General features: G+C 40.6%; 1 protein-coding gene across 2 annotated transcripts; it reads right to left on the minus strand.

The window, feature by feature from the left end:
* Positions 1-8,581: 8,581 nt before the first annotated feature.
* On the minus strand, positions 8,582-35,214 carry VAT1 (vesicle amine transport 1). 2 transcript variants are annotated; one of them, XR_005553938.1, is made up of 7 exons: positions 33,813-35,213; positions 21,089-21,296; positions 18,155-18,325; positions 16,645-16,734; positions 15,669-15,910; positions 14,764-15,004; positions 8,582-12,948 (listed from the first exon to the last, which is right to left on the minus strand). XR_005553938.1 is itself a non-coding variant. In XM_039321258.1 (7 exons), the coding sequence occupies exons 1-6, from the start codon at positions 34,257-34,259 to the stop codon at positions 14,900-14,902; spliced, it is 1,263 nt and encodes a 420-aa protein (XP_039177192.1). In that variant the 5' UTR covers positions 34,260-35,214; the 3' UTR covers positions 8,582-12,948; positions 14,867-14,899. The 2 variants fall into 2 exon arrangements, 1 of the variants encoding a protein (XP_039177192.1); XM_039321258.1 differs by having other exon boundaries at positions 14,867-15,004; positions 33,813-35,214.
* Between the last annotated feature and the right edge of the window lie 31,406 nt (positions 35,215-66,620).

Consider the following 66,620-nt stretch of genomic DNA (forward strand, 5'->3'; position numbering starts at 1 on the left):
GGCGAACCTTTTAGAGACCAAGTGCCCAAACTGCAACCCAAAACCTACTTATGTATCATTGGGTGCCGGGTGGGTGTGGCTCATTGGGTGGGTGTGGCCTATTGGGGTGGGCATGGCATCGATGATAACGGCAGACTGGGTGGGACTAAAAAGTTTAATCAATCAATTCCAACTTTGTGAGATCTTTTTTTTCCCATGAGAAGTTGAGATTGATTGATTGATTGAACCTTTTTTTTTTTTTTTTTTGCACACAGCATCAGAGGCCTAAAGTGGAAAGGTTTTATAAAAGCCAGCTGAAGGCCTAGGACTGGGGCGACAGTGTGCGCGCCCACAGAGAGGGCTCTGCGTGCCACCTGTGGCATGCGTGCCATCGGTCCGCCACCATGGGTTAGGGCTTTCTGTTGACTCCTCTTGAACCCTGTTTTTTTCCCTTATTCAATAGCTCAGTAAGCATTGAAACTCAAAGAACTTGTCAGTCAGTGAGAAAATCTATTTTTGGGGAGGTAACAGCACATCCAACTGAATTGAACTTCACTGAGGTTAAAAGCCTAGGAGATGTCTGTATCCTGAATTGTGATGGGGAGCTGAAATCTTTAAACTCTAAATTATGAACCATCCAATTTTTTTTATTGAGTTAATACTGAATTAATTTTTAGGAATTTCTGAAATGTGTTCTGCCTGTTAGGATCAGCTGTGGAATTGTAAGCAACTATAGCCACCAAGTGGCAACAAAACTTCACTTCAAAAGGATACTATCTTAATTATTGGAGCTATAGTCCTAGGGCAGGGTAGGCAACCGTGGCTCTTTTATGACTCTTTTATGAGCCAAGCTGGCTCAGGAATTCTGGGAGTTGAAGTCCACGAGTCATAAAAGAGCCAAGGTTGCTTACCCCTGTCCTAGGGGTATATCTAAGCATATCAGAGGTCATTTCCAAAACTACTGAGCAGCAACTGGATCTGCACATCTGGAAAAGATAGGCAGAAATTATTCTAAGGCAGAAGATACAGTATTTTAAGAAACAAAAATACTTCAGTAGCTCTGAAAAATATTGTATATTTGTATATCCTCCAAGCTGAAGGAACTTAATCTTATCCTGAAGATTCTGCATCCAATTTAATGGACAAACTGCTGAAAAGTAGTGGAAATGCATTCTGAACATGAGCTATGTATTCTATGCTAGAAATTTATATTATATGATTCTATTGTTCCCATAATACCTGCCTTGTAGACTATGGAGACAAAATCACTTAATCAGCTTCCTTGGTTGAAGATGAACTTCAGTCTCCCTGGTCCCAATCCAGCACCATATCCACTACAGTATATTGGCTTGTCAAGAAACTAGGGATTTTGCAGGTTAGTGAATGTATCAAAATTTCAAAGACAAGATCTTTGTGTTCTGGTATATTCCCTGTAGTACTGATGCATAAAGAAGGTGCACTCTCTTTATGTGAAAGGGGAGGAATTTTTCTTGGACACAATTTCCAGGATCACAGGCTGATGTGGTTTTGTTATTACCTGTTATAGTTCTTTGCAACTTTTCCGGGAAATACTACTTGACATTAAAGCCCTTCCAGCTATCTGTCTAGAACAGCTTGCAATAATCAAGCATCCCTTACATCAGGGCTTTTCAACCTTTTCACCCATTCTACCACTTTTAGGATATGGCAACATCCAAGTACCACCAGTCACCTAGCAAGGTGTCAAAAAAAAAAAAAAAGGAAAAAAGTGATAAAGTACAGGTAGTCCTCGACTTACAACAGTTCGCTTAGTGACTGTTCGAAGTTACAATGACACTGAAAAAGAGCCTGGTGGCGCTCTTTCTCCTGTCTGAGATTTCCATTGTTGTGAGCATTTCTGTTGAGGATTGGCAGAGGGGGTGTGTTTGGTTTTTATTCCCCCCATTTGCTGGGTGGTTGCAGCAGGTTTTGGTCACTTCACATGACCCTGGGACACTGTGACCGTCATAAATATGAATCAGTTGCCAAGCATCTGAATGTAAATCACAAGACCCTGGAAATACTGCAACATTCCAGCTGATCGGCATTTCTTCTGGGCTCAGCAGAAGCGCCAGGATCAGTGCTGCTTTCCAGCTGATTGGTGCTTCTTCGGGGCTCAGCAGAAGCACCAGGATCAGCCCCGAGCTATAGCTGGATCCTGGCACTGATCCTGGCGCTTCCACTTAGCCCTGACAGCCCTGAAGAAGCGCCGATCAGCTGGAAAGCGGCACCGATCCTGGTGTTTCCATTGAGTCCTGACAGCCCTGAAACTCCAGCCATCTCTTGCTCAGGCTTGCTGCCACGGGTTCAGCTCATTCTCCTCCCCCACTACCATTTTTCTAGGATGGCTGCGTATCACCTGCCAGGTGCCAATGTACCACAGGTGGTTCACTGGTTGAAAAGCCCTGCCTTACATAGAATCTTAAATGGGAAGCTTAGCTTGATAGCTTCATAGCAACTTCTCAGATTTGTCTCTATCTTGGCAAATGTAAATAAATCTAATTCCCCTAATCTAATTCACCTTTCAAGTGCAATCCATATTTGCCTCTGTTCAGATCCTTACAATTGTTAGTTGTACATAGTAGTTGGCTTACTTGTTATACAGATACCTGTTACAAGTTAAACTTTGAATTAGAAAAGCAGGTCGTACTAGGTTTTGATTGTGCAATAAGACTCAGCAGACTTTCAGGTATCTGCACAGGAGGCTTAGCAAGGATGGGGCCTGTTGAAGGATGAGCTTGCAGATCTGGAGCAGTCAGCACCTGTCACAGAACCACAATAGTACAGTAGGCTGAGTTTGCTGTCTCAAAGATTGGACAGGAAGGATCCTCACCCTTTGCATACTGTACATAGAAAGACCAAGTGAGTGGAACAGATGTTAAATTAGGTTGCTTGAAAGAAAAAAGTATGACTCAGGTAAAAATGCATGCTTGGGTCAGGACTCTTTAAAAAAGGATCAAACTTCTCTTAATGAACATCTTTCAAACTTTGGATCTACAGTAACTTTCTGAAATTGCTGGCTGACCTCTGGACCAGTACAAGATTCCGCTCAGCTCTGATTCCTTGATCTTGAGTTTGTCTGCATGGAACTTGAGTTTCTGAAATACATTGTTCCTGGGCTCTCACATTCCTGCACTGACTGAGATTTACAGTCACTATAAATACCTTTATCTAAGTTTGAACTTTTGCATTTGTAATTGCATAGGAAACTGAAGTGAAAGTAAAAGCAATTATGTCCAGAATCATCATCAGTTAGCCAAGATGACATCAAAATGAGAAATATGAATTATGATGTATTGATGTGACCTCCCTTTTATATTTGCATTATAATGTTGCATACAGATCTATAAAGAGTGGCCTTTGCATTGTGATATGATGGTGTACATTTCTCCACATGAACGCTCTTGGATAGAGATGTTCAGGGGCAGTGAGAAAGCTTATCTCTTTATATACTAGTATGCTATATTGCAACCTCATAACATAGCTACAAGAGAGCAAACTTTTGTTATATCATGAGTATATAATCAATACTCATGATATAATCATTAGTATTGTGTAGTGGGTTTTGAAGGCAATAACCAGACTGGCATTATGCAAAAGTGTTTATTCAACCAAGAACAGAACTGTCAAACACTGGCAACATGCCTGCTATTTATACATTTCACCTCTAGGGCATCAACCAATCATAACGCTAGCATGCTCCCACTCAAACTTGAATCTTTTGACATTTCCCTCCAAAACTGTTGGAGGTACCCTAGCTTTACAGCACCATAATATCGCTATTAATACATAACAATTAGGATTAGCAATGAATATTTATGGCTAGTTATGATGGCTAGAGGATGATGATGATGTAACATTAAGTTGGTGCTGAGACTTATATTTCTTCAGGATGGCCTATCTTCAAGTTGGTCCTTCAGATTTTCCTATGGTGCACCCATCACTGCTATATTTAAGGCCTTCTATCTACTGATCATCCTCTTCTTCTCTTTTTTTTTTTTTCACTTCTTTCTCCCAGCATCATAGATTTTGTCAGAAAGCTAGGTCTTCACATCATCTCCCTCTGTGAGGGAGATGGGCAGTTTCTAATTTTAATAAATAAATAAATAATATTCCAAAGTATGACCATTTGAGCTGATAACGTGTACCTAGTGAATATTTTGATTTGGTCTATGATGCTTTTATTTTCTTGCTCTCTTTGGTATTCCCATAAGTCTTTAAAAGTGTAAATACACTTTCTATTCTGCTCTTTCAAAGTCTGATTTTTTACTTCCATGAAGTTACCAAGTCTGAATCAAAATAGAGCTAAAAGGAACATTCGAGGTCAAGGAGACCCTATACTATTTCAGACAAGGGACTGAAATGAAGCACCCACAACTTCTGACAGCAAACTATTTCAGTGTTAATTGCCCTCACTGTTAGGAAGTTTCTCCTTAATTTCAGGTTGCTTCTCTCCTTAATAGTTTCCATCCATTGTTTCTTATTCTGCCCTCTGGTGCTTTGGAAAATAAGTTGTCCCCCTCATCTTTGTGGCAACCTCTCAAATACTGGAATACTGCTGTCATGTCCCCTTAGTCCTTCTTTTCTCTAGACTAGCCACACCGAAATCCTGCAACCATTCTTTATGTTTTTGTCTCCTGGCATTTAATTCTCTTAAATGATCTTCTTTCCACTTTTTCCAAAGTCTCAGCATCTTTTTTGTAATATGGTGACCAAAACTGGATGCAGTATTCCAGGTGTGGCCTTACTAAGACTTTATAAAGTGGTACTAATACTCTTACCTTTGGTTTTTGCTGCCTGGGAATGGGATAACTGATTGCAGCCAGGTGGGCTTTACTATGTGGGTCGGCCATCTGAGTGCCGCAAGGTGGGCATGGGTGGGTGGGCGTGGCCAGATTGCCGCGAAAGATTAAATGCAGCTGTCTCAGTGCAGATGACTCAGGGCAGCTGACTGGGGTGATTGGGTGGGTGTGGCCAAGTGGACACAACCATGTGAATGTGGCTAGGTGGGGGGTACCAGGTGGGTGTGGCCAGATGGGTGCAGAACAAGTCGCCCTGGGCAGCTGCACATGGAGCCAACTCGGCACCCATTGGAACAAAAATCACCCAGAGATGTGCTGGCAAACAGGAAACAAGGAAGTGGCAAAGGGTGGATTCCCCTACTCCATTTGGAGAAACACTTCTTTTCCTTCTTTTCATTGGACTAGCCATACCCAATTCCTGCAACAGTTCATCATATGTGTTAAGACCCCAGGCCCCTAATAATCTTTTCTGCTCTTCTCTGCACTGTTTCCAAAATCTAAATATCTTTTTTATAATGTGATGGCCAAAACTGGATGCAGTATTCCAGAGGTGGTCTTACTAACACTTTGTAAAGCAGTATTAGTACTTCAGCTGATCTTGTTCCTCCGTTAATGCATCATAGGGTTGCATTGGCTTTTCTGACTGCTGCTGCACAGTGCTGGCTCATATTTAAATGATTGTCTACTAGGGCTGTAAGATCTCTCTCACAGTTACTGGTATTGAGCCAGATTTCACCTAATCTGTACCTGTACTTTTTGTTTTTATTTCCTAAGTGTAAGACTTTACTTTTCTCTACATTGAATTTCATTTTGTTAGATAGAGCCCAGTGTTCAAGTCTGTCAAGATCCAGATGATCTTGAGCCTATCATCTGGGGTGTTGGCTACTGCTGTCAATTTAGTGTTGTCTGCAGATTTGATGACTTCCCCTTCTATTCCCTCATCTAAATCATTTATGAAGATATTGAAGAGTACTGGGCCTAAACAGAACATTGGGGTACCCCGTTGTTTACTTACTTCCATGTGGATGTAGTTCCATTAAGGACTACACGTTGAGTATGGTTTGTCAGCCAATTACAAATCCATCTGGTGGTTGTGGTCTACCTCGTCAAATGCTTTACTGAAATCCAAGTATACTTATGTCCATTGCATTTTGTTGATCCACTAATTTTATATTTTAAAATAAATATTTTATGCAGAAAGAGATAGCAGAAATTATTAGAATCCTATCTGCCAGCCATCAGTAGATTCTGGAAAGATAAAAAATGTTGGGTGTTTAATCCAAAGAAGGACAAAATATTTCACAGTGGCATTAATTTTCACACATTGATTTGAAAGAAACTTTCATATTTGCCCATAGCCAAATATGCATACACCTCAGTTCTGTGAAAATGCGGGGGGGGGGAACCACCAAAAGGATTGTGTTAGAATTAAGCTGTCACTGAGGATAAAAATTTCTAGCTTTTGTGGACTTTATGTTATAGTATCCTTGATCTTGAATTTGTTCCAAGAATTCTTTGTTATTGAATAGAAATAATGAAATGCATTGAGTAAAAATGATAAATATATATTGTTTTTTAGACTTAAACTGGGGAAACTGGTTCTTCAGTTGATGAACCAGCTCTCACCAGTGGCTTGCCAAAATGTGATAGGACACTAGGAGTTATAATTTGCAATATTTGAGATAGGTAAAATATGCTGGAATCTTATAAGAAGACAATGAATAGAATTTTAAGAGTCACTAGCCATGCACCTGATTTATATAATGCAAGGGGTCTAAAAACGTGGGACTGCCCATGTGTGAAAGGTTTAAAAAAAATTTAATTTACAGTACATAAATTTAATAGGCACATCTTGTTCTACTAGTGTATTTTAGATTTCAGCAATCTGAAATTTTCCAGATGTAATTATTTCTACTTCCATAATTTCACTGTATCTGGAGACAATGATTTTTTTTATTACTCACATAAAATAGAGGGAGGATAGATATTTAATACAGTACTCCTTACACAAAAACAACATTTTTATAGCAAGTAGTCCTTTATTTTATGTAAAGAATCAAGTCAGATATTACTTCTCATTTCTTCAGTTTCTAAAAATGCTTCATGGTTATCTGTTCCTCATTTTCAACTCCATGTTCTTATCCAGAAACAAGTGCAAAGTTGCACCATTGTTATCGGTTGATACAAATTTTCTTGACCTTTAACCTTGTATTGATATCCAGCAAGACTTTGATATAACACTGAGCATTACTTGGCCAACTAATAAAGTTGCATCAGGATAAAGTAGTCATCAACCCCACCTTTTGTTTTACAGAAATGGTTTTGGCAACTAAAATTATAACTCATCCAATATTGACTTTTTCCTTAAACTTATCTATCTATACAAGCCTTAATTTTAACTTAATTAGTGGTATCTACCAACGGGGACAGGATTTTCAATTTCCCAGCTTTCAGGGCTATATTTCTCTCTGTTAGGTCTAGTATTTGCCCTGCTTTTTACTATCTTAATAGCATCTACAGGTACTTACTTGCATGCCTGCCTTTTAAAATATATCTCTCTCGGCAAATAATCTATATATATCAGAAAGTAGTTTTTCAGACAAAAGTATTTTTGACTTGACTGCTGTTCCAGAGAAATACTGTAGCCAAGTAATATAGACATCACGGGTTCAAAAGAATCACATGAGAGGATTGTAACATGTGGTTAAAGTTGCCTCGCTAGCATCTTGCAGTGTTTTAGTTATTTGGATCATTACATTCCTCATAATATTTGTCAAAGTCTAAGGGAGTTTCCTTTTTTTCTTCAATTAAAATGTACTTCTACAATTGCCTTTGGATATTGTGCTGAAAATTGTAGATATAAGCAATTGTGCAAAAGGGGGAAAAGTTGCTTTTCTTGTAAATGAAAATATCATGCCCCAATGCAGATATTACTTTGAAAGTACAAGTAGATACAGGAAACGTTTGTGCATCTCATCTGGTATCATGCCTTAAATCACATTGTGATATTGGATGCAGCTGATGCAAGCAGAATCATTTTATAGTTTGAGACACTGACACTCCCAGAAGCGAAGAAAGAAGAAACACAAGTACTCTTCATTTCTCTCTCCAGTTATCCTTGCTAGTAACTCTGAATTTCCAGCATTGCAAACAAATAAGTTTCTGCTTCCGTGTAAAACTTGCCATTTTATTCAGAACCTTTCCCACTTTCTGCAGGTTTTGAGTAACAAATCTTGCAGAGATTTTATTTTAATATGACCTTAACTTCCTATTGCAACATGGTTTAAAACTTAGAAAGTTTCCAGGTTGGATTGTGATCTGTTCAGAATGCAAAGGCAAATAAGTTATGTCCTTTTCTCCTCCAAACAGTAACTGTATTTTTTTTAACCTTTTCAGGAAGTAGTTATGAGAACCAAATCACACAAAGTCAGGTGCAGGAAATTTGTAGCCACTCAGATGTTGCTAAGCTACAATATCTAGCAGCTACCAACCACATGATCACTAGGGTAGAATTTAGAAGCCAGGTTTCTCAGTTTCCTATAGACCTTTCTTCACATATAGTTGTTCTTATATAGCACTTGTCATTTTAATTTCCCTTTTGTTTCAGCTAGAGTATTAGACAGGTTTAAACTATTCCAGACAGTTATATTAATTTCCTTCTTCCTCCTAGGTCTGTGAGATGCTCTCAAAAAACCTCAGTAATGAAATTACTCTCCTATGTGCTGGGAAAGTTACACACACAAACTATGAAAGAATAGAAAGATGAGAATCACAGGACAATCTTTTTCATTTTTGTTATGCTTTTAATGAGACACCCAATAAACACATAAGGCATATGGTAACAGTAGGCAGATTAACAATTTCATGTCTGAATCTGTAAACAGCATTGGCACATTTGCTTTGTTGATACACACATACACGCAGGCACACAAGCAGGCACAAGCAGAAGAGGACTTCTTTTCAAATACCATAAAGACTTGAAAAAGCATCTTGAACCATAAAGACACACAAGCTGTTTGTGGACCACCCAAAGCAGAGGAGGTGGGCAGGTGCTGTCACCAGGTAATAGGGGACTATGCAGCCTGCCCTCACTGCCAGCAGCCTTTCTTCATCAGTAACTCCTTAGCTTGGGGGAAATCTACTGTATTTGGCAACAGTGGTGATTCCACAGCTGGCTCTGCAGGGCCAGGATATCCATTGCTTGTCATTCAAGCCTACATCATACTAAAACAATCATGCAAGTAAAAACACCCCTGCTTTGACAAAGGGAGAGCTTCTCCTGCCTTTGAAAGACCCACAATTACCTTGACTTTAGCTTTCATTACTAATATCTCTCCCAGTGGTGATTAAATACTCTTTTGGGGATTTTTTTTTTAGAATAGAATAAAACTGGAAGGGACCTTAGAGGTCTTCTAGTCCAGCCCCCTGCTCAAGCAGGAGAACCTATACCATCTCAGACAGGTGAACCAAGCCTAACAAAATGCCAAATGCCACTTTAAAAACAAAAGGAAAAGCTAATTGATGATAATGAAGAGAAAATATTTTAAATGTTTTTATATCAGAGACTTAACTAAAAAAAAGTGAAACAAATCTTAAAGAATTTGTTTACCTCTGAACTGAGAATTCTGAAATGTTTAAATCTGAGGGACAGTTGAACTCAGTCATCCTGATAATCAAAGACAATACAAAAGGAGTGTAAAGCTTGTTGTTTTACATTCTGGGGTATTTTATCTCTCTATGACCCAAAGCTGACTTTCTTGGTTTCTCAGATGAGAAGTGAAACATTTTTAAAAAAAAAAACCCCAGCAACAACAAGAAAGTCCAGTTGTCTTTTGGGTAAAAAAGCACCTTTGGGACAACCATAGCCTGGACGACTGAGAATCTCCACAGACATCTCTGAGTGACTTTCCCACCAACATCACATACTATGCTATCTATAATTGAGAACATTTACAAAAATTAGAGAGAGATTTCATTCATTCTAGAAGTATTTTTATATCTCTCTAAAGACAGCTGTGATGTTAACTTTGGCACATTGCAAATCATTTCCCTGAGGGAGCTTTGCCTTTGCCTCTTTCACTTCTTTATTTGAGGAGATCCCTAAATAAGGTGGGCTGGTATGAACTGCCAGATCAAGTTGTGGGAGCTGTTGTGTAAGAGGGCTGCTGTTAGTTCATGCCACTGAGGACCACTTCAGCCCTAGGAAACAGGCTTTTCAAAATATGCTCTTTGGGCCTTCAATAATATTCAGGCTACATGTTGCTCATTGAGCAGGAAATATGGCACTTTTTCAATTAAACTGCTCTATCGGCCATACACATGGCAATCTAGGCAGCATCATTTTGGAGTTTTATCTACCAGCTATCTTGAATTCTGCAAGAACACTATCAAGAAAGGCTTCTTGTGATAAATGTTGTCGTTGTATTCTGTTTTATGGACAATTCAAGAAAATCCCCTCATCTCACCCCCACACATTTTTAACTCTGAGGGTAAGCACATTGTTTTAACTAGTTAAGACAAGTGATTTTAATTTTAAAGTGGGGAGAGGAGATTAAAAGGCTTTATTATTACAAATGGCCCATAAAACCATAGTCTGAAATACATACATGCATGCACACACACATACACGCAATCAAGCAAAATAAAAAAGATGATAAAAAGTTCAAGATTACAATATTAATCAGCAAGGCAACAAACAGTATAGTTATAGTGCTTTAAAATTTGATGTTTTCTGTATAAAAGAACTACAGCTGAGTAGTAGTAAGACACAACCACTTTAGCATAAAGATAAAGATCTTTTCTGTTCAGGAAGAACATTTAAAAACTGTCAGATTCCAGCATGAGAGAGCAAGGCTGCAGGAAGGGAACAGGATATCACTTGCTGCTGCTTCGGGTTAAAAAAGTTTTTCCTTTGTGGTGCCTTTGGAAATACATGGAAAGCTATATTTGGCCTATTTCTTCCCAAAGGCACTGGAGCACACTACAGGAAAGAGTTAGTTTTGTTTCAACCAATGGAAAGTTCCACAAATTATACTATTAACAGAATTCAGGTTCTCCATATTTATCATGTGACAGGGGTTCATTAAGCCATACGTCTACTCAATTTAAAAATAGTTTCCAGCCATTAAGGTTCAGAAATAGTGGTCAGGAGATTTAAACCATACTTTCATAGTATTATGCAAAAATTATCTGATGGCTCTCATAAGGAAGGTTGAACGTATCTAGGAGAATTCATTGTATCCGTTAATAGCATCAAAATGTATGCATTTCTGTAATAACACATCCTATTATGCAGGTGTCCTCATTGATTAAGGAACAAAAGCCATCCGTACATTTCACACCATTTCCTTGGGATGGGGCATTCCTTTTTAACAAGTCAACATTGGCAAATTCTTGAATTAGACCTTACTCACTGTTTGGAACAAGGCACAATAAATTGGGAATAACCATGCAGCATATAAGTTCCTTTAAAGGCAAAGCTATTCGTTACAATTTTACAATGATGAGGTTAGAAATGTTTTGGAATGCGATCCCAAATAAGGCACCAGGCAGCAGCAAAGAAGGAAGGAATGGGGGAAAAAAAACATCTAAACCCATGAAGTTTTACAATAGATTCTCTCCCCATCCCACCCTTTCCCCCCATTATTTTGTAAGAGCTTGGGAGACCACAGCTGATCATGTCTTTTTTTTCTCTGTTGTGTTTAAAATAACAAAATTTGGAACTCATTTTCTCTTTCGATCATACAAAATTTGGAACTCATTTTCTCTTTTGATCATACAAAATTTGGAACTCATTTTCTCTTTTGATCATACAATTGGGATCTGTAAACTCCTACTGATCTATAATCTTAAGACCAGAAGCTAAAATATTGGACCTTGGTAGGTCCTGGGAAATGGTTAAAAATATCAAAAGGTATATGGTTGTGTATAAAATAAGTGGCAGAAGAAATGCCACATCAGATAATCAGAGCTACAGCCTCATGCTCTAGATTAGTCTCCAATATCTATTGAGTCACCTGCACATCAGATCAGATTTTGCATTTTCTCCTCCCAATGCCCTTCAGATTTGGAACCTGGATATTCTCTCTACTGGAAATGCTGAAAGTTGAAGTTCAATATCTCTGAAGGGCTTCAAACTGGAAAAGTTGCATTTGACTTAAATGAGTGGCTGGCTGACTAACCAGCTGTCCTTCTGTAAGGTATGAAGTTCTAGGAATTTGCCTCACACTATATTAAACTATTAAAAAAACATTGAAAGTTTTTGGGCCAACATTCTTCCCCACTCTCCTAACTTTATCTAGCATGGTTTGGATTTGGAATTACCTGCACAAAAATCATATGCTCTAGCACTGAGCATCGTTTCCTTGAAACAACCAACTATTTGGTTCTTCCCAATTCTAGGGTCCCATGAATTAATTGGTATCCTGTACTATATTATCTTTCATAGTAAGAACATGGCAAATTAAATAATGTTTTAAAATGCTTGGTAGCCTTTGTTTGAGCCTCTAGAAATGATGTACTCATCAATCTCAAAACATTTATACAAAATAATAAAAGGAATGATCCACAGTAAGAAAAATCACTTCCAGAACTTCCGTCTTTTGCTTAGAACCCTCCAGTGGATGTTTGGTATTCCAAGCCAGATTTTCTCCACAGTGACTATACAAGAAAAACAGCCAAGGTGTATTAAAATAGCCTTCTCAAGGTATATTAAAATAGCCTTCTTTACTGGAATATATTTTCTTATTGATTCCATAATAACAAGATGGCAACCCTTTCAGCAATTGGATGTTTGGGAAGGAAGAGAAAATATTTATATTACATTGAAGGTAAGATGTCCCATTTTATGCTTTTTTTTTAAAAAAAAAAATGAATCTCTGTCCCCTGTACCCCCAATTACGTATCAGGAATGAGATGCAGTACTAAAGATTGAAAAGCTGTAGCATTATGCAAGAATTGTGAAAATGTTCTAATCACAAAACAGACATGCTAAATAAACATAGTCCTGTAAGCTGAGGATCCCCCTAAATAATACGAGCAATCAAGGGCTGATGGGCCAAAAGGATGTCAAAGATGGTTTCCATTCTCACACACATATATTTGTCTCAATGAAATGGTCTCAACGTTTTCGTAGATGGCTTTCTGATGGCTGAAAGAAAAAGAATTACCAGAAAGAAAAATACTTAGCTGATACAATCTAGGCCAATAAAAGACATAACATTAGATTTAGGATTTTTCTGCCACACCTAACTGTAAGAATCAAAAGAAAAGGCTGAGGAAGCAATTTGGGACTCTTGCCTTTTCTTGGATATTTTGTTTACTGGAATATGAAGGATAACAGCCTCACCCAAAGTAGATTGGCAACATTCAGGGAAAGAGGAGGAACTTTAGAAATGGATAATTCAAAGTGCTGAGAAATACTCTGAGGATCAAATTCCTAAAATAGTAAAAATATTTACTGACACACATACACAAACATCCTCTGAAGATTCTCAAGGAAGAGCTTTCAGAAATAGTGGTTAATGAAATAGGATCTGACTTAATCTATTCAACAAAAAAAGTCTTCAGCAGAAATAGTTCACGGATACATTCTCAAAGTGACCAATTGATTTTTTTCATCTCAAGATAGAATCCTACAAATCCAAAAATCTGTTACTATTTCCTGCCCAATCTGTTTCTTGTACAGTATTGGTCCTATTGCCCTTCTTCTACAGCATTAAAATATTAAGAGAATATTTCATCTGCAGTGAGTCATAAGCCTGACCTAGGCTCATCTTTGATATAATTTGCAAATCACTGGCACAGATGCACATCTAGATATTTCTGATCTCAAAGTTAAATAACAATTGTAAGAGGGAATAATGTTACTAAAGTATTTCTCCTATGTTTGACTAAGAACATCTCTGTTGTTTTTATAGTTAAACCTTAGAACAGCCTCATATCAAGCCAAAAGCTGGAGAGAACAAACATGATATTACTATTTTGAGATTACAGACTACTCAGCTGTTTAGTACTATTAAATATATGTCTGTCTATATAACCCATTAATTGGAAACAGTATTTGTCTCCAAATGAAGCCATATTTGGAGTCTTCCAGCTTCCTTCACTGGCAATTCCTTGATTTCCCATACTTGCATTCTCCATATTAGATTTTGACCAAAAAAAATGATATACTAGCTTTGGCTACATAGAACAGAAGACTTTCATATTGTAAGAAGCAGTGGTAGCTTTCTTACACAAAGGTAAATGAATACCCCAGAGACAAAATTCCCTTCCTCACACCTCCCTCCAGCTGCAGGATATCTAGTGTGTTGTTTATTAAATGTGTCCTTCCAAAGTAGCAGATTCGAAGATTTGTTTCTATGGAAACCATCAATAGCTGTCAATAGCTACTAAAACAATGGGTGTTTTACACATTTTAAACTTACTAGTCATTAAGTATTCAGAGGTAAACTAACAATGACTAAGGAGAGAAGATGTCATAGAGACAAATAACATAGCTAGGAATTTTTGAACAGTGTGTGAATTTAAGATAAAGAAATCCGAGATATTGCCAATTGATATGTTTGTGTTGTATACTTTTCACTTCTTCAGATAATTCTCTATATGGTTCCTTTAAGAGCAAAATATCAAGATTGCAAAAGAAGTGCTGCATTTCTCTTTTAAACTAGACCAGGGGTAGGCAACCTTGGCTCTTTTATGACTTGTGGACTTCAACTCCCAGAATTCCTGAGCCAGCATGGCTGGCTCAGGAATTCTGGGAATTGAAGTCCACGAATCATAAAAAAAGCCAAGGTTGCCTGTCTGCCCCTGAACTAGACCAACTAATAATTTCATAGGAATGGGGCAATCTTTTAAGTTCCACTCTGTAAAGATTTTATGAAACCCAAAAGCTTGCCTCAACTCTAAATGTTCAACTAATCACAAGAAAAGACATTTTTTCTTCAGTCCTTATGTCACTTACTCCATTAACAGCATTGAGAGACCTGTCCATTCCTACTTCCCTCAAGGGTCAGATGTAGGGGGGGGGAGGGGAGGCAGTTAAAAAAAAAGTTCCCCAAATCAACCTGAGGTCGAACAGTTCACCCATGCCCCTTGCTTTAATTCTCTGTTTTCTTGTTTTCATCCTTCGGTGGAACTTCAGGAACCAAGACAACTTTCCCAACATTCTTCTTCTCTTGCATCTGCTTCATGGCATCAACTACCTGCATCAGAAGAAGGACCACACCACTTCATTCCTTGTGACCAAGAAGAATGCATCCAGGGATGTATGTCAGACTTTCCCAAATTAGCTATACTCATCATTCTCTAATTAATACATGCTCACTATTCACTAAAGTCACACATGATTTGGAGTTTGTTTTTAGTAGTATCTGCCTTGAAAGAGAAGCATGTACATGAGGGAGAGGGAGTGTTGGTCAAATGACTCAGCCACTTGCTTGCTTACTCACTTTTTAAAATACTTTCTGTCATCAGAAGGCCAAATGCAAAATCAGTCAAAGAAGGCTTTACACAAACTTCAACACAACTTTGGCTTCTATACATTCTTTACATGGTCTTTGCCCTTGAAAAGTCTGCCAGAATTTTTTTATGAACCTGCCTTCCCCCAAGCATTTAAAAGGCAAACCAAATGAATGTGATCTATATACTGGACATTCAAATGACACTATTTAAAGAGTATGGCAGATGGCCAGCAGGCATCTAACATTCTGAAATCATTCCTTAAAGGTTTTGGAAATAATTGCTGGGATTGAAGTCTGTAATGATGTCAGTTTTTTGGAGGGAAATAAATTAAGCTAAAGGCAGCAACTTTTTTATTATGGAACACAAGATATGAGAATAACTCATTGGGCAGCCAAGCATTCTTACCTGTTCAAAAGGCCAAACAGAATCCACCTTTGGTTTGATTTTGCCCTGATTGTAGAGAGCAATTAGCTTGGTCACCACAGCAGTTAAAAGCTCCATTTCCTCCTCAAGGTAGCCCAGGTGGTAGCCACAAACTGCTTTGTTGAGATGAAGCAGTTGCAAGGCATTGATGCTAAACTGATTCCACCAGGTCTTTGCCATAGCCATCAGGTTCTTCCTCTGTCCTGTTAGCAAGTTGGCTACACCTACAAAATTGAGAAATATCCTCAGTATAGTAACTTTGGCAACGATGTGTGGAAAATCAAGATGACTTTTTCTTTAAATGCAAAGTACTGCAGCATAGGAGCAGGCTACAATTCTCATTCCAAAAGTATATTCATGTATTAGGAATTTATGTTCCTTGTAATTTAATAAAGTATCTGCAAGAAGTTGAGGACATTGTAAGCTACACTAATATATGTCAGTCTAACTCAATCTACCCCTGCCCTTTATATAAGCAGAGGAAAGTCTATTTCTGTCTCAACAACAGAATAATAGCTTGCAAGGATGGGATTTTGGGAAAGATTTTCCTTTCCCAAAGCACACACAAACACACCCTTTTTTTAATGGTTAAGGAACCAGATTAGAAACTAGGGATTGTGAGTTCTACTCCCACTTTAGGCATGAAAGCCAGCAGGGTCTTTGGCTATTTGCTTTATCTCAGCCCAACTCGTCTCACAGGGTTGTTATTGTGGAGCAGATAGGAAGAGGAAGCTATGTTGGATATGTTCATCACCTTGAGTTATTTGTAAAGATAATAAAGACAGGATAAAAAGATATCTAAAAAGAACACATTTCACTAATCTTGACACTGCAAAGTGACCTCATTTAGGCACACTTATTCTCAGAGTCCAGATCTGATCTTTGGGATTTAGAAGATGTTGAGACTCAACTCCTGATGAATTCCAGCTTCCCTTTGATGGAATGCTTTCTGACTCACCATAACTGACCAGCTTGCCCATTGGTTTCAGGAGATGAAAGCCTTTTGTGGTATCTGAACCTCCTAAGGGGTCCAAAACAACATCTACACCTAAAAGTGAAAAGAGGAAAAAGAAAATAGAAATAGTTTAATGGGAAATTTCAACTGAAAGGAAACAAAATTCCCCGTGAGGCATTTTCAGTTTAAGCAAGTTTCAATAATTTTAATGTCAGTTACTTTTAATTTTACTATTAAGTTTTGGTAAAAAAAAAAAAGTTAAATAAATCAGCCTCCAATATAAACTAATAATTTATTCAGATCTATGATTTAATCAGCCATAAATATGTAAGCAGAACATCTATACCATTTTCTCACATTCTCTTTATTTTTACTATTATTTATTTATCTACCAATAAATCCAAGGGTGCTGCCTATGATTTCAATTTTCCTTTTTCCTTTCATTATAATAATATCAAGAAAAAAGGAAAATAATGCTGATACAAATGTTGATTTTAAAGAATATAGGAATTAGAGAGATAAAGGGAAAACTAATATAAGCATTAAAATATGGGTGGATAACTAAAACAATTTGAATAACTAATTCTTACGACTAATAACAGCAATGTAAGAAATTTGATATGCCATTTCTAGTTAAAACATGTCCCTATTGAAATGTAAAAATATGTAACGGGGAAAACAGAAATCATGACAGGAAAAAGAAAAGCTAAAAATATACATACAATAGAAAAATACTATAAGTAATGTGTAGGGCAGGCTACATATCAGACTGAAACATTAACTCTATAACCCAGATTTGTCACAACTCCATGTATAGAATTGTAATCCAAAAATTATTTCCAAATAAGACTGAATTGTACCTAAGATTAGATATGATTTTAGATATCAAAGCATATTCACACAGTTTAGTTAACCATTCTTACATAGAGGGAACAAATCTAGTAACATTTGGATCTTAAAGTTTGCTCCCAGTTTGATATATATTGATTAATCTGGATAAAGATATGGCCTGAGCAGATTTCAGAATGAATCCAGTAATCTTCATCCTTGAAAGACTGATTTTAGATTGATAGCTCTACAAAGCACCACCAAATCACGTTATTTATTTAAGCTGATTAAAAAAGTTACCCTGATTAAGCTGGGCTGCAGTTATAATGAAAGTTCATACCATAACATGGGCTGTCAACTTTGGAGACCAACATTTCTCAAAAAAAAGAGAGAGCCTCTTTTAAGAACCTGCAGTGACACATCAACCCTATCATCACTATCACCACCCTGATCATACTTTCTGTTTGACATTTTTCTGCACATTTTGGCTGATTTGTTTAACTTCAATTCATATGATTAGTCATGCTCTGCAAGTTAAAAATTAAAACTCTAAATAATAAATCATTCAAATTATGCCAGTTCATCAAGCACCTTCTTTTTAGCTCCCATAATACCAGAGTGTCCCAATGAAAGAAATTTCAGATGGTCTTGCTCCACCCCATCCCTTTCTTCAGCCTCTACTAACCTTTGGGAGAAATTTTCCGGACTTCAGCCACATAATCAGCTGCCCGGTAATCAATAGGGTGAGTCACCCCATTCTCTTTGAGGGCTTCATGCTTGGAGGAAGATGCTGTGCCAAAAATGGTGACATTTTCCACGGTTTTGCAGAGTTGGACTGCTGCAGTCCCCACACCACCTAGAGAAAGAGGGAAGTGGGTCAAGTGCGTAGTGAAAAAGGCCTGCAAGCCAAAAAATGCAACATTTTCCATTCATTAAAAAAGTCAACATGGATTATCCTCACTAAACTTACATGTTTCCATTCTAATGGAAATTAAATCAGTGGAAGATGTTCTCAATAGTACCATAAAATGGGCAAAGCATGAAGACAGTGTTAACACAAGGAAATGTATGTGGTGCTGTTTAATGGTCCTGACTATCTCCCCACTATAATCCCTGAGAGCTGGATAGATTGTGAGTGAACTTCATGGAATAAGGACAAACATCCAGCTGTTATTGGATCAACCCCATATCATTTCTGACATTTAGTCATACCATTGGTGTAGTCCAGCAACATCTGAGGTTCTTAATTTCTCTGTCCCTGCTTTATAAGCATTGTACTGTAATTCAGAGTTTGGGAGCAGAAAAAAAATGCATCACATTTTACATTCTTATACAACATATAGTGAACAGGGTAGCTGTATTTGTACATCAAAGTAAAGCAAGAAGAGGCAACTTTGGGGGCTGGTAACATGCCTGGAACTTTAAAGTGCCTGAGGCTATGTATGTATTATGTATCATAATACATAACGCTATTCTGTCCCATAAATATAAACACTGTGGCTGCTGTTTTTTTTTTGCAGCATATCAGATTCCCTTAAAAATAATAAAGGGATCTTTATTTTTTTTAAAATAGTCCCAATCAGGGGGTCTAGTATATAACAAGAGAAGGTACAAACAGATTATCTCTATGCCATGATTTGCTTAATTAACCCAATAGCCAAGTTTTCATAATAAGCTGAATTGTAAACTAACCACAATGGCTATGCACTAACCACAAACTATCCAACCATGTATTAGTTTTATGTCATGCAATATTATAATCCAATGATTGTGCCTTATGAATCTCCCCCCCATAACACTATGTAGAAACAGACCATTATGGTATGTTCAACAAGCCAAAATGAAAAGAAACTATATCTCAAAATGAGGTAGAATGTTTCTGTGTACAAAGGCCATGTGCCACATTGTTTGACAGGTTGAGTACACCTTACATGTAAGAATGATGCTAGGTGAACAGAATCCATGTTTCTGAAGTTTTTTTTAAACTATTAAATGCCCTTTGTAGGGTGGATATCAGTGTTTATACATGTTTCCATTTCAAAATGGGATGAAACTTTGCCATCAGTTTTTACCAATTATAATCACACATAGAAAATATTCAGGGGGAAATTGCTATGGGGATTCAAGATTGCCCATCCAACTTAACAGCATTACGAATCCAATTTATGGCTGGGGAAAAATAGTTTTCCAACCACATGAAATTTACGAATGGCTGACTACAGTGTATGTCGAGCACCCAAATTTTGATCACATGACCATGACAATACTGCGATAGTCATAAGTGCAAGAACTGATAGTATGTCACTTTTTTTCAATGCCATTATAACTTCAAACAGTCACTAAATGAATAGTTTTAAGTCAAGAACTATCTATGGATTATGTACAGCCTTGTTTTAAACCATGGTTAGTGAATAAATCATAAGTAGCTGGTTCACAGAGCACTCTAAGTCATAAACCATAATTTAAAAACTACAAAAACTGAATTCTCTTGAGTCAAAAAGAAAGTTATTTTTCAGTTTAGTAGTACAAATGCATAAATCCAACTTATATGAACTTATATCAGATGCTCTTCATAATGTAACCTATGTCAATGCTGTGACAATGGATGTCCACGCTTTGACAACTGAGATTCAGCAGCCATTTTATCTTTGATTTTAATGTGCCTTTTCTTTTCTTTTAGAGCTTAGATGTAGAAGGGGGGATGGGGTAAATACTTGAGGGTTTAGCTAGCCATAATAATGCAGAAGTGTGGGAACTCAAGAACATTGTCTGATAATTGGGGAATGTGATTTATGACAGCTTTTGTGGGGTGGGAATTGCAACATTACTTTGTATCTGAGGTGGAGGGAATCTCAGTCAAAATGCCGATACTTTGTTTCCTGAATAAAATGTTTTTTGAGAAAGAAACTCTTGCCTTGAAGTTCTTTTAATTGGTTTCATTTATCGGAACCATGACAACCTGTTTTACTTGTATCTATGATATGTTAGTAACTTTTAGCTAAAAATCTCTCAAGAGATTTTTTGCATCAAGAAGATGCACAAAAAAGTAAAATACTTGCAAATAAATGTCCCAACAGAATAATCAATTAACAATACCAGAGGTAAATACTGTCACCGTTTAAGCATTCTGAAAGGTCGGATATACTATTCCTTGACTTATAAGCATAATTGAGCTCAAAACTGATATCGCTAAGTGAGACAAATAAATTTCTTGTCACAATTGTTAAGTGAATCACTGCAGTTATTAAGTTAGTAACAGGATTGTTAAATGAATCTGTCTTTGACTTTGCTTGTCAGAAGATCACAAAAGATGATCACATGACCCCAGGACACTGCAACCATCATAAATTTGAGTCAGTTGCCAAGTGTTTGAATTTTGATCATGTGACCATGGAGATGCTGGACAGTCGTAAGTGTAAAAAATGGTCAGAAGTCACTTTTTTCAGTGACTATTGTAACTCCAAACCATTACTAAATAAACTGTTGTAATTCAAGGACTACCTATACATGTAATACATGAGTGTAAATACATTAGTATTGTAGAGCAGGAGAAGACTTCAAGATCCATGTTGGAAGTGACTTCAATACATTGCAAGAACAGAAGGACAGGTTTTGTTACCTGCTGCCATGTGGACAAGGACACTCTGGTCGGGGCGCAGATTGCCAAAGTCAAAGAGAACCATGTAGGCAGTGATGTAATTGACCAGAAAGGCAGCTGCTTCCTCAAAGCTCATTCCTTCTGGCATGAGAAAAGTCTGATTGGCTTGGACTGTCACAATTTCTTGCCAGAGACCTGACCGGGCCATCACCATTACCTTATCACCAACCTAGCAAAAACAAAAGAAAACAAAACAAAAAAGATAATTGTAAAAATTAAGACATCCAACACAAATTCAGGAGTATAAAAGGCTAAACTTGAAAACAGATCTCAAGCCACCCACTGCACATCTCTAGGCAATCTTTATAAATGCAAAGTTTGCCCCGTGTCTTTTACACTCTTACAATGAGATTTATCCATGAACACCAGGATGCCATCCCATTTATAAGTCAGCCCAAGAGTCTGTTTCAAGTTAGGCATACACTTATACATTAGAAAGCAAATTTTGAAACAATCCTTTGCTAAGTCTGCACTGTGTCAATATTGTTGTATATTAAGAAAAAACCTATAAGGCTCAGGTGAGTTAAATTTGATCTGAGGTTTCTCACTGGAATCTTTTTCAGAATGACTTTCATTCAAGAAATCCACCTTTTCTACTGAAAACTCCTTTGAAATTTGGTTGACTCAGGGAAAGGATTGTGTATTTCCTCAAGAGAGGCAACTGTCTGCTCTTGGATGTTGTGCTACCTAAAGAAGCATCATGAAATTAGCTGATCACTTTTCCATTAAAAGGTCCTGCTGTATTTTAAACTAGAACCATGTGATCAGCTAATAATATATATTTGAAAAGAAGCCTTAATATTTTGAGTAGATAGATCTAAAACAGTGTTTCTCAACATTGGATATGTATAAGTTAAAATATATTGATAAATGTCTTAACGGATTGAGTTATAACTAGCAATGTATTAATTTGAATGTGATATAATAACCAAGGGAAATAGAGAGGAAAATTTTGATGATGTAACCTGACATATGTATGAAAGAGCTTATTATTGGATTATGGATTACCCAATCACCATGTTGCTTCTGTAATACTTGGATTTTTGTAAAATTGGAAAATCAATAAAACTTGTTTAAAAAAAAACATTGGCAACTTAAAAGATATGTGGACAAAACTCCCAGAATTCCCTAGTTTAAAACCAATCAAGCATCTAGCATGAATACTAGCATGGATAAGTTCTTTGCTTCTTGCTCATGCTACATTACAGGGGCAGGGTGCAAGGGTTTCTGGAGGTGACCGTGCAAACAACACATCTTTCTGGCAGCATTTCCAGATTTCCGCTAGCTCGCCACGAAATTCTCCTGTTGAAAGAAAACACCACCATTTCCTGTGCAGAGAGGAAATCCTGTGTTTATTTGGCTCTGGTATCAGGAAAAAGAGTAAGACTGAAGCCCTGCATCCTTCACCTTCTGCATGAACTGCTGTCTTCAGTATACTCATAAATATTCTAGACTTGAGTTTAAGATCAAATATCAAATTTCACCCTTGACCAAATTACAGCTCCCTCCATTTCTCTCTAGATCAGTTTCTAGATTGTTGTAATTCAACTTCTGAAGAGCTGCATTTATAAACGAAAAATCTATGCTTCAGTCATATATTTCAGTTCGCCTCCATATAAATTAGAATTACAATTTCCAAAATTTCCAACTAATCAGTCATTACTCAGTTGTTTCCTTTTGGTTGATGGGGCACTTTTCTACAGCTCTTTATTGCTGAAGTATGCAGAACAATCCCAAGATTTCCTTTCCTGTGTTCATCTATTTCTTTTAAAACAGTTTTAAAAGAATTTCTGCATTCTTTTAATGAGAGTTCAAAACATTATTTACATGCTGTTTTCCCCCCAGTATGGAAAACGAAAATACAATACAACTTGTGAAAAGCATTTCCTACTACAGAAACATACCTAGTATTTCCTTTATTATCTCTAGTTCTAATGTAATTATTTAGAAAGCAGTATCTGAATTATTTCCTGTAAATACACTAGTAGACTTATGGCTTTTTTCTCTTAACAATTTGCTACTTGCCTTATAAACTTGTAAATCTATAAATTTTAAAGACTTGTGAGCCATAAAAGCAGATTCAAAAAATGGATTTAGTAAGTCTTGGAAAAATTTATGTCTTTTAAGTATTTTCAGATTTCCTAGATTTCTTTCAAAATATTTCCAACCTAACTTTAACATAATGAAACAATATCAATTTCTAGGACTGGTCTTGACAGCCAGATTTACATGAAAAGGAAGAATCAGTAGTTCTGGGAGAATATATTGCTGAAAGAATAAAATATCAAAATTCAGTGTCAAGGACTAATTGGGATAAGAGAGAAAAGGAAAATCAAGGGATGGGGAAGGAAACAAAGTGGCTGAAAATTTGAACAAGCTATTTCTATATTGCAGTGTTTTGTTGCAAGGCCTACTTGGATGTGATTAGTGACTGCAAGCACAAAGAAGACAATAAAACGTTCATCAAAATGAATCTGTCCATCCTTCTTCCTCTGCAGACCAGATTAAGACAATGCCCTATTCCCTTTAAAAAGTAAGGAGGCAGAAATAATTATTAAATGCCAGGGAGCTTTGTCTGAGATCTGCTGCCTGTTTTCCCAGCATGATGCCCATTTATTCTATTTAGCAAAAAATATTGTCTGTTGTAGAAATAAAGATTGTCAAGCTTATTAATATTCCAGGCAATTTGGCAAAGACTTTTCCTTCCTTCTGCAAGAATCCAAAATGCAACACATGTATTACAGCTGGATTGCATTCTAGTTATTATTGCATCTATCCAGATGAGGATTTCATTGTGCAATTGCCCTTGCCTCAGTCATGACATTTTATAGGTGGTTTAGACTCTAGATAACATGGCCTTGTGCTTGTCACTTTCTTACATGTGGCCATCATTTTTTCCACCTTTCTTCTAATTATAGAAGAATAATTTAGGATATCTAACATTGCCATGTAAAATTCATTTCAAGTAGCCAGACATTGATAATGCCAGGAGACCTTTATCTTAAAGCATTTTAGGATACATTCCTACAATATGCTAAGCCAGTTTACGGCTTGCCTTGTCATATCAGCTAAATCTGAAAGATAGTTGTTAAAACTGTAGAGCCTTCTGAAATCTTAATTTCTTTTAGCCATGATACAGCCTGTGTGTGACAGTTACTGCAATTAACCAATAATTATCTTTTTCCTGGCCTCTAGAAATAAAGGAGAAATAGTGGTAAACCATTCCCCAGTGCTTACTAATCTGGTTTCTTTCTCACAAAGAGCAGCTGAGGTTTGAGTGTTGTCCATTTGGAAAATAAGATGCCCATAAAAGAATTAGCCTAGTGTCTCCCATACGAATCAGATCAAGAACAAGTGTACTTTTATTCCATATAGAAAAGAAAAACTGAAAATAAGATCTGGCCAGCCACTGCAAGTGTCACTAGAAAGGGAGGATTTGCACATCATTGATGGCCATGTTTTGCTATAGGCCTTTGGGCTATCCAACCTGCCTGTAAATCTCAAGCTACAAAATAGCCAACTAACACAGGGATGTGCACAAATCCAATTGGTGCATTGTGAAAGTCCATAAAACTCAGCTAATTGGGAAAACATTGATTAACCATTGTTAGCATTAGCTTGTTCTGCATCTGCAGGCTGTGGCAAAGTCCATTGCTCACTGTCAACACTAAATGTAGTTTAGCATTTCTTTCCATACCTCATAACAGCAAATGTATCAATTTAATTCTCAAAAGACCTTGCTACACTCAAATAACAAAGATGCATTCAGGCTCCTATGTTACCTCTTTTCTAATCTCCTTTACCATCACAGCAAGTAGCAGATCGATGATCGAGGAATATCAGAAACAATTATTTCTGTGATATATTTATTACAGAATCTCAAATCAATTTCAGTGTTGTGTATTATCTAATTTTATTAAGGGAAAAATTATTTATACTAAACTCAAAAATACTGTGTATGGATTGGCTTACCATGTAAAAAAACGTTCTGTCTCTGCTCTATTGCAGTTCTCTATCATATTTTTAGATGGGTTCTTTTATACTCATTTTTTAAAAACTAAAATACAAGTTTAGTATTCATGCAATATTAGGAACAGATTATCTGGGATGTAGGCTAACAGAACAGAATTGTTATTCTGTTGAGAGGGACCTTCGAGATTTTGCAATCCAGCTGTGTGCTCAAGCAGGAAAACTTACCATTTCAGACAAATGGCTATCCAGCCTCTTTTTAAAAGCCACGAATGACAGAACACCCACAACATCTGAAGACAAGCCATTCCACTGGTTAATTGTTCTCACTGTTAGGAAATTTCTCCTTAGTTCTAGGCTGGAAGTCTCCTTGATTAGTTTCCATCCATTGGTGCTTTGAAAATAGGTTGATACTTGAATGGTAAAACTAGAGTTTTCTGTATTTCTTTGCTGCCACCTACCACTCATCTAGAGTTTTGTAGCCTCATCTAGAATTTTGCAGCTCTGCACTGAGGGCTTATTCTCACATTCTTTTAGTGCAGCATGAAGGTACACCACTAAACATTTTTTAAAAATATGTCTACATACCATTGCTTTTGTCTTGTCCCACTTCAACACAGGGATGGGCCTAAATTCATCTGCAGCTATTCTTGGCTTTGTATTTTCTTCTGACACAAGACTGACACAAGATAAATAATCCTTGACCACCAGACCATGTCATCACCACAGGATGCTGTGAACATGCCAAGGTTGTTTTTTCTTGCAGGTTAGTGATGCATCACAGCCAGTTGATTCCATCAATCATTTGTCCTTAACTTGTCCCGCATGAGAACCAGAAGATCTAGACTAGGGGATGGCATGTTAAGATGCAGTGGTATCTTATTGGCCACCCATCTTACCACTGTCTGTGATAAAATGGGCTGCCAATAAATTTAATAAATAATTAAACATGGCTGTGAGGAGTAGCCTTTACCCTTTTTATAAAAATAAACTCTGTTAAGAACTCAGTAAATTATAGTTACATTTGCTTTCAATATAACTGCCCACCTGGCAGTTTGAAAGCATGCAGATGGGACTTCCGGTGGATTTTGCGCGCGCGATGGCGGCTACTTTGTAGCCGTCTCTCCTGGGTAAGTGTAAGAACCGCTATGAACAGCAGACACCAGCTGTTCAGCGGTTCAAAATCCCCCTCCCGGGCAAGGGGGGGGGGTAGAGAGTGTCTGAATAGTGGTAGAGCCTCTTTTGCACCCCCCAAGTTTTTTTTGGGGGGGTGAAAGGAGTGCTCCCACGGAGTTCAGACTTGTCTCCGCTTCCCAGCTGTTTTTGTCCTCAGGGACAAAACGAGCCGTTGCAAACACCTCCGTGCTTAAAGAGAACTGGTGAGTTTTTTTTTATAAACGGACAGAGCTGAGTAGAGGATTTAGTTTTTGCTTTCTTTGATTTATTTGGATTTTAAGTTTTAAGACTTGCTTCTATTTTTATTCTCTCTTTTTATTTTTTTTTTCTTTGTTGAAAGGGAAAGTAAAATGGCGATCGGCAAATCTCTCGGTGTTTTTTTTTTTTTTGAAGTTAGAATGCTGACCGGCAGGCTTTTTGGTGTTTCTTTTTCTTTCCTTTCCCTTTCCCTTTTTATTTTCTTATGATTGGAATGGTTGTTTTTGGTATCTCTAAGTATTTTTTTTTTGGAACGGACTTTTTCTATTTAATTATTATTATTTTTTTTTTCTTCTCCCTTCTTTTTATTGTAATGACTCTTTTTTGAAGGACTTTTTTCTGTTTAATTTTTTGCAATTTTTAAGAAGGAGTAAAGCTTTTTTTAATTCTTTTTCTCTTCCTTTTTTTTTTCTTTTCCCTTTTTTCTTTTTATTATAATGACCTTCTTTGGAGGGAGTTATGATTTTTGAAGGAATTTTTATAATTTTTTAAGAAGGGCTAAAGGTTTTTCTTTAAGATGGCTCCAAAGCGTCCAGGGATTTCTACAGCTTCTAAATCAACAGTTTCACCCTCTTCTGGGGGTCAGCTAATAACTATGAAGGATTTGCAAAACATGATGGGAGATGTTATAATTCAAATTAGGGCAGAAATGAAAAAGATTTTAGAGGAAAATAATAAGATCTTGAGACAAGATTTTGTTTTGGCTTTAGAAGGAGTTGCTTCTGTTCTTGAAAAGGTGAACTCCCATGTGGAAGAGGTAGATGAAAAAGTGGACATAATGGAGGGGAAAATTGAAAGTATGGAAAAAGAAATGGAAAATGAGATTCTTATGCTTCAATATGGACAAATGGAATATGCCTTAAGAATCAGAGGCCTGGAAGAGTCTTTGCAAGAAGATTTGAAAGAAATGGTTGCAAAGGACTTTGCATTGATTTTGAATAAAGAAAAAGAGGGAATACTTAGTGAAATTGAAAAATTATTTAGGGTTAACTCTGTGGTGGCAGCACAGAAGAATCTGCCAAGAGATGTGGTAATTTACTTTGGTAAAAGATCCTTACGCAATCAAATTGTGCAAGCCTATTATAAGAAGAGATTTCAAATTGCTTCACAAGATGTCATAATTTTTAAGGAGATCCCATCTAAAATTTTAAGAAGAAGAAAGGAGTTTGCTTTTCTAGTAAATGAACTTAAAAAGAGAAAAATTCTATTCAGATGGGATATTCCGACTGGAATGGTGGTGAACTACCTGGGGACATGTCATAGACTTAATACTGTTTCTCAAGCAAAAGATTTTTATACTTCGGTCCTGGGGGTATGTGCATCGCCATCTATTAGGTCTCAACAAGTCCAGATTGAGGAGCAGAAGACAACTTGTGTAGCACATAACTCCAAAGAAAAGCAGCAACAGAAGAAGGTTAAGGAAGTTTCATATTCAGCGGTCTCTGAATCTCTGGGAGATGTTGGACCTACAAAGTCTTTGGAGCAATCTTCAAGGGTGGCTCTGGGAGAAGTTAGACCTACAAAGTCTTTGGAGCAATCTTCAAGGGTGGAATTGCTGCCTGAAATCGAAATTGGGAAATTTCAGCTTGAGGGGCACCAACAAGAGAGGAACGGGCAGAGGATAACTTGTACAACTTACAACTGTAAAGATCAACACAAGGAGGAATTCACTGAGGAAGTTTTACAGGTATCGGTCCCTGAGACTTGTGCAACATATAAATGTAAAGAAAAAGTAACATATAAATGTAAAGAGAAAGACCAACAGAAGAAGGAGGTTGAGGAAGTTTCACAGGTACTGATTCCTGAGCTGGTGGGTCAACCAGGACTTACAAACTCTTTGGAGCGATCTTCAAGGGCAGAATTCCACGCATTTTTTTCGATGCTTGCGGGCAAGAGAGACCGATATGGATTGTGCTTATAGTAGATGCAACTGGCTATTAGACAGAAGATTATGGATATTGAATGAAAATTTTAGATAAGAAGTTTGTGTTTATAGTGGGTGCAACTGGTTATTGGACAGAAAATTATGGACATTGAATGAGAACTTTAGACAAGAAGTTTACTATTGAGATTGTGGGAGAAGTAAAACTTATATCGTTTTTGGAAAATGTCTTATGTAATGTCTAAATATGTGTTTTGGGATAATAATATATTTCAGTTTTAAGTTTTAAACCTTTAATGATAATATTGTTTAAACCTGTGTTTTGAAGGGATTATAATTTGTTTATTTCAGTGAGGGGATTCTAATAAATTTGTGTTTCGAAGGGAGTATAATTTGTTTAAGTTTCAAGTAATGCTTAAATTTGGTTTTTAAATATTATTATTAATATTTCTAAGAGAAAATAATTTGTTTAATTAAATGTCTAGATTTGTTTAGGAAAGAAAGTAATGCTTAAATCTGTGTTTTTGGAGAAAGTTTATATAGAATGATGATTGTATTTAGATTTGTTTAGGATTTAAAAGTGTTTCAAGCTTTTAAATATTATTATTAATATTTTTAAGAGAAAATAATTTGTTTAACTAAATGTGTCTAGATTTGTTTAGGATTTTTAAGGTTTTTTTTTTTTTTTGGATAGGTGAGAAGATTATGAAGATTGAAGGAAATATGTATTTACTTTAAGTTTTCTAAGAGTATTTAGTTTTAATGGTACAACAAAGGTTTATATGTTTATTTTTTTGTATTAGGATAAAGAAAGAGGGAGAAATTAGATTTTACATTATAGCTATAGATATTCAAAGAAAGTAATGTTTAAATTTGCGTTTTTGGAGGGAGTTTATATAGAATGATGATTGTATTTAAATTTGTTTAGGTTTTAAAAGTGTTTTAAGTTTTTTTCTCAATTAAGCCTGTATTCAGCTCTGGGAAGTCTAGGGGAGGGTTGGGAGGTTGGGGAGGAGGGGGGTGAGGTAGGGTTGGGGGGGGTATGGGAAGGGGATTTGTTTTTGTAAAAATTTAAAAATTTTCAATAAAAAAAAAAGAAAAGAAAAATAAAAAAAGAAAGCATGCAGATGCAAGTGGATTAATAGGTACCACTTTGGTGGGAAGATAACAGGGCTCCATGCACCTTTTGTGTACGGTCATGCTGGCCACATGAAGTCATCTTCGGATAATGCTGGCTCCCTCAGCCAAGAAACAGAGAGGAGCTCTGTGCCCTTGAGTCGGACACGACTTATAGGAAACCTTTACCTTTTTGCTTTCACTAAGTATAGTTATACTGACTTCATTTGCTACATTCAGGCCACCCAATTTCACCAATCTAAATTAGAAGTTTATAATTTCCTCTTCACAATCATGCCAAGGATGAATGAAGGAAAGGAGGAACTCAGAGACCCAAATCTGTTCCAGTCATCCTCATTTCCAGAGTCAAATGGTGACTTAGACTAGATTAAATCTAAACTAACCTCAGGATGTTATTTACTATATGCGTGATAAGAAAAACGTGTAGTAAAAATTAGGCATATAAGAGAGGGAACCTATAAAACAACCCACTGAAAACTATTAAGCTCAGAGCTTTCTGAAAAGTGTCTTCTTCACTGGACAATCCATCCAAATATACAGACTATTTTCTAGTGTATCTGAGATGATAAGGTTAACATTCGGATTGTGCAGCACTTTAAATCAGAAGGGGGAAAAGTGCTTCAAAGCATACATAGTGCACATATTGCCCGTTAGCAGCTGCTTAAACTTGCCACAGTTTTCTTTTTGCAGTTGTGCTGCAATGAGGGGTTAAGGAGGTGGTTGTATGATTCCAGAAAAAGATATGATTGCTTTCATAAATTGATGTACTATGTGACTCTTCCTACATCCTCCAATAAACTCTCTGTGTTTGAATGTAGAACTCCGTAGCCTTGTAGATAGGCATGGTTTGGAGGATGCAAACCTGAAATACCACATAACAAAAATGCAGCAGGATAAAGACATTTAACAGGATGCATTTAACATTAATTTGACACAACTAATACTTTGACTGAAAAGTTTCTAGTTACCTTAATTTTATGATGTCTACATACATACAAAAACACATATATCTAGGAAATAAATTAGGTTGCCAAAGATTTCAGAATGTAGACTAAGTAACTAACAAGCAAGACATGGCTTCTAAATAACCTCGGATCATGCTGCTGAAATTGGGTAGCAATGTGGCTAAATTTTCTCTTTGAATTTTTTACTTTTTTCTTTTAATAATGAGGATAGAAATGGCAAGCCAATAACTATAATTTCCTCTCTTAATACTTTCACACATACACACACACACACACACACACACACACAAACACTGAAGATCACACACTATATGAAATTTGGCAGCAAAAATCATTAAAGAATTTTTCTTTATTTTCTTTTGAAAAGAGAGTTGTAATGGAAGTATGAAGCCCCTGAAAGGTAAAATACTCCCTTCTCCATCCTTAACTACACCCCCAGTTCTAATTTAGAAGAACACGCACACACACTAACATCAGAGTAAAATGGATTAATATTAGCAATATATTTTAGACCACTTTGGAGAGTATGGAGGTGGTGAAAGGCAGAGATGAGAGGCATTTTCCTGTTGCTGTTCTATCATCTCCAAAGCCATGAAAAAGAATCTGAATTTTTTCATTGCAATATTACCAGAAAATGCCTATAGCCTTTGAACAGGTTGTTAGGCTGAGTTGTGCCCTTCACACCATTACAAGTTGCCACTCCAATCAAGTCAGCTTCATTAATATTTTAATGTTCTGATCCAATTTAATTTAATATTCCATGGGATTGTTCCCTTCTCTTATAAGTGAAACAAAATTTTAAAATCTTGCCATTTTTTAAATACAAGATCAAACTCTTTACAAATTTCCCAAACTGGCACTTCCAGATATATCCAATTATAAATTTTAGTCCCAATCAGCATTATCATTAGTAGATAATTTGTAACATATCTAGGAGTGTCATATTGGTATGTCCAACCTTTGTTTTGTGTCAGTCTTGTTCTACCAAATAGGCTGAAATGCCACATCTTCTTCTTACTGAACAAATCTCCCTTAATATCCTGCTCAGTAGAGAACAAGTAGCATGAGAAAGGACCTTTGAAGACTGTGTAGAATCCCTGTCAGTTAAATAGTTGTGAGAGAGATTGAAGCTTTTCAAGTTCTGAAGAGAAACCACCAAAATAGTTTTCCTATTTCAAGGGTAAGATTGATGACAGGTCTTAGTTAAATGCAAAGAAAATAGCTGCTCATGAAATGTCTTCCTGTAGGTGACAAAAATCCTCATGAAATCCAGTCCTTCTTAAACACTGTCTGTTGATGATTCTGTACATCATCATTAAATTTTGCTAACACTGATTTGCGAAGAAAAGCAGACTTATATTTTCAAAACTACATCTGATTTTAGTTTATTTGACTCTGCCTGGGAACAAATCTATACCAATAAATGCATTCATTGCCATGTTCTTAACATGTAAATCAAACTGTTTAGAAAATCAAGCTTCAAAGGTTAAAGGAAATAGATTTGTGTTTAAAGAGACATACAGGGATATCTTTTGAAACATTGATAGGAGGAAGGTAGAAGGGTTGCAAAATTTCTCAGGCATGATCCACATTTGCCCAAGATGAAAATATAGCAATTAGATGAGAACACTAGTCCACAATTGACCTTGTACCTATCAGAGTAATATTCCTGTCCAGACATTACTTACTGGGATATCCAGACTCATCAGAGGGTTGTTATAGGCAAAACTGATTAAGAAGACAGGCCACAGAACAGAGATTTCCCACCGGCACACCATCTTATTTAATTAGTCAGTGGCTTAAAAGAAAATGTAGAATCTTTGGAATTGCCCTTGGGCTAAAGCAGAAATAGGAGCCAAGTCCAGTTTTCTTTATTCTACCCATCCCCGTTTTAAAGCATAGATTAGATATGCTTCAGGCTTGTTTTATAACACATGATTTATGAACTTAGATAAGGAGTACAGTGAAAGCACATTAAGCTTCAGCTTAATAACTGGGGATACCCCCCCCCAAAGAAAGGGGGAAAGCAGATGTAGAAGATGTAGACAAAGTTGTCATCCTTGAATTTCTCCCAGAGTGATAAGGAGGACCTCCCAGAGTGAAATACTCTACCCAAATTCTAGTGAGTGAATGTGTGTGTAAATATTTCCATGTATTTCAAGGTTGAATGGAGGCACTGAAAAACAATTCAGAGATTAAACTCTTGGGAAGAAAGCATCACTATACCATATAGCTTGTGAGAAGACCAAGAAGGAAAAGATATTTATCATGAATGCTTGAAATACAAAATTCTGCAAATAAGGAATGTGAAAACCTGCATTCTGACACCACCGCAGACAGTTTCCTGTTCCCTAACCAGGCTGAGAAGGAATCTCTTAAGTTAAGGATCCCCAGCTCCACTCACTACATCCCCTGCCCCCTTTGGGGCAAGGCTGAGAGCTTGGAAGTGGGTTGGGCAAAAAGTCACTGTTGCAGCAGGGCTTCAACTGGATTTGTATTTCAAAAGGCTTCTGAATCCCTTTTTAGGATAAGCCCCACCCACCTTCAATTCAGTGGCTGAGATGAGGAATGAGGCAAGTCTTCTCTACTCAGCACCCCTAGGGGCCCCAAGAACCTTCAAAGGACTAAGCTTGAGGCCAAGGGAAGCCAAGACAAAACCCCATCCCCTTGAGAGAGCAAAGTGCCCTGGTGATCATCAATGGTTGCAAAAATATTTAAAGTCCTGTATCTCATAATAGCCATTGTCCACTCCCCAGCCTTTAAGGGGAGAGGTCCTAAAATTTGCTCTTCTGAATCTGTTCCCTCACTTCTGGATGGCACTAGCTTAGCACAGAGAAAGCCAAGACGTCTCATGGTCTTAGCAAGCAGGTCCACACCCACTTTTCTGCCAGTTACAGGGAAAAGATACTTTTATCTCTCACTCCACGTCTTGATCCACTGGGTAGGACCTTTAGCCAGTTTCACGCATTTTCTTTCTTCACAACTCACATTTAGGATTTGTCCCTCCCCCTCCCCCTCGTTAGACCCTCAAGTCTGGGTCTTCCCAATAGTACAGGCCTTTTCCCGACCACCTCGAAGTACCCCACCCATTTTCTTGCACCCAAATATCGGGATAGCGGCTACGCCCACCATCCATTTTTCTGCCTCCCAGTCACTTCCGATTACGATGGGCAGCCCGTTATTCGCCGCCGCGGAGCAAAAAATGTTGCCAGCCACTCCCCGCATCTGAATCCTCCAGACGGGCTGGCCATGGCGTAGTGGCCTCCGTCCGTTGTGCCGCCGAAAGCTCTTTACCCACCTTTGGGCTGGAGACGCCCTCGCCCACGGCCAGGACGATTCCCGCCGCCTCCATGCCAGGGCTAACGGGCGGCGAGGGAAGCCTCTCGTAGAGCCCTTGGCGAGCCAGCAGGTCAGCAAAATTGAGCCCGCAGGCCCGGACTTGCACGCAGACCTGGCCAGCGCCCGGACTGGGTTCCGCTTGAGGCAGCTGCCGAATCTGCACCTTCACTTTCTCGTAACCACCAAAGCCGGTGAGCACCAATGCCCTGTACTGGCGTCCAGCAGCAGCGGTACTGGTAGAAACGGCAGGCGCCTCCTCCGACGTCCCCCCAGCAGCTTTTCCTTCCCCGTCAGTCGCTGGTGCCTCGGCCACTGCTTCTTCGTTCCGCTGCTGGTCTGCGGGAGGAGCAGCAGTGCTCGTTTGAGGGGCTCCCGCATCATCCCCGACAGCTTCTTCCCCGGACATGGCACCTTCTTGGGTACTAGCAGCTGTGGTGTGCCTACACTAGGAAGAGGAGGAGAAGGGGAAAGGCGCGGCTGACCAGATGCGCTAAACAGCTGTAGGCAGCCTGCAAAACCCGGAGCTGGATCTAACTTATAGTATGCTGAGTTGAAAAACGCGGAATGGAAAGCAGACTAGATGGCTCCACCTAGAAAGACCTGCCCGCCTGACTTTTCGTCAGTCCATCCAATACGCCCATTCTCTCCTTGTTCAAGAAACGAGGCGGAGACTAGAGTACTGGGTGTGCCCAGCAGAAACAAAGTGAAGCACATGCTTGTTTTTTCTGTAGTCCCCCTGAGCATATCAGAGTCATTCCCAAGTAAAATCGCACGTAGCATCGCATATGTACAACCAGATTTAATGCGTGTGTTTTTGGAACGAGACCTTCTGTTGAATGAGTCTAACTTCTAAGCAAATACGCATAAAATGGCAACCCTCCTTTATGCATTTCTTCTGAGCTCAGTTAGTTTATTCTCCCAAGGAAGCATGCATAGAATATTAAGTCTCCCTGTCGCTCCCTCATTTTCCAGAATCCTCTCTGTTATGGTAGTAATGTATCACTATTCAACATGCTTTTCTTGCTGTTTTTCCTAATTTCATCATTACAACCATTTCTTTTTCTGAGGCGTCCTTGGTGCTCTCTGAGCTTGTTTGTTTTCTTGCAGACATTTCATTACCCTAACTAGGTAACATCATCAGTGCTAATAAGGAGGGCTATTTGCTGTCAGTTTATAATCTGGTGTCTTGCCTGTCTGGGTGGGTGAGGGCTGTCTTAGGTTGGGCTGTTCGCTAATGGCTCTTTGGCAGTTTCTTGACTGTATTGCTTACTTGACTGCTGGTCTGAAGTTCACCTTGGAGCTAATCTATGCTGATCTGAGTGCTAATTGCTGGGTGGAGATAATGTGGAATAATAAACAATCACTAGAATAATGATGTGTCTGCATAATTACTGGAATAATGCTATGTTAGTAGTATGTGACTAACCTAATGCACATTGCACTTGGATACAATGTATGTAACAAATTCTCTCCATTGTATACCCATGAGAAATGAACCTAATATATTACAATGTGTATTACAATGTATATTCCTTTGTTCATGAGAAAGGGAAAGTATAAAACTGAAGTCTGAACCCACCCTCGGGGGTTCAGAATTGCTTGTTGCTACGGCTTCTGAACCTGCCCAATAAATCTCTCTGCTAAAACGCTCTGGAATTCATAAGAGTCCTTCCATTTTCCACAAGAGAGAGGTGCTGGAGTCTTTTCCTCTTTTGGGATGGTTGTGTGTGAAGAATCCAGAGAAAGAAATATCTTGGGAAATATTAAAAAGGCAGAATATATTTCCTGAAATGAATAATGGAGAAGATCTTTTAAAAAAGAGAGAAACTAGCCCTCAGAAATCAGCCCAGCCCCTAGGCAGAAGCCAGCTTTTAGAAATGCAAATTCAATAATCCTTTCAGAAAGGTTGGAGCCTTCCAGCTAGAAACTGAAGAGATTAGGAAGACAAAACCCCCTAAAATCTACATACCCCCACCCAAACTCTAAAACAGGACATAATAGGATTAACCAATGCCAAAAAGGCACATTCAGACTCAGGTCAAAGTACATGACACAGGAAATACAAAGCCTCAAACAGGAACAGGAAACAATCTCAAGAGCCCCAGAAGGTATAAAAATCCACTACTACCTGTTACATGTGATCAGTTTTCCCAGAGCCATCCTTCTGTCTGGCTCTCATTTTCAATAAACCACAACCTTCTTTCTAAAGCAGTTTCCATTTTGTTTATTCCCAGCTTGGACTGGACCCTGACGAAGATTTTTTTCTCAAGAGTTAATTGTCTCTTTTGCATGGTCTATGGATGTTGCTAATGTCTACTTATATATATCGTCCAAAAAAGATACCAGGTTTTATTTTTGGGGAATGTCTTACCTTAGGACAGAGCTTTTTTTCTAAAAAAAAAAAAGATGCCAGAACTCACACACGTCATACAACTCACCTTGCCTACCCTATAAGGTTCCATCCGGAACTCTGTTCTGGGCGTTCTATGAGAAAAAAAGCCCTGCCTTAGGACCACCACAACCAGGCCTCCTAAGCCCCAACACCTGTCACAACGCTGCCCGAGTTCTTCTGCGGCTGCTTGTGGCCACACATTATGTGGTGCATTGCGCTGCTGCCACTGCTCACATTGCAAGGCTTATCAGGTTTGCACCACAATCGGTTCAACGAGTGGCCTCCTGCAAGTGGTGGCAACAGCAGGATCAGTGCAACGAGCCTCATGCTGCGATCAGCAGGAATGGCGTGATCGATTTGACAAGCCTCGCGGTGCAAACATCAGCAGCAGCATGATGAGTTTCGTGCTGTGAATGGCAGCAGCAGCATGATGCACCATGTGGTGTGCATCTGCAAGCGGCCGCAGAAGAACTCAGGCAGCAGCGCAACAATTGTCAGGGCGTGGAAGGCCTGGCTTCCAGGTGGTCCTAAGGTAGGTGGGTGCAGGGCCCGTGGGGCAGCTCCATCCTCCCACCTCTGCCCTAGTTTGATTTTTAGGCATGTGCCTCACCCTAGAACTAGGGCTTATTTTTGGGATAGGGCTTATATTAGGCCCACCCCCAAAAATCAAGATAGGGCTTATTTTCGGGGTAGGTCTTACTTCCAGGGAAACATGGTATGCGTCTATTGATAGCTGATTTGTCAGAGTGCCAGGCTTCTAGAAAATCCCTGGGCCTGGTCTAGGATTGTCACATTTTCCCAGTTTAAACCATGGTTAAATCTGTCTATATGTTGTGAAATTAAAGAATTTTCGTCATGACTTTTGATCACCAGTTGGTGTTCATGGATGTGTTCTGCTAGTCTTCTGCCTGTTTATCTACATAGTGGTTGCTGCAGTTCTTACAGTGTATGTTGCAGATGACTCCAGGTTTTCCTTCTTGGGTTCCTGGGTTTTTTTCTTTCTAATTTTTTTCAGAACAGATCAGGAATATAGCAACTGATAAATGTAAATTTGCATTGTTGGTGTCCAAAGGTTCAGATACAAGTTTTACTAGTCCAAGTTGAATTTGAGAGCTATATGTAAAAGCATGAACTTACAGTGGCTCAGTTCACACATCATGTGATTGATTATAATCACGATTGGTTCAGCAAACTATAGAGATATGGTTCATACATTAACACTAAGTCATAAATAATGGTTTACGGTTTACTTAAAATGACAAACTGCAGCTAACTTTGATATGCAAAGGCCATATATGAGGCCATACTTATCTGAGTCCATACATAGTGCTATGCCACAAACCAGTCGGCTATTGAGTTTGGCCATTACTCCATCTACCACTACTATCTACCACTAGGTCAACTAGTAGCAACATTTCAGGTTTCTAGGACTAAGAATTCCAGCCCTTCTTGAAAATCCTGACAATTGTCACTGGGCTTTTTGCATGTAGAGAAATTCTGTGTGATTAACACTCTAATCCTATGGTGGTGAACCTATGGCATGCATGCCACAGGCGGCATGCAGAGCCGTCCCTGTGAGCATGTGCGCCATCGCCCCAGAGGGAGGTGGGGCCATGCTACTGCCCTCCAACTTTCCATGTGTGCCTCTCTCTCTCTCTCTGCACTATGAGTCGAAGCAGCTGCAAGAGCTAGGTGGATCTGGGCCGGATGGTGAAGGCAGCTGCCAGCACGAGTCCAGGTAAGCCTGCAGAGCAATTTTGCACACACCCCTAGGGCCGATCTGGGTGGCAGAGGCCTTTCCCAAGCCTCTGGAGCTTGGATCCATGGGCCGGGGATGATTTTGCGGTGCCTCAGTGGCCTGATCTGGGCTTCGGAGGCTTGGAAAAGGCCTCTGCCACCCAGATCTATGCCTTCAGAGCAATTTTGTGCCCCTGCCCAGCCGATCCAGGTGGCAGAGGCCTTTTCCAGGCCTCCGGAGCCCGGACCAGGCCACTGGGCACTGCAAAATTGCCCCAGGGCCATGGATCCAAGCTCCAGAGACTTGGAAAAGGCCTCTGCTGCCTGGATCGGCCAAAGGGTTGGGCGCAAAATCGCTTTGCAGGCATAGATCCAGGCAGCAGAAGCCTTTTTGAAACCGCAACGGCAGCACAATCCGTGCAGCGGGTGGGGGGAAAACGGTGATGGTGCCAGCGCGATCCCTGCAGCAACTGGGGAGAAACGGCAGCGGTGGCACTGTGATTCCTGTGGTGGGTGGGGGTGAAACTGCCCCAGTTGTTCTATGGCTGCTTTCAGCCGAGCCATATTGCAGCAGCCTTGGGCGCAATATGCAAAGCAGCAAACAGCTGTGTCATGCCGAAAGTGGCCGTTTGCTGCCTCCTGCCCAATGTCGTTGCCATGAGGCTGCAGAACAAGCTGGGCAGAGATAAGGAACCGGGTTGGGGCTCTGCGAGGGTTGGATCGGAGTGGCGGGAGAAGGGTGCTTTGCGAGGGTTGGGTCGGGGCAGCGGGAGAACAGCACTCTACGATGGTTGGGTTGGATGCATGTGGAATTGCTGCCTCACTTTCCGTGCCGTGCCAGGGCTGGGCTGGACTGGGTGTGGAGCCTTCATGCCTCTTCTTCCATTGCGGACATTGGAAGCATCCACCCCTCATCCTGGGGCAGCTGCCACCGTCCCGCGCTCTCCATCCCCTCGATGGCTACCTGGGTGCACTGAGCTCGGGCCTCAGGCAGATGGAGGCCAGAGGGGAGCGAGAGCCATGGCTGCCCGGCTCCTCTGCTTGAGGACGCATGCAGGGAGAAGCACTGCCCAATTCGGTAAGCCGTGGTCTGCCTGCAGGAGGAGGAGGATGGAGGAGGAGGGCTGGCCAGGGATGGGCACAGCACTGCCCATGGGGAAAATCTGACCAGCCCCAGCCTGGAGGGGGGGAGACGGAAGCGTTTGGGAGGGGGTGTAGCTGCCTCCTTCCCCCCCCCAAGCCATCAGCTGAGCAAGACGCCCTCATACTCACTGCCCCACCCACTGGAGACCCCCTGGATCTCTCTCAACCCTGCCCGGCCCCCACAGGCATCCCTCCCCAGGAGCAACATCGATCTGGCCACGCCCACCCTGGTCGTGTCCTCCCAGTCTGCCATGACCACTGTAGCCATGCCCACCCAGCGGCTATGCCCACCCAGCATCCACACCCATCCAGTGGCCCACGTCCACCTGGAACCCTACGATATATAAGTGGGTTTTAGGTTGCAGTTTGGACACTCGATCTCACCGCTGCTCTAATCTCATCACTTGTGACATTTTTTTCTCCAGAGAATTGATATTTTCATTAATGTAGACCATGGGTCAGCAACCCGCGGCTCTGGAGCTACATGCGGTTTTTTGAGCCATCACCTGCAGCTCCGGAGCCTCCTCCACCATTTGCAGAGAGAGAGAGACAGAGAGGCACTTTCACTTCCCTTCTCTCTCCCTCTCTCTCTCTCTCAGGCGGACTTACCTCCTGCAGGACTCCTGATTGGCCCTGCGCCTGAGTGCCCCACCCCCTGGGAGAAGTGCGGCCAGGGCCTTGTGGCCTTGGAGCCGCCCGGGGAAGCCCCGAGATCCCTGCTGGGAGTGGCCCGCTGGAGGCTCCGTTGAGTGGGGCAGCCCTCCTGCAAGCCGCGGCCCAAGGGAGACCAGCCCCTGTGATCCCCAGCAAGCCCGACCATTAGCCCCGCTGGTCGGGAAGGCACGCTGGAGTCCAGGCTGCTGGGAAGGAAGAAGGAGATGCAGCAATGGTAGGAGAAGAGAGCCTCCTCCTGGGGCCTGGCGCTGGCGGCAGCTTCCTTGCCCTCCTCCCCTTCTTCCTCCTGCTGCCCCCCAGGCAGCTTGGGCAGGTGCTGTCCCCACCGCAGCTCCATCAATGGGTGGAGGGCGAGGCGGGCAGCATGGAGTCCCGGCTGGAGTGGCAGTGGCGATTTCCTCACCCTCCTCCTCTCCTTCTTCCTCTTGTTGCCCCCAAGGCAGCTCGGGCGGGCACTGTCCCCACCACGGCTCCATAGATGGGCGGAGGGCGAGGCTGGGCACCACGGAGTCCCGGTGGGGGCAGCAGGGACCCCGATGATGCAGCCGTGCCGCCGCTGCCACCGGAGCCGCTGTCTCCCGTCCTGCTCCCCCTCCCTGCCCGTTCAGCTGAGGACACAGCAGAGGCCAGGCCAGGGGTGGCGGGGACCTCCGACAGTGCTGCCATAAGAGAGAGAGAGAAAAAGAAAGAGGAAAGAGAGAGAGAAATAGAGGAAAGAGAGAGGAAAGAGGAAAGAGAGAGAGAGAGAGAAACAGGAAAAGCGAGAAAAGAGAGAAAGAGAAAGAGAGAGGAAAGAGAGAAAGAGAGAGAGGAAAGAGAGAAAGGAAAGAGAGAAAGAGAGAAAGAGAGAAAGAGGGAGAGGAAAGAGAGAGAAAGAGAGAGGAAAAAGAGAAAGAAGAGGAAAGAGAAAAAAGGAAAGAGGGAAAGAGAAAAAGAGAGGAAAGAGGGAGAGAGAGAAAGAGGGAGAGGAAAGAGAAAGAGAAAGGGAAAGAGGAAAGAGAGAGAGGGAGATGAAAGAGAAAAAAGAGAGGAAAGATAGAGAGAGAGAGGAAAGAAGAGGGGGAGAGAGGAAAGAGAAAGGAAAGAGAGGAAAGAGACACAGAGAGACCGTTTTGACATCTAAAATGAAGATAACACTGCATATATCCTTGTTTACCTTTATTTTATATATACACACACAAACACACATACATACATACATACATACATATTAAAGGTAAAAAAGGATATATGCAGTATTATCTTCATTTTAGATATCAAAAGGGTTTTGCGGCTCCCAGTGTTTTGTTTTTGGTAGGAAACATGTCCAAGTGGCTCTTTGAGTGTTTTGGGTTGCCTACCCCTGATGTAGACACTAGAGTCAGGTGAGATTTAGGAATAAGCTGATGGACCAAAATACTAAAGAGATTTTCTGACAAGGTGTCATAGGTCACATTGCAGATAAAAAGCATTGGATAATGATGTCCTGAAAAGGGAGATAAAACTTTCCACAGAGATAATGTAGAGTAGTAAGATAATAGGAATAAGACAATGCAATATTTTAATTATGGGGGTCAAATCTAGTTGCAGAAATCCAGATCATATCTTAAATTTATTTTTTTTCTTTCTATCTATTGATCATTTGGATTTATAAACTCTGGATTTAATAATCTTACTGCAAAAGAATTAAACCTTCAAGGCAGCTAGATTATATACCAGTGGTGGCAAACCTATGGCACGGGTGCCAGAGGTGGCACTCAGAGCCCTCTCTGTGGGCACGCGTGCTGTCGCCCCAGTCCTAGGCCTTCAGCTGGGTTTTATAAACCCTTTTCGCTTTAGGCCTCCGCTGTCGTGTGCAAAAAAAAAAAAAAAAGGTTCAATCAATCAATTTCAACTTCTTGCAGGAAAAAAAAGATTTCACAAAATTGAAATTGATTGATTGAACTTTTTAGTCCCACCGTTACCACCGCCGGCATGCTCACCCAATGGGCCACGCCCATCCAATGGGCTACACCCATCCAATGGGCCACACCCACCCGGCACCCGATGATACATAAGTGGGTTTTGGGTTGCAGTTTGGGCACTCGGTCTCTAAAAGGTTCGCCATCACTGTTATATACCAAGATATTCAAGGAGATCACAGATTTTAAAACAGCTGAAATTTTCAAGCATTTTGGAGAATAGGTGAATGCCAGAAAAACAAAGAGAGGGAAACATTGTGAATTTTGGAGCTTTCACATCAGTGCTTGGCAGTCTAAATTACAGTATAAAGCAGGGCCTTATGATGCTTCTGCTTCTATTTTGTAAGATACAAAATCCTCATAGTAACTGCAAGATTAGACAACTGCCTTTAAACACAAATATTATATTCACACCCCAAGCTCCCCTATTATTAAGCAATTAATTGGTGAGCATATACAGCTGACAATAAAAAGCCAGCCTAGGCTGGTTTATCATGACAGGATAGTAGATATAGTTTATATCCTTTTTTAATGAAAATTATCAGCACTTTTGATCAGTGATGTCATCAAAGTAAACAAACCCACGTGCTGATTACGTTAACAGGTCATGGCCCTAAGCGGAAGTGATGTGTTGGCCTAATACCATCAAGATAAGCATGAGTAGCCCTAGCAGCGCTATTTTCAGATAAGGTGTGTTGAATCTAACCCCATCAAGAAAGATGTAGCAGTCAATCCTCTGGTACATGATTAGCTTAACCCTAGACTAATTCTATGGATATTCAAAACCAAAAAAAGCTAAGTAAATTGAATAATTAACAGAGGCCTGTGTTTTTGAGAAACAAGCCCTACTTTGGGGAGCTGTGAAATAAAAAATAAAAAAATGTTTTTTATTTCTAATCATTCTAGCCTAATGATGCTTTTAATTTTTGTGGAGTTTTAAAAATCAGTGCCTCAAAAGCTGGGAAAAAAGGAGCTCCTAAAGGGCAGACAGGGCCTGCATTTAACCCCCTTTTTTCTAAAAGGTATTTATTTCTAGGTAGTTTTAAAATAATTTCCTCGAATGCAGGGGAAAAACAAACAAACAAACCACAGCCCTTTTAAAACCTGCAGCTGGTTTTTACCTTTGTAAAAATCTAAAGACACATATTTTGCCAACTGCACCCTGAAATCCTCATGTACACATAACTGTTCGAAGCACGGCCTTAATAAAATTTATTCTGCCCGCCTACAGCAAAAGACAAGGAATATTAACAGGAATTAAAATGCTTACAAAAGGCAAGCAGCCAGGCGGCAAGTAAGGGTTAAGACTTGTTCAAGCATGTCAGGACTACAATTCCAGGCATGCGTGTTTCTGTCTGCTAGTAAAAAAAGGGGGTTAGGCCTTGTTTGGGACAACAAGTAGTGGCTAACATTATGTGAACAAAACCCACTGTTCTTTTATGTGCATCTTGCACGTAACACATGTAAAAGGGGCAAGGCTTCAATTATGTGGCTCCTATCTCCATCTTGACTTTTCTACCTTCCCTAGATGTCCCTGGTTGGTCCCCCTTTTAGGGCAAAGTAACATAAGATGCTTTTCCATATGGAAGCTGTGAGATATCTTGTTGAGGCAGATGCTAAGCAATCTGCAAGAAGTGTCACTGGAAACATTTGCATATAATATTCAACTAGCATTTATTTCAGAAATGTGGATTTTTTGCACCATGATCAATCTGAATAAATACAATAGGTAAAAGCAGCATTCATAGCTCAGTATGTTGTGAGCTTATCTGGAATGGGATTCCTGGGAACTTTAGCCCAGCTTTGTGAGTTATAAATTCACAGGTACCAGGATGGCATTCTTTTCATTGTGGATGATAATTTCCACATAAAAGTATTCCTGCTTAGTGAAAGGGTTGTTTAGTTTTGGGACAAGCCTGTGAGAAGGTAAAATAGCTGGTCCGTAAGATATGTAGTCCTTTCTTCTCCAAGCTGGTCCCCTTCCACCGTGTTGGGATTGCTACTAAGCAGAAAGGTCCCTGCACTTCTTGAGGGCATCAGTTTTGAAAGGCTGATTGAATAGTTCCTTGTCTTTCTGGAGTATCAGTGTGAAAATAGGAAGAAAGAAACCAACTATTTTCTTATTTAGTATTTTTTACTTTCCGTTACCCTTTGGCTGAGTAGCTGGATCTCCCCCCGCCAACATCTTCCCCCAAACTGAGCCCTTTTGTTCCTCAACCATCTGGATGAGTTAGCTATTGACTAATCTTGCAGCCTTATAAATTGTCTGTATTTTTATGTATTTAATACCATACAAGAATCAAAGGAGTAAAACTTTCTCCACTACCCTTTACTTTCAACAGTTCAAGCACATGTGTAGCCTCAATGTAAAAATAATTATCTGACTATTTATTTCTATTGTTTTAAATGGTTAAATTCTCCTTTGAGTTGGACTTCAGGCCCAATGATATCAAGGATTATTTTTATCAACAATACAGAAGTGGCTTGCTGCTGCTGTCTTTGAGATGTTTGTATTTATTTGCTTGATGCAACCTAGTCCTAATGCAGTGATGGCGAACCTTTTAGAGACTGAGTGCCCAAACTGCAACCCAAAACTCACTTATGCATCGTCGGGTGCCAGGTGGGTGAGGCCCATTGGGTGGGTGTGCCCATTGGGTGGGCGTGGCTGCAGTGGCAACGGCAGACTGGGTGGGACTAAAAAATTCAATCAATCAATTCCAACTTTGCAAGATCTTTTTTTTTCCCACAAGAAGTTGAAATTGACTGACTGATTGAATCTTTTTTTTTTTACACATGGCGGCGGAGGCCTAAAGCAAAAAGGTTTTATAAAACCCAGCTGAAGGCCTAGAACTGGGGCGACGGTGCGCGTGCCCACAGAGAGGGCTCTGAGTGCCACTTCTGGCACCCGTGCCATAGGTTCGCCACCACTGTCCTAATGTTTCCAACTATTAACCAGACCTAACCTGCTTATTAAGCAGTTTTCCTCCAAAATTCCAAATATCAAGGAATCCTGAATTTCAGTTGTCAGTTGTTTAATCTTTATAGATTGCTAATACTGCAGCAGTTCTTCTGCATTTTCTATTAGTTGAAGAAAATATTTTACTTCCAAAATTTATGCAATCAGAAATTTGCTGATTCAATAGGATGAAAAAAAGAAAAGAAGAAAAGAAAAGAAAAGAGCTGTAGTTCTTGCAGCAACAGGCTGAGGCTGTTGCTCTTCTGCAATTTACCTTAATTGTTGATAATTCCTGTTTTGTTTTTATGCCTGAGACATAAAGGACTAAACTGCAGGAAACAAAGGTGGTGCCAAGAGCTGACTATAGATCTGGCAACAACTCACTGAGCAGGAAATGCCTGTGTTTAAGTCTTTCTCCCTCCACACAGAATGAAATTTGATCTTGAGATACAGCTTTGTTCTGATCACTTTCAACTAGACATCTCAAAATGTGTTATAGCATTCTTTTCCATTATTTAGTTTGTTAATATTTAGGAACACAACCTGATTCATATCTATGCTAACTTAGAAAACTGTTTAATTTGATACTTCTGAACACAACTACACTGTGGTTATTGGTTAATAGTTTATGGATTAGGTGATGTGTAAACCCAGTCTCTTGTGGCTTATTCAACAAATCACAATTCAATAAAGCATGATTTAGCAATCTGCAAGCTGATTGTACCTGCCTTAAAAAAAAATCTGTGAGTGCTGCCAGATCAGCCAAATCAACCCTGCCAATTAATGGTGTGTCAGGTACTATAGCCAATTGGCCTCAGTTCAGCATACCCCATGGGTTCTTTTTCCCCCTTGGAGCTGGAGGTGCAGGGTTTTCATGTTGGCAGTAACTCAATAGCAAAAAAATTCACCAAAAGTCCCCCTCCCCATAATCATCTCAATCTACTGAGGATACTGCTGTGTCCTGAGCCTGCAAAAGCAGGCTCGGGACGTTGCATTGGTCTTGGGCATTCCAAAAGCTGTCCGGGACCAGACAGAGCAGCGCCAGCCTTGTGCACATGCACAAGGCGTGAAAATGCTAAGTTCTGTCCGGGTTTCTGGCCATATAAAAAGGCCTGCATGCCTTTGTGCTTTTGCTTGATTGTTGGAGAAGAAGAATAAAGAGTAATTAACAGTGATCATGTGTCTTCATCATTCGCACACTTACAAAGTACTTAATACTGGCGATGAAGGTGGGATCCTTTGCAAGCTGAAACAAAAGATTTAAGGACTCACCCAGGAAATCCGACGAAGGGAAGAACGGCATCTGAATCAGCGTCTCAGCCTGCCAGTACAGCGTCGCTGGAGGGTGAGCTCGGCTAAAGGACCCTTTCCCAAACAACGGCTTGCAGAGGAGGTGATTGGTGAAGATCGTAAAGTTTACGATGTCAAAGATTGGCCGCTTGACTGATTTCGATGTCTCCCACCCAGAGAGATGGAATTCCTATGTAGTACGGGGTGGAGAACTACTTCAGAGTAAATCAGATAAGAGAAGACGGCCTAAAGGGAGCAACTCTTTTGTGTGCCTGTGGACAAGAAGCTTTTGACATCGCAGAAAATCTGGTGGCCCCTGCACCTCTAGAGTCAGTAACATATACTGACTTGAAAAAGATGTTGAAGGAGCACTTCCAGCTGAAGTTATCCATCATTGCTTGGAGGCACGCATTCGAGCAGAGAGACCAGAGGCCGGGTAAATCTGCTGCGGACTTTATTGCTGCCTTAAGGTAAGTGGCCAGGCCTTGTGAGTTCAAGGATCTGGAAGAGAGGCTGCGAGATCGCTTCGTATGCGGCTTGAGGAGCAGAGACTTACAACAGAAGATTTTTTGCAAAAGAAGATGTCTCCTTCCAAGATGCGCTACGAGAGGTGGCAGCTGAGGAAGCAGCAGGCGGGGCTGTGAAGGCCTTAAAGCTTGCCAGAAACCCTCCAGACACAGCTACTGTCCATCAAGAGGACACTTGGAAGTGGATCCTGAAGAGGAGGTCGACAGACTTTACCAGCCAGCTGAAAGGAGGCAGAAGGGATGTCCGGACAAGGCCCCAGCATCTCTTCAATGCTCCAGGTGCGGAGGACACCACAAGCGAGCTGACTGCAGGTTCCGCTATGCCATTTTCAGGGTGTGTGGCAGGCAAGGCCACATTGCATCCGTCTGTTTGGGTCGCCAGAAGGTCCAACCTCGTGAAGAATTGCTTCTGAAAGGTACCAGGGTCCCCAGCCAACACAGGGTGGGTTTCTGCGCATCACGCAGGAGTATTCTGAGGACAGGGATAAACAAGCCGCTGAAGAAGATCTATATAATTTGCTAGATGTTTATTTAGTGCCCACTGCTTGCATGGCCTGGTTCTGAATGGGCCATGGCCTGGTAGTAGGCTGTGGCCTGGGTGTTACTAGTTATCCCTACCAGTACTCCTTCTTTTGATAGGTTAGTCATACTTAAACCTCTCAACCATTCATCATATGGTTTAGTCTCTAGACCTTTTATCATCTTTGTTGCTCTTCTCCACACTCTTTCTAGGGGGTCTAGACAACTTGCTGTGGCCATGTTGCCATGGCCATGTCACCACAGCCAACTTGCCACAGGACAATTTGTTGCAGAAAACTCATTGTCAGAAATTCACCACAGGACAATTCCATGCAGGATAACTCAATGCCTTGCTTTTACCTGGCAAGCCTTGCATGGAAAAGGTACCCGGAGAATTTGGAATTCTTTTTCATAGAAACCCCCAGCCCTGCAGGCATTAGGTCCTTGCAGGGAGGCTGCCGAGACCCTGGGGCTATCCCTGCCTTGGCATTCCTCACCCCTCCCCCTCGTGTCCTACTCATGTTCACTCCAAGAGTCCTGGCCATGCTGAGGCTATAGGAAAGCACCAAACCCGCATTCTCCCCCAATGGCTCAGAGAGATGATGCCAGAGCTGATAAACTGCTGCTGCTGCTGTCTAGATGAGTAAATTAATCAAGGATTTTGCCCTACCTGGGTGCTCCCTGGGGATTGTGTTTTGCCAGCCTGACTGGCTGCACGGCCCTCGCTCCCCGCTGATGCTGGAGCTAGAGCTCCCTTCCCTGGGGCCTGCAGAACTCCCAGCTACAAAGGAAAATGGAGGCCAGGAAGGGCTGGATTTGCCTTCCTTCTCCCAAGCTTGACCTAGTCTATTCAAAAACCATTTGCTCAAGAGGGGAAAAAAACACTTCTCTGAGAGAGAGATAAGCTGATAAAATCCATCTGGCACCAGCAGAGAGTGAGGTCAGCACAGTCAAGTAGGTGGATGAAGCACATCCATGGGGAGTGCTCAGGCAGGGTGTGATCCTTGATTAATTCATCCATCTAGACAATGGCGGCAGCAGTTTATTGGCTCTGGCATCACCTCTCCGAGGGTGAAGATAGGGTTCCTCCCTGGATCCGGAGATTAACTTAACTTGCAGTGGAAGAGAAGGAGATTTGATGCTTTCCTCCAGTCTCAGCATGGCTAGGGCTCTCGGGGTGATCTGATAGTGGGGGGAAATTCCAAGGCAGGGATAGCGCCAGGGTCTCAGCACCCCACTTCTAGGAACACAGTGTCAGTGGGGCAAATTCTCCAAGCTTCTTTTCCATGACGCATTGAAAAGGCCGCCAAAGACTCACCATGGCGAAGATAGATAGACTCTCAGAATTCGACGTCGCTCATCCAGAGAGGTGGAGCTCCTACGTCATGAGGGTTGAGAACTACCTGCGACTCAACCAAGTTCAGGAAGACGGATTGAAGGCCGCGATGCTGCTGTGTGTTTGCAGTCAAGCAACATTCGACATCGCAGAGAACTTGGTTGCACCAGCGTCATTGGAGTCTATTGCTTATGCTGAACTAAAAAAAATGCTCAAGGAACATTTTGAGCCAAAGCTTTCAGTCATCACTTGGTAACACACCTTTGAACAGTGGGACCAGCATCACGGGGAGTCCACCACAGATTTTATAGCTGCTCTTTGTCAAGCTGGAAGGCCATGCGAATTCAAAGTGCAAAGGCTACAGATCAGGGTGAATGTAGCCCCTGGCATCTTTCAGAGTGGGATGGAACACATGCTCTACAACATTCCGGGTGTATGCCCATATTTCAATGATGTCCTCATAGCTGGGGAATCAGTCGAAAACCTGTCTGACAGGCTCCAGGCCATTTTGTGGCATTAACGCGAAGCAGGGCTAAAGCTCAAACAGGAGAAATGCAAAACTGGAATCACTTCCACAGAATTCCTGGGATTTTGTACAGATGCCGAAGGCATCCATCCTGCTGAATCCAAGCTCAAAGCAATTCAGCAGGCTCCCAGTCCCAAGATGAAGGGAGAGCTTCAAGCACTCCTGGGACTCCTTAATTTCTACTATGATTTCCTCCCCCACAAGGCCGCAATGGCAGAGCTATTACACCAGCTCTTGGACAAACAGGTCCCATGGAAGTGGACAAGTGTCCATGAGAAGAGTTTTGCTGCAGTTAAAGCATTGTTGTCTTCAAATGCGGTGTTGGCTCATTTCAATGAGCAGTTGCCAGTCTGCATCGCGTGTGATGCATCCTCTTACGGGATCGGAGCTGTGTTAAGCCATCTTAGGGCTGATGGGACACAAGTCCCTATAGCATATTACTCCAGAACTCTTTCTGCTGCAGAGCACAATTACGCACAAATAGATAGGGAGGCATTGGCCATTGTGGCTGGCATCAAGAAGTTTCACGACTTTTTGTATGGCCGCTATTTCACGGTCTTCACTGACCACAAGCCGCTTCTGGGGTTGTTCACTATGAACAAACAGACACCCCAAATCATCTTTCCTAGAATGTTGAGGTGGTCAATATTTCTATCTGCTTATGGCTATTGCCTGGTTCACAAACTGGGTAGAGAAATGGGCCACACAGACGGCCTTAGTAGGTTGCCCTGACAGCAATTAGAGCCAGATCCTGCACCAGCCAACCACATCCTGTCTATCCAGGATTTGCCGGAGTCTCCCCTCAAAGCAGGGGATGTTACTGAAGAAACAGCTACTGATCACACGCTGAGCCGCGTGTTGAATTGGGTGCTTACAGGATGGCCTGACATGTGTCCTGGCTCTAACTTCCAGAGTTTCTGGAAAAGGAAGCATGAGTTATCCACTTTTAAGAGTTGTGTCCTGTGGGGTAGTAGGGTAGTAATCCTGACCTCACTGAGGACTAGAGTCCTTGATTCTCTGCATGAGGGACATCCGGGCATAGTCCGGATAAAGGCGCTCATGCGTAGCTACCTCTGGTGGCCTGGAGTCGATAAAGACATCGAGGCCCAGGTCCACAGGTATCACATTTGCCAGCAGTCCCGGCCAGAAATGCCAAGGCTCCTGTACATAGATGAGAGACCACACGAGCCCCTTGGTCGAGAATTCACATCGATTTCGTTGGCCCCTTTCAGGGGTAACTCTTCCTTATTGTTGTGGACAGTCACTCTAAGTGGCTGGAGGTCGTTCCAGTGTCCATTACAATGACTGCCAGGACCATCCAGCTTTTGAGGGGCATCTTTGCAATGCAAGGGCTCCCAGATGTCATCATCTCCGACAACATAGCTCAATTTATTTCCTCGGAGTTTCAGTCCTTCTTAAGGGCAAATATGATTAAGCATGCCACATCAGCTCCTTTTCACCTGGCCTCTAACAGTCAAGCGGAACGCATGGTTCACACAACAAAGGAATCCTTGAAAAGGATAACCCATGGAAACTGGCATCACAAGTTGGCAGATTTCCTCCTCTGTCAACGCACAATGCCCTGCATGTCTACAGGCAAGAGCCCAGCTGAGCTAAGATGGGGATGCCATCTAATCACAAAGATGGACCGCTTACACCCTGACAGGGTTACACCACAAGTGCCGCAGCCTAAGACACCGAGGGACTTGCAAGCGGGTGATATGGTTTGGGCGCGCAACTATGGACCAGGGGCACTATAGGTGGTAGCTGTGGTTTGCAAGGTGTCAGGGCCACTCTCATATAAAGTGGCCCTGGAAGATGGTCATGTGTTCCGCAGGCACATTGACCAGCTGCATTGAAGGTTACCACACCACTCTTCTGCTACTGACTCTGCTCTCGGGGGGGGGGGGGAGGATCACGATCGTGAATCTGAGTCTCTCAGCGAAGGCAGAACAATGTGATTGCCAAACGGGGTTTTTGCCAACAAGGCGCTCCTAAATAAGGCATTGCACCCATGGAACATTACTCTCAATCAGGTTTTTATACCGCTACTACCTCAGGCACTGTGCCAACAGGACATTGCTCTCAATTGGTGCCAATGGGACATTGTTCTCAATTGGCTTTTCATGCCGATCCAGTGGATTCTTCTCTGCCATGGAATTCTGACTTGGGCCTACCAGAACAGGCCGGCAATAGGGAAATGGACAAAGGCTTGGGTCTACTGGAACAGGCCAGCCTTCATGAACCGGCTTCGCCTGTATCGAACGGGTCACACAGCCCTGGTCTGCCAAGCCTGGCAGGCGAGCTTGCAGATCGGGAGCTAGCAGAAGCTCCGAGACGTTCGAAGTGGGTGAAAGGCCCACTGAAGTTTCTAAAGAACTACGTGAAGTTTTTGTCACTGCAAACTTAAAATGCTTATGTATTTTTATTGCAAACTAAAATGCTTATGTAGGTTCTTGGAACTTTTGAATGCCTAAGAGTATGTGCTTTCCTGCAACCTGCCATGTTAAGTATTCTTAATACTGACAATGTATTGTAAGGTTTTTGGTACCATTGAATGTCATTGTGTTTCCTTGAAATGTGTGTAATCCTTGAACAACAAACAATGCTTTGTATGTGTTAAAGAACCAGGAGGGGAAGGGTGTAATGTATTGTGTTAAATGCTGCAGAGGTCTGTGCAAGGACCATTAGCAGACCACGTGGCCTGCTAGCCAGAGTTGCTGTCTACAAGGTTGATTAGTATGCATTTGAGTGGGAGAATACGGTGCATTCATTGGCTGACACCTCCCCAAGCTGAATGTATAAAGAGGGGCAGAGCCATCTTTGTTCAAATTTCTGTTTTGTCTTCAATAAAGAAGTTCCTGTTTAATACTCCTGCCTCTTCAAAGCAGAAAATAGAACAACGCCCATTTCTCTAGGTCAGTGGTTCTCAACCTGTGGGTCGGGACCCCATTTGGGGTCGAACGACCATTTCACGGGGGTCGCCAAACAATGCAGTCCACCATTTTTTCCCCCTTTTCCTTAGCTGTGCTACTCCCTTTTATTCTATTGGCTTTTGAAAGCCAATAGAATAGACTCTCTTGAATAGAGTCTAATTCTATTGGCTTTCAAAAGCCAATAGGAATTGTCCAGGCTGTCTCTGCCCTGCTGAGCCCGCCAAAAGTCCCATTCTGCAAACGGTGCTATACCAGTTGAGTAGTCCTTGACTTACGACTGGTTGAGTAGTCCTTGGCTTATGACCGATTGGGGGTCGTGGTATTAAAAAGGTTGAGAACCACTGCTCTAGGTGCTGGACTTGGGGTAGAAACCTCTATATGTTGTGATGAGCTTCTAGGTCTTCATATTAGCAGCCTCCGTATCTTCCTTTGGCCAACTCATTATACCAGCAAGGTATCTGATGACTGGCAGGTCATAAATGTTTATGTTTATCCTGTCATAGTTGTCCCAAAGGTACTTTTTTCAAAAGGCAACTGGACTTACTGTGTTTTTTTTTCCTTTGAAAACGTTTTCAGTTCTAACTGACTGGTGGGGAATGAAAAGATTTATAAATATAAATCCTTCTATTCCCCACCAGTCAGTTAGAACTGAAAAAGTTTCTTGGATGAGAAGCAAAGCATTTTCAAAGGGGAAAAAACCAAGAAAGGCCTTTTGGAAAAAGCATCTTTGCGACTATGGTAAATGTGTTCATCGCATAGATCTTGCTCTTTCCATTAAGCTGGCTCTTCTTTGGTGGTACTTGGATGTTGCTGCTTTCCTTGCTTCCTCATCATAGTTCCCATATGTAACTATGAGATATCAAGGTACTTGTAGCTGGTATGGGTGTCTGCTATGTGGCCTACTGGTAGTTCCATCCCATCAGTCTTAACTACCTGGCCTCTCTTTATAAATCCAGTCACATTTCTGCAGCCTGAATGACATCACAGTATCCTCACTGTAGATATATGTCAGCTGATGTCTTGTTCACTCTTAGCTTGATGTCATCCATGAAAAGGAGATAGCTGATCTACTCTTGAACTTGTATCTGTATCCACACCTTGTGATTATATTGCTAATGGGGTTCAAGCATATGCAGAGCAACAGTGAGGATAGTACATCATCTTGGTATATGCCACACTTTATGGACATTTGTGCAAGCTGTCTTGAGTTGATTTCCAGTGCTCTCTTCCACAATCCTGTTGAGTTCTTGAGAAAAGTCCTTAGTGTCCTTTCGACTTTATATACTGCCAGACATTCACAGATCTATGTGTGTGGTATTGAGTTGTATCAGGGCTCAGCATTGTCATTCTTTGTGTTAGCCAGTTTGGGTGAGAGTCTGCCGCTAGTAACTGGTTTACCAGTGTTGCTAGGTTGTCATGTATTGCTGCTAGTTTTTTTAGTCAGTAGGTGTGGAACATGTTGCGGTCAAATACTAAACAGCTCTTCATGTTCTTGAGCTGCTGTTGGGTGTTTGCTACAGTGATTGTGACCAATTCCTGATCTGGAAAATTGTTGTGGTTTGCTTTTAAATCCTGAGCCACTTCACACTGGTGTTATGTGCACTGCAATTGGGAATATGCCTTGGATGGTTCTTTGGAGAACAGGGCATTTATCTTCTTGGCCTTTGCTTTTCTAGTGTATTTCTTAGCCTGGTAGCCAGTGCCATAAGCCTTTGTTTAGCAGTCTCTGGGCCTTCAGAAGGAGTCAGCCCTTGTATTTTTTCAATAGTCAAGTATTATCATAAATTTTCATACCCTTCTATAGTTCCGCCAGCTAGCTGTCTTGATCTTAGCTCTCTATATCATTTTGTGGGTGTGGGCAGAGTGGAAGTAAGCACTGCTGTTCCTGATTGTTTAGCCAAGCATTTTCAGATTACAGTGGGTGTAATATATATCACTTCACTGGTTTGAGTTATAGTTGTAGTAAAAATTGCTGTTGGTATCTTTTAGCATACTATCTGATGGCACTGAGCATAACTAGTTTATCCATGGTCTAGTGCCTCACATTAGGAGCTGTATTTGAAATGGAAGTGGTGGTAATGAGATTCCAGCTTTAGATGTTAGGATGTAATGTGTAGTTTGGTCTTTCTCAAGTTATAAGAGCAGCTTCCTCTTTACTATGCTGAAGCATTGGGCAACTAGTTGTTTGTCAGTTACTGCAGATGTAGGTTTCCTGTCCATCCATAGTTCCCTCATACGTTTCATAAGATCTACCGGTGTGTTAATGTTGAAAGAAAAATCTTCAGCTCCAGTCTAAGATAGGAATAAGAAAACAGAGACTTCTTTAGGAAAGAAGATCCAGTTTATTGAGTTGCCAGAAACCTCAGTGACACCGCATGTATTTCCAGGGTGGCTGACCAAAAACAGAGCTGGGAGTGGTGGGTTTTTATACCTTCTTGGGCTTTTGTGTTTGGAGTTGTTCCTGTTCCTATGGCATGAACCTTGACCTGAGCCTGAGTGTGTTCTTCTGCTATTCTAATGGTAGTGAGTTAATCCTGTTATGTCCTAAAGGTCATGTCCTACTTCCCTGAGGCTGTGGCTGATGACTATGTCCTGTGTTATTTTTTTGGGTAATGGGTTGCTGGTTCTAATCCTATTACTCTGCTGTTAGCTATCAAATCTTGCACCAAGGGATTTTGAAAGATCCTGTCTTGAATGGACTTCTGCAGGTAGTATTTACTCATGAATGGGGCCTTAGTCTATTTGAATGGGATTATCAAATCTGCATTTCTACAGAGCTGGCCTTAGTTTCTGCTTGGGGCTATTAAGAAAAACTAGGTCTGCTTTTCTGCCTTTAACATCCTTTGGGGAAATATAATATTCTACCTTTTTTTTTTTCAAAGATAATTTTTATTAATTTTTTAAAATTTTACAAAAACAAAACAATCTTCCCCCCAACCTCCCCAACCCTCCCATTCCCTCCCCCGACCTTCCCAGAGCTGGATTTAGGCTTAATTAAAATTTCATCAAAAAATCTTAAAAAAAGATATAAACCATAAATAAATCTAACATTAGTTAAAAATCTAAATACATTAATTAGAAAAATTATAAAATAATTAACAATAGTATATATATAAAAAAACATGAATACAAAAAATAAATGTTTAGAAAAGAGAAAAATGAAAAAAAGGAAAAAAGAAGAACAAAGAAAGAGAAAAAAAAGAAAAAAACCCAAAATATTCCATTTTAAATATAAATTGTTAAAAAACTAAATAATATTTTTTTATATCTAACTTATGTTGTATAAAATCTATCCATTTTTTCCATACCGCAACATACTTCTCTTGCGATTGATCCTTCAAGAAAGCCGAAATCTTTGCCATTTCCGCCAAATAAGAAACTTTAAGAAACCACTCTTGCAAAGTAGGCAAAGATTCCTTCTTCCAACATTGCCCTACTAACAACCTTGCGGCTGTAATTAAATTTAACATCAGTGTAGTCTCCTTAGTATCACAATCAATAACGATACCTAACAAAAACAATTGTGGGGTAAATTTTACCCTCCTTCTAAAAATTCTTTGAATATTCCACCATATCTTAATCCAAAAGGCTTTTATATTTTTACACGACCACCAGATATGATAATAAGTAGCATCCAAACATCCACATCTCCAACATTTAGGCTGTAAGTCAGGATACATACGAGACATTTTTTGTGGATCAAGGTGCCATCTGTAAAACATTTTATAAAAATTCTCCCTTAAATTCTGGGCTTGTGTAAATTTAACATTTCTCACCCAAATAGTTTCCCAAGTATCTAATAAAACTGGTTCACCAAAATTTTGTGCCCATTTAATCATACATTCTTTAACTAATTCTGCTTCTGAATCCAATTCTACTAACACCCCATAAATTCTCTTAATGTGAGTTCGTCTTTGATCTTTTACTTGTTTAAAAAAATTCTCATTTTCTCTAAGCAAACCCACATTACAATCTACCTTCCATCTATTCACAATTTGTCTGTACTGAAACCATGAATATATAATATTTTCTTGTGCTAGATCTTCCAAAGATTTTAACTGCCAATTTTTACCATCCCATCTGAGTAATTGTACATAAGAAATACTATCCATCTTAACTCCTCTCCTTATCCCCTCTATCGCATGCCATGGTATGGCCCATAATGGAATTTTAGAATCAGTTCTATAATATTTCCTCCAGACCCAAAGTAAAGAAATCCTTATAATATGAGATTTAAAGACCCTGTCAATCTTTTTATTAAAAATTAAATAGGCATGCCAACCAAAAAGTAAATCCCAACCCTCCAAGAGGAGTATTTCTACATTTGTTAAGTTAATCCAATCACTAATTAATGTTAAAACCACAGCATCATAATACAATTTCAAGTTCGGTACCTTGAGTTCACCTCTCTCACGAGTATCTTGTATAAAATATTCTACCTTTTTAATATTCCCCAAAATATTTCCTTCCCTGGAGGGGTTGACTTCCCACAGTAGCATTTCAGATTATTTTGTTTCATCCATGCATGGTTTATTCCAGTTGCCCACTTACCATCAGATTGCCCTAGTTCCAATGGTGGGATACAGCTGGTTCGCACCAGTTCAGCAAAACCAATACCTACCTTTTTCTTGAGTTCAGCAAACCAGTTGTTAAAATGGCACTTGAAAAAAAAGCAGACGCCATGTGCACACCTGCCTCGCGCTCTCCCTGAGTCCTCCATGCTCTCCATGGCATGCTGCAGATGATCCGAGGCAGCCAGCCAGGCACCAAAGTGCCACTGAAAACAGCAGAGTCTCTGTGCACATCTGCTTTTCCCACATCAGCCATAGTCTCCACAGTGTGCTGCAGTTGATCTGAGGGGCTGGCCAGGCACCAAAGCACCGCCAAAAACAGTGGAGTCTGTGTGTGCTCCTGCCTTGCCCACGTCAGCCATGCTCTCGATGGCATGCTGCAGCTGATCCAAGGCGTGGAGAGCAGGGCTGATGGGTAAGCACATAGCAGGCACATACATGGACTCCGCTGTTTATGGCAGCACTTCAGTGCCTGACTGGCCTCCTCAGATCAGCTGCAGCACTCTGTATAGAGCATGGCGGATGCAGGGCAAGCATGAGGCAGGCGTGCACCTGGACTCTACTTTTTTCAGTGGCGTTTTGGTGCCTGGCCGGCTCAGCCAATTTCCCTCTTTCTTCTCTCAGTTCCTCCTCCTCCTCCTTTGAGAGCGCCGAGGTTTGGGGGCTGATCAATCCCCATTCATGATGTGGCCACCAACCAATCGCCATGCCACCTCTCGGTAGGGCAACACCATCTGCCATTTCATAAAACTCATTATATCTTTAATTTTCTCATGTTTGTTACTTCAATAAACAAACATAATGTAAAGAGAAAAAGTGCCAAACAAGCTGTCACAAGCTGTCATTTGTTTCAGCTTGGTGTTACGCCCAAAATTCCCCTGAGATGCTATGAGTGCGCTCGTGTTCCCCAAAGGGTAAATCCAGTAGGAAACTAGGACACAATATACCAATAGAAATATAGATTTTAAGGTTTATCTTATCCCCATTTCGGAAGCCATGAAAGAATGCTCACAACTTTCTGGTGACAAACAGGTTTGTTGTACACATTATTCGATCGTTTTTTGTCAGGTATTATTTAATATTTTTTCATTAATATTTTAAAACTCTTTCTTATAATATGATCTAGTTTTGTGTACCTCTTTTATTGTTCTTATTTAAGAATTAAATGCATGAAACAATAAACTACCTTTTAGTATATCATTTTTTTATACTTAAAATGGTCACTAGGGCAGACAACTGGTTGTTAAATTATTTGAATCCCACCACTGCCTAGTTCCCCATCATCTAGCACGGACCTTGTTAATCTGGACAATGCACAAGCTGCCATTTAGTTCGTGTCATTGTCATATGTGAGGTAGTTAGGTGAAGCATTAACAAGTCTTTGCCCAAGGTAGATAGTTACCAGCCAATATTCAGCCCTGCCCAACAAAGGGCACCTCTCTAACCATTATGCTTTCCAGCTGCTATAGGCTATAGCAGTTTATATATTGTTTTAAAAATGCATAACAGGTTTTTTTTTAATTTATAATGTATTTGCATGAAAGAATCTTGAATGAAGCTTTGATCTAGCCCTCTTTTGGCTATTGCTGTTTTTTTTTTCTCAAAGCCCTTGGAATTGCCTGCCTTTCTAGGGTTAACAAAGAACCAGAGAAGGAGTCTGTTATGGTTCCGAAGATGAAACTCTTCAAAGAACTTTGAAGCATTATTTACCTTAAAGAATCTTTATTTTGAGTAGCATAACATTGGCAGTGCATAATCGAAGTCTAAAACTAAATTCCCCTTCCCTGAGCACATAGTATCAAGCACAATTCCCTCCTCCAATTAACAGTCATAAATCACATTCCCCAATTAGCTTGAAGCCGGGCTTCCTCTCCTGTTCTCCAGCCCTTTCTCACACTGGGTTCAGTGTTGTTATGTCTAGCTGGACTCTAGTTCACATCCCCCCTCCCAGCATCATCTAACTCTAAAAGCAAAAGGTAAAATGTGGCTACATTTCCATCTGTTATCAGGGCAAAAACATCCGATTTTTGCAGTGTTGACAGAGTCTTTCCAAAGTGCTATTAAATAATGATGATTTAACTTATTAGTAAGAATACAGGAACTACATAAATAATTATTAATGCATAAAGGCCAGCTGTATATCAGGCAGAAAGAAAGGCCTCCTTCCTGAAGCTACTGATTTTCGAATATATGTTTATGAGATTTTTATCTCACTTTTAATTCTGGACCACTAGGCAGCATGCAAAGAATTCACTCCTCCTATTTTTACCCACAACATCTCTGAGGATAAATAAAGCTGGCATCACAAAGAGGCAACAAAATATTAACTATTTTTCTACTTGGATAGGAGACCATCAAAAAGTCCCAGGTTATAGGCTGATCTGGAAGAAGGCAGTGACAAATCCTATCCATGCTGTTGCCAGAAACCAACATAGATATGTTCAGAAATCATCAAGAGTTGAACTCAATCTGAAAGAGACTTTATGTTTTAATTTTATTCCTATGGCAGTCAGAGAGATGTTATTTGCAGCAGATAAAAAGCTAATTCTTAGGATTCATAATGCATCCAGTTTGCATTCAAAATGCTTTTAAGCTGCACTTCCTTAATAAACATTGACACAGAATACTAATAAAGAACCAATCCTAAGAGATGCTCTGGCTCAATACCCCCTTTTCTGGTTTCTACAGAAAAGCAAAATGGTGTCGACAATAAAGTCAGAAGCTGTAAAAATAATGGCAATTTTCTACACACACCTACCACAGGCAATTGCTAATTTTAAAAAGGCATATATGCAGAAGGGTTCAAAATATCAAGATGGCATCTGTTTTGCCCCTTTGCCCTTTTTTTTTACATGTATCACATGTATTAAACCCCCATAAGGGCCAGGGCTTTAATCATGCATTCTGAGCATACATACCCTCCCCCACTCTTGGATATCTTTGCAGAAAACATCAATGGTGAGGCTATTCGCCACTTTTCTTTCGATTCCAGACCATTTTTTTACTGGTCTGCTTCATTGGTAAACAAATTCTTGAGCTGCACCACTCACAATTTTTATTTTATTTTTTGTTTTTATTTATTTTATTTTGTATTTTATTTTAATATGTAGCCACCCATCTTCCAAACAACTCTGTGTAGCTCCCAATCAAAAATTAAAAGATACATAAAATCATTTTAAAACTATAAAATTCAATTGATTAAAACAACAAAAAACTCTGGTATTAGTCAGTTCTAATGTGTGATCATTTCATCTTTTCTCACACTTAGGGGGAAAGCCAAGTCTTTAAAGCCTTACAGAAGGCTAAAGGAAAGAGGCCTGTTGAATCTCAGAGGGAAGAGTGTTCCATAGAACAGTGGCTGCCACAGAAAAAGCACACTTCTTAACTCACCCAAGATAACAATGTTTAGGGGACCAGGAGTATGCCCACCCTATCTGACCTGATAGGACAGGTAAATGTCCTTATGGAAAGACAATTCCACAGAATGCCTGGCTCTGTGTGATGTAGTGTTTTAAAGATGAGGACCAACACTTTGAATTGCACCCAGAAAGAAACTGGAAACCAACATAACTAGTACAACAAAGGTATTGTGGGAAAAATCCAGAGAAAGAAATATTTTGGGGAATATTAAAAAGGCAGAATATATTTCCCCAAAGGAATAATGGAGAAGATCTTTAAAAAGACAGAAACCAGCTCCCCAAAACCAGCAGCAGACCCTCTCCCCCAAACAGAAACTAGGCAGAGGCCAGCTTTTAGAAATGCAGATGTAATAATCCATTCAGAAAGATTGGAGTCAAGAAGCTATTAGGAAGACAAAGACACCTAATATCTACATACCCCCACCCAAATTCTAAGGACAGGAGACATAATAGGATTAACCCACCAATACCAAAAGGGCACATTCAGACTGAGGTCAAAGTACATGACACAGGAAATGCAAAGACTCAAACAGGAACAGGAAACAACCTCAAGAGCCTCAAAAGGTATAAAAATCCATCACTCCCTGCTCCATGTGGTCAGTTTTTCCAGAGCCATCTTTCTGTCTGGCTCTCCTCTTCAATAAACTGCAACCTTCTTTCTAAAGCAGTCTCCATTTTGATTATTCCCAGCTTGGACTGGACTTTGATGAAGATTTTTCTTTCACAATTTGGCACCCAGGATGGGACTCTAAGCTAACCTCTCCAATAACTGAGACTGGTAAGCCCCATCTTATGGCAGCAGACCCCTTGTGCCTGTGGATGGGTTTCCTAGGCCCTGCCCATGTGGAGCCAGGGTACTAAAGGGAGTTTTGAGTTTGAGCTCAAGGGCAGCTTTGGAAAGAAGGGACTACCTCTAAATTTTAAGTTAAAGTCCAGGGGAGTGAGAGAAATGTGTGTATGTCTGTGTGTGTGACTGAGAAGACTCTTTTCCCAATCACAGTTGGTTTTTGTTTCCTCTGGTCTTTCCTAACCGCCAAAAGATTTGTTCAAGCATGGAAAGCATGGGCATTTAGCCAGAGTGCAGGACCTTTTGTTAGGGAGAAGGGAGAGGCTGTGTGAGAATGGAATGAGTGAATAAGAGAATCGGTAAGGCCCTGTAAGCAAATCTGGGTCTGGGAAGGAGATGCTCATGGTTGCTGCTTGGAAAAAAGCAGGTAGAGCCTCCCAGACTCCTCTAAGTCCAAACAGTAAAAGTAGAAATATGAATACTGGTAAAGTTGTTCAGGAAAGGTTGTGAAAAGCCGGTGGAAGGAGGTCCCCCTACCTGCTGGTTGGAGATGGCAGATCCTCTCAGGCCTCTTTTTGGTCTGCAAACTGATGGCGGTGTGTTCCCAGGTTAGGAGGATCCCTTACACTGCGTTGGGAACCAGAGTCCTCCCGGACCCTCACTTTTTTTTGTCCAAAAACTATTGGGCAGTGCAGTAGGGATTTTGCCGTGAGGGAGACCTGGCTAGAGTCCATTGAACCCACATCTGAAGGGAAACATGGGAAGCTGTAGCTCAAGAATCATATCTGGATCCCCTCTAAATGATTTGTTGGTGGTGTGGGAAGAGAGGCGGAGTGCCCATTCTAGCCAGTATAAAGAAAAAATGATAAAGGGAAATTTGTGAATAATGGCTTTCCTCTTCAATAAACTGCAACTTTTTTTCTAAAGCAGTCCCCATTTTGATTTTTCCAGCTTGGACTGGACCCTGATGAAGATTTTTCTTTCAACAGTATTACATAGGCAAACCTAGCCCCCCTCCATTACTCTGTACACTGCTGCATTCTGGACCAATTGAAACTTTTAGGATGTCTTTAAGGCCTCTGAAGAATAAAAAGTCCTCCTTGGAAATAAAAATCATGCCAGTGCTTTCTTTGTAATATGCTATCTTCTTTGTGGAGAAACCATGATGGGCTCTAAGAAAAAAAAAAAACACCCTAGAAGAATATTAGTACTTGGGGGACTCTGGCCAAAATCTATATCTGTCTGTTACCATGATATACAAAAGACCCTACTGTGGCTTACTTAGCATTATTGTGAATCAGGCCACTATTGCTTGTTCAGCATATCAATGTTTAAAACTCCTTACATAGCCTTATGAGTAAATGTAGTCAATATTTGTAGGGACAATTGGATGATTTTAAATACATTGGAATATGCTTGAGCTTGGCTCTGCTATTTTCTATGACTATGCTAAATAACCTAATCTAAACCTCTGTAACAGATCTCGACTGCCTCTTGCTGGATAAACAGGAATTTGGAAAAGTGGCCTGCTCACCAAATAATCCTATTTTTTGCACTTTTGTATTTCAGTCAATCAGAATATAACTCACAGGGAACCTCTGCAAGGTTTTGCTTGATTCTCACTTACTGCTAGAAATACCAATGAGTCTTATGGCATCTTAAAGCAAAGCTGAGCAATCTTCAGGTGAAGAGTTTTGAAATAAGGCTGAGGTACACATACAAGCCTGGGATGACAGGCTGCTCATTCTGCATTATAGATTCACACTTGTGTATTTAGTTGGAGTTAAATCCATTACACAAGATGCTAGACATTGATGGCTGCAAAGGGTAAGGAGAAGACAGGGGGAATGAATGGGTGGGAGAAAAAAACAATGGCATATCATAAATGCCAAAGAGTTACAGAAGCCATTATCAAGGCCAGGAATGTCCAGAGAGGCTCAAAAAAGTCAAGATGGTGACTGCAGCTGCATGATGGAAGCTGTGAAATGCAGATTAAAAAGCGATAGTGCTTCAATCACATGGTATCCATTTGATATTTTGAACACCCATATGGGCATTCCTAATCATACCATTAGCAGCACACTTCTTTTGTTTTTACACAATTTTCACTACACTTTTTTTCTTTTGCAGTTCACTTTTCCTGACCTCCGTCCTCCCATTGCAGCATATGGCCTCCTATTAGTTTCCCTGTGTTCTTGAGGCACTTCTGATTTCTGGTGAATTAGCACACAAGCTCATGCAATTCTCTTGCAATATTTTTTGGACGCAGTTTGCCATTACCTCCTTCTGGAGGCTGACAATGAGTCACTGGCTAAAGTCATCCAGCTGGCCTTCTGCTAAGGCAGGACTAGAATTCACAGTCTTCTGCTTTCTAGCATAGGCCTTTAACCACCAACTGGTTCTTGCCATCTTGTCTACTGTACTTTATTCCACCAAAAGTTACATCTGCATAGTCTCCTAAACAGGCAGTGTTAATGACTACATAAACATTCTGAGACTAGTAAACTAATTTGCACATGGAGCATGAGAAAAATGATACAATTCAGCCTTCTCCAACCAAAATTTCACATTCAGTATTCAAGGCATTAAGCTTGTTTAACAAGAATGTTGTGGCAATGTTAATGTCCTATGTTTCAGGATTTGGCCATTCCTGATATCCACTGGTGCTTTTTTGTATAGATCTATTCAGAATGACAGAATGACATCTGTTGTCTTGTAACAAATACCCAAACCAAATTTGAAGTTATAAAAACCCTGGAAGAAAGGCTGGGAAGCAAAACTTTGGTGTGATTGACAATATTGGATCACTTGTCAAGAGCTGATGCAGAGAAAGTCATGCTCTGGGCTTCTTGCCTGATTCTTGTTCTGTATTCTATGGCTTGTAGTTACAGACCAGTGGTCATTTTAATCAGAGAATGTCAGAAAGAAACAAAACAAAACTTATTTTTGTGGATATTGTGTTGAGTCCTCAGCTATTGGCAATAAGTCAGAAGCATCTCATAGTTTCAGGAGCCTCTTTATTGTTGTTCTGTAGCCCCGTTACAACTCTGAGGCACGCAAGCCTCTCAGCCTTTCTTAAAAACAATCCCTGGGCCAAAAGGCAACATTTAGGTGCGTGGCGCGCCTCGTGCATGCGCACGAGTGCTGGCGCCAGCCAGTCTGGTCCCGGGCAGCTTGCAACTGCCCGGGACCGTTGCAATGTCCCGAGCCTGCCTTTGCAGGCTCAGGACACAACACTCCTTCCCCTCCAGCTAAGACTACAACAGTATGAATAGTTACACGCGACCTCAACACGAGCATGGTGTGCCAACCCCTGCTCCAATGGTGCCAGGCTATTGTTCTGGAGATTAATTCCCCAGTGCCCATATTTCCAATTTTCCACAGAAACACCCTCTCACTGTTTCTGCTTTGCCAGCAGAGTTACAAAATCTTCAAGGTACTTAGGAGATCTCTTAGCTCTCTGTGATCTCCTTAGGCCCTGATAAACTCCAATTACATTTTGCCCAGGGGATGATATGGGTTTGCTCCCTTTCTTGGACCCTGGTGGTCCCCATGGACCGTGCCCGGTTGCCTGGTCTGCTTGCTTGCCCACCGGGCTCGTCAGACCAGGACTTTGTTCTCTCAATAACCTGGTTGACCTACCTAGTTGCAGGCTCTCTGGCCCCTCTAGAAGACTGCCACTGTTGGGCAACTCTGTAGAGCCTCCCAGGCCCATATTGGACCTATCGTGAGGTTGCCTTCCTCCACTCCCCAGTTCCATAGTAGGACTGTCTGGATTTTCAGTACTACCCCAAAACTCAGTTGCCCCCTCAACTATGCCGGAGATGTCAGAATTGGGATTTGCCCCTCCGACCACCTCCCTGTGTGAATGCCCCCTTCTGGGAACAGTAGCAGTGCTGGGCCAACTAGACTGATTGTGTGCCAGCTCTCTTGCAATGTTTGAGTTATTAGGATGCTCCTGGTTATTCTCCCTGACTGGAGTGCTGAATGGTGTTAGTGGATGATGAGTATGCCCCCTGGGTGACTCCCTGGTTGGAGTAGGCACTGGTGCCTGTGTGCTAGCTAGTTCCCCCGAATTCCTGTTCGGAACAGTCGCGGAATCTTGTGATAGGCTGTCTGTGGCCTCTCTGTTGGTGCCTGGCTGCTGCCAACACCCATCCCTTTGCCCATAGAGGTCCCCCTCCCCCCCTGGAAAAGAACCAGGAGTCTCTGAATGTAAGTCCAGTCTTGTACGCAGCTGGTCGATATGCTGTCACATTGGAATTATATGTAAATAATGAGATGGATGCAGTTTTGTGGACCCCACGGTATGACGGAACTAATGCAAAGAACAAGAAGAATGACAGGGATGTATTTATGTCATACATATGTGCATGACTATGCTATCCATGGATGCTGGGTATTGTAGTCGACTTTATGAATAAGAAAATTAACACGGAAAAATTGCTGTGTGCCTGTATCCAGTTTTATGAGGCCATTGAATGAAATGGTGATTGTAGCCATGCACAAAATATCCATGCAGTCATCAAGAGGTCAACCCTCAGTTCAAGGAAGTCTTCATCTGAGAGATTTGCTACATTCATTGCAGCATCTTTTTCTTTCCTTCCATAACATTTCAAAACTCTTGCGACATGAATCATTGTGGTCCCCCATGTGGCTAAGGAAGAAAATAGTCTCTATTTGCACACACACAAAAAAAGACACAAAATGGCCTTTCTGTTTTGAGTACAGTACTGTATCTCTTTGGAGGATCACATGAAGAGAGTAACATCTATTATCTTCTAACAAATGTCCACATCAAATCTAGGGCTGTAAAAGACGAATGGAAGATAGATTTTTTTAAAAAACCAAATGCATGATCTGTGCTGGTGTATCAATTTCTCACTGATGGAGGTTTCTGCCAAAGTAATTTGTGGGCCATTAAGGACTTAGAGAGAATTCTGCCACAACAATCTAATGGGTGGCTATCTCTTTGGAAATGAATAAGAAAAAATATTTTAAATCTTGTTAATGTTTAAGAGTGAGACTGGTGGACTAAAGACATCTCCAAGAAAGCAGAGCTGACAACCATGGCAAAGATGGAGTATCTATGATTCCTTGAAACCTTTCCAGCTAAGGAGAGAAGAAGGGATCATCTATCTTTGCTCCAGACAGCTGATCCCTGCCCAGACATCACAGGAGATCAGTCTACCTTGGATTTAAGTGATGAGAGGCAAGAGAAATACATCGCAACATGTCACATGACGTGGCAAGTTTGACACCCGTGTTGTAAATGGACTGTGGATCCAAATAAATTTGCAATTTAGAAACCATTACTACAAAATTTTAGACTTAATTACAAAAAAAAAACTTCTCATGAGAAATAGATCTCTTGGTTTTTACAAGACCAATAATTTTAAAAATTGAAGACTAAGGAGACTAATTCAAGACAGAGAGAAAAAAAACATATACCTACCTTTTGTGATAATTAACTAGGATCTATAACATGTTATAAAATGTTACAACGCTGAAAATACTAAAGACTTTTGAAGAATGAGACCAAAATTAGTAGCTACAACTACTGACAGACTGTGTTAGTCATGATGTCTGCCTCTGTGGATAGATTATGTCCAAAATATGTTAATGAAGAAATGACAAATGTTGAACAAATTTTATCTGACAAGATAGAGGTGATAATGAAAGTGGATATGCAAATAATGGGCAAAATAACAACTTGGAAAAGGATATCTCACCGGATATACAAAAAACCTGTCTGATATTTTTAAAAAATCAAAAGGGAAATATAAATTATAAACCAAGAAAGTGACCTGGATAATTTTTTTATTGGATTACAAGAGGTTTGTTAAGGACCTGAAGAATTCAGTTCAATGAAATAAATGAAATCAAATCCAACAAAAATATTTGAGCTGAAGATTGACTGTTAAAAATAAAAGGAATACAAAGATAGTTTATTTGATCGAGATGTGTTGTTACTTTTGGTAACCTTTTATGGATTTTCTGCTTACACCAGAAC

Source organism: Crotalus tigris, unplaced genomic scaffold, assembly GCF_016545835.1.
Source record: "Crotalus tigris isolate CLP2741 ecotype Arizona unplaced genomic scaffold, ASM1654583v1 scf7180000023724.639413, whole genome shotgun sequence".
NCBI classification, from domain to species: domain Eukaryota; kingdom Metazoa; phylum Chordata; class Lepidosauria; order Squamata; family Viperidae; genus Crotalus; species Crotalus tigris.

What these genes read in the sequence shown, in the direction of transcription:
- VAT1 (XM_039321258.1), bottom strand. Translation starts at nt 34,259, where the DNA reads ATGTCCGGGGAAGAAGCTGTCGGGGATGATGCGGGAGCCCCTCAAACG. An exon ending in AGGGCGTCTCCAGCCCAAAG is followed by an intron (nt 21,297 to 33,812) that starts GTGGGTAAAGAG and finishes TGTTTTTGCTAG; the next exon opens with GTTGGTGATAAGGTAATGGT. An exon ending in CTGTTTGGCCTTTTGAACAG is followed by an intron (nt 15,005 to 15,668) that starts GTAAGAATGCTT and finishes CTTCTGATGCAG; the next exon opens with GTAGTTGATGCCATGAAGCA.